The sequence below is a fragment of the Hyperolius riggenbachi genome, chromosome 1, assembly GCF_040937935.1.
Source record: "Hyperolius riggenbachi isolate aHypRig1 chromosome 1, aHypRig1.pri, whole genome shotgun sequence".
In the NCBI taxonomy this organism is placed as follows: Eukaryota; Metazoa; Chordata; class Amphibia; order Anura; family Hyperoliidae; genus Hyperolius; species Hyperolius riggenbachi.
In genome coordinates this window covers 670,469,765-670,541,853 of record NC_090646.1, presented here as the reverse complement: position 1 = coordinate 670,541,853, position 72,089 = coordinate 670,469,765, and positions in this window count along the sequence as shown.

The following is a 72,089-nucleotide window of genomic DNA, read 5'->3' as shown; positions in this document are numbered from 1 at the left end:
CGCTAAATGATGTGAACGAGGCCTTACTCCTGCCCTATGTCACTAACTGTCCTTAGAATCTTACACTCTAATCACTGTCTCCTATCATCCTTAGTGACATGAGACAAGGATTAGGGTAAGTGCCTGAAGGTAGTGATATGAGGCAGGGATTAGACTGGAGGTCAGTGATCTAAGGAGTGGGGCTGCCTCTCCCACATAAGGCGCCTGTAGGCACATGCCTACAGTGCCTTATGGGAATCTGGCCCTGGGTTTCATGTATGGAGGTCTATATTGGATCACGTTGTCATCCCTCTCTCATACATCCGGCGTGTGAGAACTCTTGGAGCACCCAGAAGATGGAGAGGAGACAAGTGCGCAGTCGTTTATCTCCCGGTTACTCTTTTTCTCAGACATGATTAGTAATGTCTGCTAACTTTTGTTCCATCGCGAGACGGCCGGAGATTTATGGCGTTATGGAAACATTTCTTCTTCCTGGAATGGAAGGAGCGTTCGGGGAGCCGTGGAATCGGCGGCTGGATACTTCTGTTATAAATTGCTGCGGGGAGGCCGCGGTCCCCACTGGCTCGTTCAGTAAATACTTTACTCTTCTCCATGCCCCTCTGGCTCGGCGGACAGGTAATTGATGTCGAGTGATATCACTTTATGAGAAGTTAAACTTCTTCCTAACTGGGCCTGAGCTCGGGGGATCCATCGGCGTGATTGAAGAAGCCGCTTCACGACTCCGAAGCTCTGAAATTCATGTTTTTCATTTTGCGGAGAGGGTTTTTGACAGGATGCAGTACGGAGCCGGCGGTACGGTGACGGTTATGGATGGTGCCCTCATCCACAGTCATTCATCTTCACGCTTGTTAGACATAGAACTCTTCAGAGGATGGGATCCCTTGTATTATTATATCATAGCGCATGTCTGGCCTTGGAGCTCAGGAGTCCAGGGTCTGCATCCTAGCATGGGCAGTATCTTCTTGGTACTGGTGGTGGAGGCACCTAAAATAATAAATTAACTAAAAACTGATAAAAAAAAAAGTGTGGTTGTATGAGGCATTCGACTACTTTCTGGCTATTGGCACATTTTTGTGGTTGCTATTGACCTAAAATGCCTGCAAAACACATTGGAAGACCCTGACGGTGTGCAGTGAATTATTGACCTTTTTGAGATCTTTAGGAGAGTTAAGTCAACCACATCTCTCCTCTTTAAACTGTTTTTAATTACAGTAGAGTTCTGGTTATCTGGAACTCAACTAACCAACAGCCTCAACCAACCAGCAAAAAAACGGCAGTACACAGAGTGGTTAAAGGGACTCAGAGCTGGATTACATTAAACGTTTTATACATACCTGGGGCTCTCTCCAGCCCCATATGCTTCGATTGCTCCCACGCCGCTGTACTCGGTCTTCTGCAGCGCCGGTACCGGGTCCCCGCACTTCCGTCAGATGTGGCCAGTCTACGCGTGAGAAATGCGCCCTCTATGTATCTATCCAGTGGCTGCTGGAGAGATATGCAAAGAGTGCACTTCTATTATGCCAGACTGACAGAAGTGCGGGGACCCAGTATCGGAGGACGACGTCGTGGGAGCGATCGGAGCACATGGGGCTGGAAGAAGCCCCAGGTATGTATAAAACGTTTAATGTAATCGAGCTCTGGTACACTTTAACCACTTTCGACTCCTGGATGTACTAGCTACGTCCAGGAGGCCATGTGCGCTTCCGCAGCCGATCGCACGCGTGCACGCGTGCTCCCGGCCGCGGATCGTTAGCCCAGGAATCAATGAATCGGGCTATGGTGCCCGATCACTGATTCCTCTCCCTCGCAGAAAAAGCGACAGCTTCTCTCGGAAGCTTTGCTTTTTCTGACTCCTACGTCCCCCTACGTCGCTCTAAGCGTACATGTTACGCTTAGAGTAACGTCATGTAAACAAACCCATGGCTGCCATCTGGTGGCCAAAAAGTAAAACTACAACTAAATGTAAAAAAAAAAAAAAAAAATCAACAAATATTTACAAAAAAAAATTACTGTTTACATCTCACCCTCCCAAAAATACCCAAATAAAATGTTTAATTAAAAAAAAAACATTACAATAATAAAAATTATTGGTAAAGATGAAATATTTCTTTCTTTTTTTTTTTTTTTAATTATAAGCTTGTAAATATAGTGATGGATGCAAAACAGAAAAAATGCACTTTTATTTCCAAACAAAATATTGTCGCCATACATTGTGATAGGGACATAATTTAAACGGTGTAATAACCGGGACAAATGGGCAAATACAATACGTGAGTTTTAATTATGGAGGCATGTATTATTTTAAAACTATAATGGACGAAAACTGACAAATAATGATTTTTTCAGTTTTTTTCTTATTCTTCGTGTTAAAATGCATTTACAGTAAATTGGCTTTTAGCAAAATGTACCCCCCAAAGAAAGCCTAATTGGTGGCAGAAAAAACAAGAAATAGATCAGTTCATTGTGATAAGTAGTGATAAAGTTATAGGCTAATGAATGGGAGGTGAACATTGCTCGGATGCATAAAGTGAAAACGACTGAAGGCTGAAGTGGTTAAGATCATCATCTTACACTGTGGGCACTGCTGTGGTTATAGACTTGGTTCCACGGTATGCCCATGGTTAATACAATTTCAATTATTATATTTTAACATTTAGGTAATACAGAGTTCATAGCATGTATGTAGAGTGGGTAATAACACTGCGTTAGCTGGGCCTGTTTATAACATTAAGTCTCAAGCAACCAGTGGTGGCTGCTATGCATCTTCTCTGCCAAAGAAATGCATTCATCAAGCTTAAAGAGAATCTGTATTGTTAAAATCGCACAAAAGTAAACATACCAGTGCGTTAGGGGACATCTCCTATTACCCTCTGACACGCCGCTCCTCGCCGCATTAAAAGTGGTTAAAAGCAGTTTTTAAAAGTTTGTTTATAAACAAACAAAATGGCCACCAAAACAGGAAGTAGGTTGATGCACAGTATGTCCACACATAGAAAATACATCCATACACAAGCAGGCTGTATACAGCCTTCCTTTTGAATCTCAAGAGATCATTTGTGTGTTTCTTTCCCCCTGTTCTCATGCACTGAAGTTTCAGGCTGCTGGTTTCTTCCTGCAAACAGCTTTGCCCTTGTCTGTAATTCTTCAGTATGTGAAAGCCCAGCCAGCTCAGAGGACGATTTATCCAGCTTGTAAAAGATAAGAGAGAAGCTGCCCTAATCTAAATAATACACAGGCAGTGTGCATAGATGGGCCTGGAAGGGGGAGTGCATAGCAGAACCACAACACTGAAGACCTTGGCAGCCTTCCAGACACAGGCCGACAAGTCTGACAGGGGAAAGATACATTGATTTATTACAGAGACAGTGATAGTATAAAGTGCTGCAGTAAGCCAGAACACATTAGAATAGCTTTTTGAACTTGTAGGATGATAAAAAACAGGATGCAATTTTTGTTACGGAGTCTCTTTAAAGAGGAACTGTAGTGAAAATAATGTATTGAATGAAATTGCTTATTATTATTATTATTATTTTTTTTTACAATATTCATTTATTGATTATTTAGTCAGTGTTTGCCCATTGTTTAATCTTTCCTTGCCCTGATTTACATTCTGACATTTATCACAGATGGCCACATCTTTAGACCTGTCAGGTGCATCACTGCAAAATGTTTGTTTCTGAGCAATCCAAAGCCAGTACAAATAACACCTGGTCTCCCAGAATGCTCTGCTAAATAGCCTTGGCTGTGACATCACTGGAAGGGCGGGTCTACATACCAATATACAGCAATATAAAGATATAGGAAGTGTTTCTGATGCTGAAACCAGGAAAATTACCATAAAAGTGTCTATCCTAAATAATTTACTGCATTTTTCTATTTGTCAGTACAGGGCCTCTTTAACTTTTTCATGCTGACATTACTTCCAGAGGCAGTTATATCACTGTATACAGCTGATGACTGGTGACATTCACGCATGCTTTAGCGCCTGGCGGTCCCTTTCTGTGAACTTCTGATTTCCGCTGCTTCATAGCTGAGCTGTTGTTGCTCTAACAAGTCACCATTCCACGATAACAGAAGTAAAGGGTGATAGGATCAGGTGTAGCAGAGCAGAAATCGGACAGACTGACCTGTAGGAATAGCATCTTTTACCTTTGCTGCCTGGCTGAGCGATTGCTGTGACCCGCTGTTTGTCTGAGCGGATTTCATGGCTGCATGCGTCTGTTAGGAATTAGTAGCTGGTTAGTAATGAACCCCTGAGACTGCATGGCTGTCTGCTCAATCTTATGTACCTGTTAGTAATTAGTGGCTGCAACTGAGAACAGTCAACCAACCATAGTAATTAGACGATGTGCTCACATCATTGTAGCTAGGGAGGGGTACATGTGACATTCCAGCCATCAGTTTTTAATTTTTTTGTTGTTATTGATCCTCGCTGGTCTCCAGGTATGGAGGAACTGGTGGACGCAAAAGTGGGAGTGTCAGGCAGTGTCAGTGGAGCCTTTTTATTTTGCTCCAGCAAAGCTCCGCCCAGTTGCAGCTTACTCCACCAATTAACATGTGTCCACTCTGCCCACCCACCAATAGGAAGTCGTAACGCAGCGGGGTAGCATGGTGGCTTAGTGGTTAGCACTCTTGCCTTGAAGCGCTGGGTCACCGGTTCAAATCACACCCCAGGCTGCAACTCAACAACCCACCCCAGGCTGAAAACCCATAGTAACCCACCCCAGGCTGTAACCCATAGTAACCCATCCCAGGCTGTAACCCATAGCAACCCACCCCAGGCTGTAACCCATAGTAACCCACCCCAGGCTGTAACCCATAGCAACCCACCCCAGGCTGTAACCCATAGCAACTCACCCCAGGCTGAAACCCATAGTAACCCACCCCAGGCTGTAACCCATAGCAACCCACCCCAGGCTGTAACCCATAGCAACCCAACCCAGGCTGTAACCCATAGTAACCCACCCCAGGCTGTAACCCATAGCAACCCACCCCAGGCTGTAACCCATAGTAACCCACCCCAGGCTGTAACCCATATTATTATTATTGATTTATAAAGCGCCAACATATTCCGTGGCGCTGTACAAAGTAAGAAACAAACATGGGGTACATAATACAGACAATGGTGTACACTAATATACAAGATACATAATTAGTGACAAATACAAAGAATGATACAGCAGACAGAATACAAAATACAGAAGTGGTAATGACAGTGATAAAAGTAACATGATGAATAAAATGTATAATGATTTCCAAGACACAAAAGGGGGAGAAAGCATATCAACTCACCCCAGGCTGTAACCCATATCAACCCACTCCAGGCTAAATCCCATAGCAACCCATACCAGGCCTTAACCCATAGCAGCCCATCCCAGGCTGTAACCCATAGCAACTCACCCCGGGATGAAACCCATAGCACCCCATCCCAGGCTGTAACCCATAGTAACCCACTCCAGGCTGTAACCCATAGCAACTCACCCCAGGCTGTAACCACTAACACATAGCAACTCACCCCAGGCTGTAACACATAGCAACCCACCCCAGGCTGTAACCCATAGCAACTCACCCCAGGCTGTAACCCATAGCAACCACCCCAGGCTGAATCCCATGGCAACCCTCCCCAGGCTGCTCCAGAAAGAGAGGCCACTATGCTGTATCCATGTAATCCCTGCCATAGGCACAGTCCAATGTCATGCCATATTATTATTATTATTATTATGTACTCATACAGCACTGGCATCTTCTGCAGAGTAAAGTCTCTGTGGATGGGTGTTGTGGTGATTAGCAGGTGGTATGGTGGGCCCCGGTGACATCCTTGTTGGGATCGACGGGGAGAGCGTATACACACCGATCCTTCACAAGGTTGGCATTGGGGCCCTGGAGTTCTTTTTAGAAGACACGCCCCAACCTAAGGTCACACAATTGCTTTACAACAGCTATGCGGTCATGAAGCAACATCTTGTACACCTGCCTATACCTGGTTACTTCGAGGCACGTGGGAGCGTCAAGAAGTCTACCCCCAGGAGGCATTTGCGGGACATGTTGGATTATGGATTTGTTACATCGACAATGTACAGGTGGTGTGGTGAAGAGATGAAGTAGAACTGGACCTATTCATGGCTCAGCTCAATCTGAACCAGCACAATATATTGGTCTAACATATACTGCAGGTCGGAAATATCGTTCCTGGATCTGCTTGCTAAGGAAGAGGGAGAGACTCTCTGAACCACTACGTTTTGTAAGCCAATAGCTGGGCAGTATCAGGTCCTCTTGTTTAGAGCTGCATCTTGTTTGGCATATTTTGCAGCACTTCGCATATCGGAGCTTCCTGCACCTTCAGAAGGGTCAGTTACTGATTTGCATTCTGAGGTGATTCAGCAGGATTCTGTGTATGTGTTTGTGTGCAGGTCAAAAACACACCAGATGGGGCAGGGCACTAGGTTGTGTTTACATACGTTCACTTGGTGCTTTGTCCTTTATATGTTCTGACACCGTTTATGTCTGTTCGTGTGCATACCGGCCGGTTCCTTTATATGCCATGTCATTGGTTTCCCTCTCACCAGGTTTCAGTTTGGGGCTGTTTTCAAACAATGTTTACAGAAATCGGGGCTCGGTCAGGAATGTATTTCTTGGCATTCCTTTCGCATGGAAGCAGCTCGGTTAGGTCTCAGTGAAGAAGTGATGAAAAGACTGGGTCGTTGGGTGTCCAATTATACATCAGACCGAAGCTATGTGTGTATTAATTGTGCTACTTTATTTCACAGATGTGTGTAGAAAGAAAATGTGGATATGTGGTCACTTCTTTGTATTTTGGGTTCATGCATAGCCGGCCTTTGACCTGAGCGACCGGAGCAGTTGCTCAGGGTGCCAGCTTCCAAGGATGCACGTGCAGAGCACAGTGTCGCGCTCGCCGCCCCGCTCTATTTCTCCCCGCCTCTGCAGCTTCGCCCTGTCTGAAATTAGAGCAAGGCTACAAGAAAATGGCTGCCGATGTCCACAAATGCGGACATCGGCGGCAATTTTCTTGTAGCCCTGCTCTAACTACAGATGGAACGGAGGCAGGGAGATAAGAGTGACATCAGCGCTGGAGCGTGTGGAGATGATGAGTGATCCGCCGCTGCTGCCACCAGCACATGCTTAAACCTACAGATGACTACCTATACTGGAGGCACCTACAGCTGGCTACTTGTACTGGAGGCACCTACAGCTGGCTACCTATAAGGATTTCACCAACACCTGACTTTCTATACTGGGGGCACTTGTAGTTGGCTACCTATACTGAGGGAGGGCACCTACACCTAGCAACCTATACTGAGGGCACCAACACCTGGTTACCTATACTGGAAGCACCAAGCCTGGCTACTTATGGGGGGGGGAGGGGGGGGGAGACCTACACCTGACTTCCTATACTGGGGCACCTATGCCTGGTTACTTATACAGAGGGCACCTACACTTCTATGCTGGGGGCACCTATAGTATAGGTGGCGACCTATTCGGAGGGCACCAACACCTGGCTACCTGTACTGGAGGCACCAAGCATGGCTACCCATGGGGGGAGACCTGCACCTGACTTCCTATACTGGGGGCACCTATAGCTGGCTACCTGTACTGAGGGCACCTACACATGATTTCCTATACTGGGGGCACCTGTAGCTGGCTACCTATACTGAGGGAGGGAACCTACACCTGGCTACCCTAGGGACTGAACTTTTTTAATATGTATGCTGTGAGGGTATATTACTGTTATTTTTGTAAATATATGGCCTTGTAAATATTTTAAATGTTGCAATAACTGGGACAAATGGGCAAATACAATGTGTGGGTTTTATCCACATTAGAACGTTTTATTTTAAAACTATAATGGCTGAAAACTGAGAAATAATGATTTTTTTTTCCATTTTTTCTTATTATTCCCATTAAAATCAATTTCCAGTAAAATAATTCTTAGCAAAAGCTACAACCCATAGAAAGCCTAATTGGTGGCAAAAAACAAGATATAGATAATGTCCTTCTGATAAGTAGCTATAAAGTTATTGGTGAATGAATGGGAGGAGCGCTGACAGGTGAAAATTGCTCTGGTACAAAAGGGGATAAACCCCTCAGTGGGGAAATGGTTAATATGCAATGAAATGGCAACATACTGCGTTGATATTCTCTTATAAAGGAAAAGTTGCTGGGCGCAGAGTTGAGCTGACAGAGGAATATAAGGTTACAATCAGCAATGCGCACCTCTCTGCCAGCAGCACTCTTCAGCACTGATCCATTGTACAGACAGACGTGGGCACGGGATAAGAATTGCAAATGATTCATTTGTAGACGGATGGCATAGAGGAGAGACAGAGTATACCCCCCCCCCCCCCCTCATCTCTCCTCTATGTCAGACTGAAATAAATGAATCAATTGCCATTCCTGTCCTGTGCTGACTTCTGTCGCTACAATCAGCCAGACTCTGTGGCTGGGGGGAGATAAAATGTTACAGGAATTAGTCAACAGCAGTGAACATCAGACCATAGGCATAGCTAGGGATTATGGGGCCCCGCAGCAGAATTTTGAAGGAGCCATTGGACCTAGGAACTCTTGGGCAATGCCACCTGCCGCTACCGTATGGGATATGAGTTACCTGGGCAATGTGCATTCCTATGCAGTGTACACGGCAAATAGTCTATAGGCACCGAGGTAAAGTCAGGGGGTAGAGAAACATTAATAGTTAACAATCAATTACCACTTGGGGCTCCTATTCTCGGGCTATGGCAGCTATGGCTATTCCTACGCCTCTGATTCAGACATACAGTGGGTTGCAAAAGTATTCGGCCCCCTTGAAGTTTTCGACATTTTGTCACATTACTGCCACAAACATGCATCAATTTTATTGGAATTCCACGTGAAAGACCAATACAAAGTGGTGTACACGTGAGAAGTGGATCGAAAATCATACATGATTCCAAACATTTTTTACAAATAACTGCAAAGTGGGCTGTGCGTAATTATTCAGCCCCCTGAGTCAATACTTTGTAGAACCACCTTTTGCTGCAATTACAGCTGCCAGTCTTTTAGGGTATGTCTCCACCAGCTTTGCACATCTAGAGACTGAAATCCTTGCCCATTCTTCTTTCTAAAACAGCTCCAGCTCAGTCAGATTAGACGGACAGCGTTTGTGAACAGCAGTTTTCAGATCATGCCACAGATTCTCGATTGGATTTAGATCTGGACTTTGACTGGGCCATTCTAACACATGGATATGTTTTGTTTTAAACCATTCCATTGTTGCCCTGGCTTTATGTTTAGAGCCATTGTCCTGCTGGAAGGTGAACCTCCGCCCCAGTCTCAAGTCTTTTGCAGTCTCCAAGAGGTTTTCTTCCAGGTTTGCCCTGTATTTGGCTCCATCCATCTTCTCATCAACTCTGACCAGCTTCCCTGTCCGTGCTGAAGAGATGCACCCTCCGAGCATGATGCTGCCACCACCATATTTGACAGTGGGGATGGTGTGTTTAGAGTGATGTGCAGTGTTAGTTTTCCGCCACACATAGCGTTTTGCATTTTGGCCAAAAGGTTCCATTTTGGTCTCATCTGACTAGAGCACCTTCTTCCACATGGTTGCTGTGTCCCCCACAGTGTTGCCAACCTCGGAAATACATTTTTACTGACAAAGCACAAAAAATTTACTGACAGAACACTTTTTTTTTACTGACATCTAATAATACTGAAATTCAATGAAAGATATCACACATGCACCCTTACGTGTAATACACCGGCAACCACATGGGGGGCGAAAGAGGAAGAAGAGTGCAGTGGCGGACACCGGACAGGTGAAGTATCAATGCACGGCATCTGGAGGGGGGGGACTTTGATATATTTACATTTGGGGGATGCAACCAGGGGGTTTCCTTAAAATGTGTTCTTGATTATTGCAGCCCTTACCGCTGCACGCCTGATTGAGCATGCCAACCTGAGATTTTCCAGCATGTCCAATTGTTACATGCGATCGATACATACAACCGATTTCGGACCAAAATTGGTTTGATTGTCAACTAGGCATGCTCTCGATGGCACCGATTTTTATAATATCAATAATAATTGTCTTATCTGATGGTTGATCGGCCGCCAAGTGTACAGGTGTATGGCCTCCTTTAGCTAGAGCAGTGTACATTCCAGAGTGATATGTGAACTGATAAGCAGTAAGTGCTGTGACCTTCTAATGGTGGCCATACATGGTACAATTTTTTCATACAATCTTACCATTTCTATGTAGTAGAAGGGTAAATTAAGTGAATATACTGAAAGGATAATTTAGGCAGTTCCCTTATACTACATAGAATTGGTAAGATTGGATGAAAGAATTGTACCATGTATGGCCACCTTAAGAAAGAGATTTTTTTTTACAGACACTAGAAATTTTTTCAAGGGAGGTGCAGTAGCAGCTCTCTGCTCGTGCTCCAGAAATAGCCGAGCCTAAGTGGGTTCACTCTGCCGTGCAGGTACAGACTGCTCGCACCGACAGTAGTGTGGACCCAATTGGGCTCGGTTATTTTTGCCGAAGCCCACTGGAAAGCCACAACTGTGTCGGCGAGAGGCTCCTGACAAGCGGCAATGAGTGGATCCTTGGGGGTCCCATTGCTGGATCCTCTCTGCTGAGGATCCCAGGGGTTTACCCTTCCTGAGGTAAGTAGGGGCACTTTTCTTCATGACAGGTACACTTTGTTTATTATTTCCTCAGTTCAAAATAAAAGTTAAGTTCAGACTGAAGCAAAAAACACCCTTTACTTCAGAATCAAATATCATCATCTTAAAGTGAACCTTAAGTGTCCCAAAAAAAATGAGTTTTACTCACCTGGGGCTTACCTCAGCCCCCTGCAGCTGATCGGTGCCCACGACGAGTCGCTCTGATGCTCCGGGTCCCGCTGGCGGCCACTTCCGGTTTCGCCGTCAGGACCCGTCAGGCTGGGGAACGCGGCTGATACTACGCGTTCCCAGCCAAAATAGCACCCCTATGCGGCCATATGTCCGCATAGGCACCCGTATGCGGACATATGGCCGCATAGGGGTGCTATTTTGGCTGGGAACGCGTAGTATCAGCCGCGTTCCCCAGCCTGACGGGTCCTGACGGCGAAACCGGAAGTGGCCGCCAGCGGGACCCGGAGCATCAGAGCGACTCGTCGTGGGCACCGATCAGCTGCAGGGGGCTGAGGTAAGCCCCAGGTGAGTAAAACTCATTTTTTTTGGGACACTTAAGGTTCACTTTAAGCTGTGATTTAGGTGTCATTAGTTAGAGTTACAAAGTGATAAAGTTATTGCTTGGATATGTTGGGGCAATAGATGTCTGATAGATATGATCAAAGTGATAGAATAGGCGTGAAAAGTTGGTTTGTTATCCTTTTAAAAACAAAGTAAAGGTGCCCATTAACAATATCATTTTTTCTCCAAATGCGATCTCTCAATGTGATTTGAATGATCGTATTGTATAGAAAATTCGCCATTTAAGGTAATTAATAAGAAACGATTCTTGGATAAAACCGATCCGAAAGTTGGATTTTATGATCCAATTTAAAGAAAGAATCGTTCAGTAAAATGCGAACAATCGATAATTGCCTTCCGATTAGTTACGATCCTTCAAATCGCATCGAAAGATCACATTTAGTGAAAAATTGTACCGTTAATGGGCAGCTTTCGATTTTAGGAATTTCCCAATTGGGATCAGTACCATTAATTCCCAAATGTATCTCATTTTTCTACAGTTCTCTTAATTAGCGATGCTTGTAATCGGCAAAGTTTTACGGAAAATGTTTCAATGACGTCCACACATAATTACGATTTGGAAATTCAATTTATTTTACATAATCCACTTATAATTTTGCATAATTACTCTTCATTTCTTGCCAACTTTACAGAGTTTAAAAACTATTTTTATTAGAATTTTAAAATTGTTTTTTTTTTTTCAAAAACGACGTCTTTTTGAAAAAATGCTTTGACTTGTTCCCACTATTCCCCTTAACATAAAAAGCTATTTTGTTGACCATAGCATGTATGGTGGCTTTGTTATTAACCGTTTAAAGGGACTCAGAGCACCTCTCATAGGCATGCCTTTAAGACTCCGACCAGTACTGCAAAGTACTTAAAGATGCATACCTTTCTGTAGCTTGTGCTCTCCTCTTTCATTTGATGCCTGAATCACTTTTCTACACCAAACAGTTTTAATTCGATTTCAGTTTAAAAATCCCGGCTGCCATCTTGGCTATGTTATAACTTCCGGGTCACCCCTGTCTTCTCTGTTAGAGAAGTGCATCACTGAATAAAGCAGGAAGAGGAAGTGACACGCATGGCCATTGCAAGACGCTCCTCCTGAGGGGTCATAGCACGACTTTGTTGGAAGTTGTCTGTCTTAAAGTAATACTTACGTGAAAAAAAAAAAGATCTTAACTCACCCGGGGCATCCCTCAGCCCCCTGAAGCTGTATGGTGCCCTCGCAGCCCCACTCCGATCGTCCTGTCCCCGCCAGCGGCTACTTCCGGGTTCAGCAACAGCCGGCAACAGGCTGGGAACGCAGCTGATTCTCCGCGTTCCCAGCCGCTATATCACCCTCTATGCTGCTATAGCGTATAACATATACGCTATATACACGCTATATATACGCTATAGCAGCATAGAGGGTGATATAGCGGCTGGGAACGCAGAGAATCACTCGCGTTCCCAGCCTGTCGGTGGCTGTCGCCGAACCCGGAAGTAGCCGCTGGCGGGGACAGGACGATCGGAGCTAGGCTGCGAGGGCACCATACAGCTTCAGGGGGCTGAGGGATGCCCCAGGTGAGTAAAGATCTTTTTTTTTTTTCACTTAAGTATTCCTTTTAAGGCATGCCCATAAGAGGTGCTCGGAGTCCCTTTAACCTCCTTGGCGGTATTGACGAGCTCAGACCCCGTGCGCAGCCTGGCCAATCAGTGCCAGGCAGCGCTTGAGGGGTGGATCGGGACTCCCGATTACGTCACTACATCGATGACGTCATCACGATCATCGCCATGGCGACGGGGGAAGCCCTAAAGGAAATCCCGTTCAGAACGGGATTTTCCGGGCAGCGATCGGAGGGGTGGGAGGAACGCCGCAGGGAGGGGGGGGAATCATGTAGCTAGCGCTAGGCTAGCTACATGATTTTAAAAAAAAATGCAAAAAAAAGTGATGCGCCGCCACTCTGGCGATCTTAATAGAATGCCAGAATGGTTAAAGGAAACCCGAAGTATTAAAAAAAACAAAAGTGTTACTTACCTGGGGATTCTGCCAGTCCCCTGCAGCCTCCCTGTGCCCACGCCATTACCATACCATCCTCAGGTCCCCTGCCGTGGCTCACTTTCTCTTTTGCCGTTGCCGTCCACTGCGCCTGAGAGATTTTCTCGAGGATGCGCGCGGAGGATCATTTGCTAACATCGCAGCACAGGACAGCTGCAGGGGGCTGCAAGAAGCCCCAGGTAAGAGAAACTTTTTTTTTTTTTCTAATACTTCAGTTTAAGTCAGAAAAAAATGACACGTATTTGTGAAAGAATGGTTCTCCATTATGGTTACAAGATAAATTAATTAGGATTTTTTTTTTCTGATTTCACATAGTGATACACATAGTGATTGCGAATTACAATGCAAAATTACGATCATGAGAAATTCATGCTCATTACTACTCTTAATTGATAAATATATTATCTATCATTTTTACAAGAGACGACAGTTCTCAGTCATCAGAATGTTTGAATCTGCCCACAATCTACTTGGAAGGTCATTGAGTTTAGTCCACAGATCATGTGACGTGAAGGATCTCGATGACGCTGTGCGGTGTTGGAATGTGTTGACATTACAGAAATGATAATAATAGGGAAGACATTCCGGGAATCTTGTGAGTGTTTGCAGAGGTGAAATGTTTTAATGAAGCCAATTACAGACTGTCTATTTATCTTACAGGTTAAACCTCGAGAACGTTAACATGAAGTCCAGGAAAACAATAGACATGACGGGTTCCCTGCCTGGATTCCCAGCCTCCGATGGCATGGGGGACGCTTCTTGGTTCTCCCCACAGTTGGGGGTATATTAGGGAATATTTGTTCCAATTTCCAGGCAGGTTCCCGCGGAGCGAGAGGGTGGGAAGGAGACGGCTTTTCGCTGAGTAGAAGAGATTGGAGGAGGGGGAAGATAGAGGGGATCATCCTCTGAACGCTGCAGAGCCCGCTGGCTGTATGGCTCTAGGCGTGGAGACGGTGGTGTGGTGTGAACAGACACTAAGGAAACAATCACACGCCAGAAACAACATACAGAATTCTGCTGGATATTAATGTAAACGTTTCTACATTCCAAATCTAATCACCCCTCACCTTGCTCACCCTCCCCACCTCCTCCTGGTGTCCTCTGCTGTAAATCTAATATCCAGGCACAGGCCTGAGTATTAAACCAAATTATTGGTAAACCCAAAAGCTACATAATGTGGTCATGTGTAGAGACGCTTAATGAGATGCCAATTTATTCATGAAAATGACTTGCAGCTTGGAAACAGGCCAATATGTTTCACTGCCTGACAATTTTGATTGGTCCAATTCCAAGCAGTATACAATTTCCATGACATTTGCAGGCTGGCATTATCTCCCTCTGCCTGACCATCTCTAGTCACATGATGTGGAGAGAACCCGGTAACCGAGTCATGTGACGCGGAGAAATTCCAGTAACTGAGTCATGTGGTGTGGAGAAACACTGGTAACTAAGTCATGTGATGAAGAGAGAACCTGGTAACTGAGTAACCATGAAGTCATGAAGATAGGGAGAAAGCCATAGAACCAAGTCATGTGATGTGGAGAAACCCTGGTAACTGAATCATGAGATGAGGAGAAACCTAGATAACTGTGTCATGTGATGTGGTTGTGGAGGAACCCAGGTAACTAAGTAATGTGATGAGTGGCTGGATAGTGCACTGGTTAAGGGCTCTGCCTCTGACACAGGTGACCAGGGTTCAAATCTTGGCTCTTCTTGATTAGTAAGCCAGCACCAGTTAGGAGTCCTTGGGCAAGACTTCCTAACGCTGCTACTGCCTATAGAGCTATTATCCTAGTGGCTGCACCTCTTGTGCTTTGAGTCCGCCAGGAGAAAAGTGTGATATAAATGTTCTGTGTCATGTCTTGACTTGATGACATTTTAGTTGCCTGTTTTGACTTTGCTGCATGGCAGCTACAATCTTGCAGGTGAAGTCAGCTCTATGCATAGAACAGGGAGAATTGGCAGTAATTTTAGCCAGATGTGTCAGCAGAGAATATTATTAAAGAGCACTGAAGCAGCACCAGTGCAAAAAGTTGCTTGGACGTTAAAGTTAGAGTTTCCGGTACAACTAGAGTACTTTGTGACCAGCCTGTGATAATTTCAGGTGACAGTTTTTATGAAATATTGCTGTACAGACATGTTTGACCAAGCAGCTTGTTCTGTCCTGTGGAGAGCAGATGGAGGGTAGTAAGCAAGGGATGCTCTGCTGCAGAGGGTTGGCAGAGCGAGGTCAGCGTCACAGGCCTAGATCAGGACTGCTTGCTGGCAGAGCAGACCTGTGCTCACAGGCTGGGGCTAGGACTGATAACTGGCAAACTAGGGTGTGGGTCACAGTTCAAGGTTAGGACTGGTGGCTGGAAAAGCAGGGCTACGCTATAGGCTGAGGTCAGGACTGATGGCTGGTAGAGTAGGGTCGAAGGTCACAGGTCAAAGTCAGGACTGATGGTGGTCAGAACAGGGTTTAGGTCACAGGCAGGCAGAGCAGTTTTGGGGTCACAGGCCAAGCTAAGGACTAGTGTCTGGCAGGGCAGGGACTAGATCACAGGCCAAGGTTAGGGCTGGAGTCCTCAAACAGAAAAAGCAGAGCATTCCATTTGCTTTTCCAAGCTTTAGTTGAAGAAAATGGCAATAAAAATGCCATTAAACTGGAATGTGCCCTCTGCCTTTTCTACTTGAGGCCTGAATTTCTGTTGCTGACTGGTAAGTGGCACTTCTGGAGAGTTGCTGGGTGTTTGGTGCGCCTCATCATTTTGATGCCAAGGTTAGGGCTGGAGGCTGGTAGAGCAGGGATGGGGTGACTAGCTGAGGTCAGGACTGATGGATGGCAGAGCAGAATTGGAGTTACATGTCAAGGCCATGACTGAGAGTGGGCAGAGCTGGATCAGGGTTACACATAGGAGGTGTGCACAGCAGACCACACTGCCTACTGTCTAAGCAAGGCATAAATAGCCCTAATCTTTTACCAACACTTTGGCCAAACCAACTGCCCGGGTCCCCAATTAGTGTTCTGCATTGTGACCATGCCTGGGGTAACCAGAGGAGTTGGGGCAGGAGCTGTGTTGCCCAGGACAGAGGTGTGGCAGGGAAATGCCTGGAACCAGAGCGTAGGTGTAGGTATGACCACCCTTCTGCTGCACCCCAGCCTCTCAGCATGCCCCAACTTGTCTGAATACTGAGGGATGAGGAGGAGAAGGTCAGACTGCTGCCTGCGCTGTACTGCCCTGTACAGAACCATCTGACCTGCAGGACCTGCAGAGCATAATCACAGAGCAGATAGGCCTCGTCCCCTGTGTGTATTGCATTTCATCTGTGCATTTAGCTGATTGCTTTAAGGAAACCTCTTCCATCTTGTGCCTGAGCCCGTGAGCTGCTGGAGTTCAGGCGATGGGGTCATCTATGGAGTGACGTAAATTCAGATGCAGCTAAATATATGACAAAGCTGATGTGGATTATGGAAACCAGGTGCTTCTCCCTCACCTCGAGAAGGAGGCACGTAGCCATCCTGGATTTATGGAGCTGCGTCCCGGGGGAACCCCGGGGTTTAACTAAAGAGCGCTGAGCTGAAGACCTAAGTAAATTGTTTTGAGCTTGATGGAGTAGAAACATGTGTGGTGGGGCGAGAATTTCTGTACACAAATATTTTCCCATTTAGATTTGTATTATTTGGAACATGTGTGTTCACTGCCTCCTGACGGTTCTTCTCATTGTTCTGTAGTGGAGTAACCAGGGCTGGTTAGAAAAACAGGAGCAGTCCGAAATGTGGTTGGTGGTGTACCTACTAATCATAAGGCCCCCAGTAAAAAATTGATAGGGTCCCCACTCCCCAACATAAAAAAACCCTTTTGTCTAACCCTGTTGTGACCTAGACAGCTTCAGAGCCTCTTATATCACTGCGGCCGCCAACCCTACACTCATCACAAATATAGCAATCAGTGGCATAACTAGAAATCACTGGGCCCCCCCTGCGAAACTTTGGATGATCCCACCACTGTGAGTGTCTGCGTTTTGTATGTCTCCAGCGCCGCTGACAGGAAGTAGAGTCATCGGCATTGGAGACATACAAGACAGCGGCACACAGAGCTCTGTCGCCACCTGGAACACGAGGTGAGGTGAGTACCCTGTCCAGAGCTGTCCCCGCCAGCTGCAATCATTTCTGGAGGGGGGAGCTGGGGGCGCTGAAGGGGTGCCCGAGGTGAGAGAGGGGTGGAGTTGAGCCCCCCTCCCCACCACTGTGTGCCCACTACCCCCTCACCTGCACTGCGCCACCTTCCTGCCGCTGAAAACTGCCTTGGGTGGGCCCCCATTGCTAATGCTACAGCCCCCCTGATGGCAATCCTGCTCCACTTCGATAAAAATTCTGACCAATAGTGATGATCCTAATGTGCAAATTACGATTTTACTAATTACGATTGTAATGGAAAAATTGTAATCACGATAAATTATGTGAAATTTCAAGTAATTTTTAATCATACACAAATTTTCGTAATTACGATCATTTTCATGACCACATTTTTGGAATTACGAACATTTTTGGAATTACAATTATTTCAATATTACAATCATTTCTTCGTTTTACAAGAAATTACAAGTAATACAAAATTAAACTTGAAATTAAGATTTCACACAGAATTACGACACAAAATTGCGAATAACGAAATTATGCATTTTCTGATAATTACAGTTTTATGTTGTCATAGTAAACTTTATATTATATTGACGAAAATGTGAGTTGCTGCAGGTGTTTATGGCTAATTGCCAAATCACTTTAATTTTCCCGTTTCACAGGAGATGAGGTAGGGACTCACTCCTCAGACTTGGAACCTCACCATGACTTGCTCCAGGTTCCTTCCTTTGGCAGAATCTTTGCCCCAGGTTTTGTCCTTCTGTTCCTCTGTCTGCCTGCTGGATTGGCACAACTACACATCCAAGCTGTTTCTTCACGGAAAAGCAGAAATAGGATAAAATGTTCAAAACCTCCACTGCTAGTTTGTAAAGTTCTCTCAACCCCCCAAACTCTCCAGACAGGTGAGGATCTCAGACGGTGATTTTATTGTGTGTCTGAGAAGCTGAATTCCTCTTCACAGCCTGGATGGGACGTCATCTGTGTGGTATTTGTGGTTTAGCCATGAGCCTGGAAACAATAACACACTCACACTCCCATAATCCTTTAATCCCTATTTTAGAAGCTTTGCCAAACTTCGTCCATTACTCTCACTGTAACACCGACTACAAGATGTTTCCTGCTAACCAACTCCCTCCATTATTATTCTTCTACAACATCGACTACAATATATTTCCTCCTAACAAAACTCCCTCCATAATTCTCACTACAACTCCGACTCCAAGACGTTCCCGCCTAACCAAACATTACTCTCACTGTAACACCGACTACAAGATGTTTCCTCCTAGTCCTAACCAAACTCCCTCCATTATTCTCACTACAACACTGACTACAAGATGTTTCCTCCTAACCAATCTCCCGCCATTATTTTCACAGCAACACCGACTACAAGACATTTCCTCCTAACCAAACTCCAACCATCATTATTCTACTACATCACCGGCTACAAGATGTTTCCTCCTAACCAAACTCCAACCATCATTATTCTACTACAACACCAACTACAAGATGTTTCCTCCTAACCAAACTCCCTCCATTATTCTCACTACAACACTGACTACAAGATGTTTCCTCCTAACCAATCTCCCGCCATTATTTTCACAGCAACACCGACTACAAGACATTTCCTCCTAACCAAACTCCAACCATCATTATTCTACTACAACACCGGCTACAAGATGTTTCCTCCTAACCAAACTCCAACCATCATTATTCTACTACAACACCAACTACAAGATGTTTCCTCCTAACCAAACTCCCTCCATTATTTTCACAGCAACACCAACTGCAAGATGTTTCCTCCTAACCAATCTCCCTCCATTATTTTCACAGCAACACTGACTACAAGACATTTCCTCCTCAGGGCCGCCATCGGAAATTTTGGGGCCCCTCACACATCATCAGGCCTGAGCCCTCCCTCCCTGGGCCCATCCACAGGTTGCTGTGCCTGCTACACTAGCCACCCCACCCCCATGTCCGTGCGCAAAGTATGCTGTGGTGAAAAATGTGCATGGTTCTGACACTGAAAAAAGCGGCATGCACAGCGTGATGTGGCAAAAAGTGAGCGTGACCATGGCATGTTGTGGGTGGAGCCAAATACTAGCAACATACAGGTAGTCCCCGGTTAACAAATGAGATAGGGACTTGAAGGTCCTTTCTTATCCTTTATCTGTTCTCTTTTGTTTCTCTCTTTTTTTCATGTGCCTCTTTTGTCCCCCTTTGTCTCACCTCAGTTTGTGCCTCTTTTGTGTCCCTCTGTGTGACCTCATGTTCCCATCTCATCTCTTTTCTCCCTGTGCCTCTTTTGTGTCCCTCTGTGTGACCTCATGTTCCCATCTCATCTCTTTTCTCCCTGTGCCTCTTCTGTCCGCCTCTGTTCCCCCTGTGCCTCTTTTGTCCCCCTGGGTTACCTCTTGTCCCCTTCTGTCTCAGCTCGTCCCCCTGCCCTGGCCAGGTATACTGGAGGCATCTACACCAGGCTACCTATACTGGGGCACCACCTATACCTGGCTAGGGCAGGGGGACGAGCTGAGACAGAAGGGGACAAGAGATAGCCTGGTATAGTTGCCTGGTATAGTTGCTACCAGTATAGGTAGCCTGGTGTGGGTGGTGCACTAGTATAGGTTAGCCAGGTACAGGTGCCCCCAGTATAAGTAGCAAGCTATAGGCGCCCCGGCATAAATTTCTAAGTAAAGGTGGTGCCCCAGTATAGGTAGCCAGCTACAGGTGGTGCCCTCAGTATAGGTAGCCAAGTATAGGTGGTGCCTCAGTATAGGTAGCTAGATATAGGTGGTTCCAGCCCCAGTATAGGTAGCCAGGTATAGGTGGTGGCCCAGTATAGGTAGCCTGTAGCCAGATATAGGTGGTGCCCCAGTATAGAAAGTCTGCTGTAGCGGGCTCACTCATCTGCTCCCCACACTCTCAGTGCTGGAACGCGGTGTGCTGGTTAGTGAGCCACAGGCCCGCAGTCAGTCCATGCGGCCCTTCCAGCGCTTTGGGGGGGCCCAGGGCCCCCAGAAGCCCTGGGCCCCTCACTGCAGTGTCAGTTGCCCCCCCCCCCCCCCCCCCCCCCCCCTGATGGCTGCCCTGTTCCTCCTAACCAAAATCCAACCATCATTATTCTACTACATCACCGGCTACAAGATGTTTCCCCCTACCATTATTCTTACAGCAATACAGACTACAGGATATTGTGGCTGTTACACTAAGGCCCCTTTTACACTTAATCAGTTGGTGTGCGTTAGTATGCGTTAGTGCGCGTTGGTACGTGTTTTTCCATAGCAGTGCATTGGGAAGAAGATTTCAGTTAAAACACGTTAATGGAATACTATGGATGTATGCATTTATTTTTAAATGCTGTATGTTGTAGCACACAATAGGGCAAGTACTAGGAGCAATTTGATTCCTCACACAGCTGTTCCTCTCAGCTGTAAAATCCTCAGTTTTGGATACAAAATGTATCTAAATACTGATGGCTCCCAGAGGGCTAGACCATGTCTCTGCACAGGGGAGTTGCTATCAACTCCTCAGTTTATAGTTTAATTATCACCTTGCTGAAAGAATCTTATTGATATGGTGGTAAGGGGTTAAATATTCTAGCAATGTGTGTTTATTATCTTTGCTTCTCTTGACTGATAAAGATACTAATAATGCTAATTGTAAACAGTGGTCTGCCCCCCTCAGCAGCTTGTAAAGTGGATGCAGCCTGGAGTGAATCATCACAAGCAGGCAGCCAGTCTGAGTGTAAACACAGACTAGTGTTATAGCTAGTTATATTCCAGCAATATTACAGCTCATTTAGTTACCTGTTACCACCTCAGATCAGCCTATTTCTCCTCATGTCTGCTGCATGCTGTGAGTGACACAGTGACATATATTTGTGAGCTGTGTGAGAAATGAGAGAGGGAGAGAGACCTGGGTGAATAAATAAAGTCCCCCTAGCACTAGTGGTAATGTGTACACTAATATAGAGTATTAAAAAAAAAAAAAAGTAGTTTCAATCGATAGTATTCCTTTAAAGAGAACCCGAGGTGGGATTTTATTATGTTAGTGGGGCACAGAGGCTGGTTGTGCGCACTATCACCAGCCTCTGTTGCCCCATGGTGTGCCTCCAAGACCCCACTGCGCGCCGCTATACCCCCGCAGTGCTGGCGACAATGTTTACCTAAGCGCTGTCTGTCAGCGCCGCTCCCCCGCCTCCTCCTCATCGGTGCTACCCGCCTGTGTCCCTTCCCTCCTGCTGATTGAAGGGAAGTGACGCGGCGGGTAGCGCCGATACAGAGGAGGCGGGGGAGCGGCGCTGACAGACAGCACTTAGGTAAACATTGTCGCCAGCACTGCGGGGGGTATAGCGGCGCGCAGGGGGGTCCTGTAGGCACACCATGGGGCAACAGAGGCTGGTGTTAGTGTGCACAACCAGCCTCTGTGCCCCACTAGCATAATAAAATCCCACCTCGGGTTCTCTTTAAGTGTAAAAGAGGCCATAGGAAAACATGGGCATTACTTTAAAAATCAGTTTTCTTTCAGTTATAACTGAGAGCAACTGATTAAGTGTAAAAGGGCCCTAAACTTCAGTGCCTTTAATACCTATGTCAAGGCAGGAGGTCTGGCTGAACTGATGTAACAGGACTGACTAATGACAGGACTAACTGGTGACAGGACAGACTGGGCAGGAGATGACCGGAGTCACGGCTAAGGTTTAAATACAGAGGAGCTATGAGCTCTACTTACCTGATTCTGCCTCGTGTCTCCTCTTACTCCCAACAGACTGAGTCTATCTACATACACGGCTCAATGTCACATGATCAGAAGCTGTGTATATAGAGCAAGTCAGGCCCGGATTTACCTCACAGGAGCCTATAGGCACAGATGTCCTGGCATCTTAGACCTTGCCCTCCATTAACCTATAAACCCCCCGAACCGCACTGCAAGTGTGCTGGCTGTCCTCCTTTACTTCCCTTGCCCATCATGAGTAGCTACAGGTGCCCCTTAGTATTATGGGCAGGGCTGCTCGTACTTCTGGCTACCTAATGCTAAGTAGCTGGAGGTGCCCCTTAGTATTAGGTAGCCAGAGGAACCTCAGTATTAAGTAGCTAGAGGTGCCTCTGACTGAAGGGAGATCTGGTCAGTGGAATGCTGAGAGCAGGGGGAGTAACCTCTCATTTACACTCTCATCAGGACTCTACATAGAGAAGGAGGGAAGGAAGCTCTCAGGGAGGGGAGTGAGGTGCCTTTCCATTATCAGGCGCCTGTAGGCACGTGCCTACATTGCCTTATAGAAAATCCAGCCCTGGAGCAAGTGGCTCAGGCTGGCAGGAAGAAGAGGAGACATACGATGTAGCGGGATCAGGTAGATATAGACACAAAAGCTCCACTGCGAGAATACTCTGCTAGGTGGCTGGAAAGACGACGGACCCAGTCACTGGTAACCAGCGTTTTTGGTGTACCAGAAGTTTTTGGTCTATCAGTGCCCAGTCATTTTGGTTTCTGATTTATTTAAACCAGTGTTATCTTGGTTGACGAAGGCTCTAGAGAAGTTCTACAAACACAGGCAGAAAATACAAACTCCAGCCTGGAGCCAGCAGGAACGAGCAGCGGTGAGCAGCACGGCCGCAGCTACGCACACCGATCAGCCTTCCTGCTTCATAATCTAGGTGGGAGTTTTTGGGTTTTATACAAACACCTCTCAGATAAGCTTTCCATCCCTGTGAGCTCCAGATGGAGGCTTGTGGAATCGGGAGAGAGGTAAGCAGAGAAACGAGCAGCGGGTGAAGTTATTCGGCGGTGAACAACCCTTTACATCTGCTAAGACATTATGTTGTGCGGTGATAATTTGGCAGGAGGTAGACGGTATCAGGTGCGAACGCAGACGTCCTTGTATTGGATTAAGACGAGTCTGACTGTGCGCCGTGCTGCTACATGGACCATCTCCAGATCCTTGGCAGCCGGCCGCTGGAATTATTTTTAGGAGATAAATAAAAATACCATAAAATGATCATTTACATCTCTCTGTGCTGCCTTCTGATGCGCCTGGATACAGAATGTTTCACACAGTTCCAGAGCCAGCTCCATGGAAAAACAGCTTAAAGAAGACTGTAGTGAAAAGGGGGAAAAATAAAGCAATATATTGCAAAGTCAGAAGTTACAAAATAGAAGAGAAATGGAGAAATGTTTGATATTCGCCATGTAATTTGTTAATGTTGTTTGATCCACACTGAGCCTGCACATCTTTACTACTGGCAGACATGAAAAAACCAGACAGCACCAACTGCCATTATCTGTAACCACGCCCACTAACTTTGCTTTAGGAGAAACATTTGTTTTTTTTAATAGATATACATATGCACAGAGGGAGATACTGGTTGCTTGGCAGTTGGAAACAGCTGTTATTTCCCACAATGCAACAAGGCTCCCACAGTGTGATGTCAGGATCTAGGTCCTGGCTGACATCCCACTGTGGGAGGGGTTTCAACACAATATCAGCCACACTGATGTCGCTGACGATCTATTCAAGAAAAGGTAAAGATTCCTCATGGGAAAGGTGGTATCAGCTACTTGGGATGAAGTTCAGTCCTTGGTTATAATTCCTCTTTAAATTTGTCAGCACAACCTTGCTAATAGAGAGGTGCAAACATAGAATTATCCGTTCCCGAACGGCGAACGCGAACTTCCGCAAATCTGGCGAACCGCCATAGACTTCAATGGGCAGGTGAATTTTAAAACCTACAAAGACTGTTTTTGGCCACAAAAGTGAAGAAAAAGTTGTTTGAAGGGGTCTAACACCTGGAGAGGGGCATGCCGGAGGGGGATCCATGCTAAAAGTCTAACCAAAAATTACGGAGTTGACGCCAAGTCGGGTTTTAATCCCTAAAGGGCAGATATCACATTATGCACAGCTCTGGGTATCAGTGGGCTGGGGAGTGTCACACACAGAGAAATGCAATAGTACTATCAGAATACAGTGACATAATAATGCACTGAAGTGGTACTGTGTCTGCAACTTAATGAGGCAACAGCAGTAGTGTGCACAGCTCTGGGTGTCAGTGGGCTGTGGAGTGTCACACAAAAAAAAGACAGGAGACCGATGCGCTAGCCCTCAAAAGTACTGTTTGGGGTGCTTTCACAGCAAGTGAACAAGAACACAGGCCTAGCTAATGCTTTCCCCACCTATCTGCAGCAAGTCTGTCTCTCACTAACAGTCAGCAGCCAGCAGAGAATTAATCCAATATGGCCACCGCAACTGCGTTTTGATAGAGGGGTGGGGGGTCCAGGAGGGGGTGATGGCTGATTGGCTGCCATGTGTCTGCTGACTGTGAGGTAAGGGGTCAAAGTTTAGCTCAATGATGATGTATAGGGGGTGAATCGAATACGCCAAATGTTCGCTGTTTGCCATGAATGCGAACAGCGGAGGTTCGCAGACGGGCGTACCTAGAAAGCCCCGGGCCCCTTGCAAAAAAAAAAATCCCCCCCCCCCCAGGGCCCGCTCGGGGACTTTTTGGGGGCAGGAGGGGTCGCAGCATAAGAGGAGAGCTGTGGCCGCAGATTGGTGGGGAGGGGGGAAATTCCCCCCCCCCCCTCACCTCGGGCTATCCTCTTAGCGCTCCCCTCCTGCAATCATTGGTGGTGTTCGTGGCAGACACGGCGGCGGCGGCGGCGGCAGGCAAGCTGAGCACATACCTCCTTCTGGCCGGAGGTCTCCGATCACTAAGTGCTTTATGGAAGTTCCTGTGTAAACAGGAAGTTCTATGAAGCTCTTAGTGATCGGAGACCTCCGGCCAGAAGGAGGTATGTGCTCAGCATGCCTGCCGCTGCTGCTGCCACGAACACCACCAATGATTGCAGGAGAGGAGCGCTAAGAGGAGAGCCCGAGGTGAGGGGGGGGGGGAATTTCCCCCCTCCCCACCAATCTGCGGCCACAGCTCTCCTCTTATGCTGCGACCCCTCCTGCCCCCAAAAAGTCCCCGAGCTGGCCCTGGGGGGGCCCCGGGCCCCCCCGCGCGATGGCAGGGGTCACATCCCCTATTGTTACGCCAGTGTTTGCAGAATATTGCTCCCCGGTGAACAGTTCAGGCCATCTCTACTCGCTAATGCGTACTGGAAGGTACTGTGCTTCTCTATGTAAAACTTTTAGGCAAGTGTCTGGGGCACAGACCCGGCAAGAGGCGCAGGAGGATGGTGAGGGACTGAGCAGCCTGAAGGGGCCTGGAGGAAGCCCCAGGTACTCTAAAAGATTACTTAAAGCATGATAACCTTTATGAAAAAATGTATGGAAATTCTAAAAAAGCCCTGAAGTTTAACTTGGTTTCACTTTTGCAGAAGGCGATGAAAGGGTTAAGCCTCAGTGTTTACCTTATAGAGAGCTGCCTTGGCAGAGCCGTCCTGCTGTCTATTTACAGCTGCTGAGAAGAACTAAATTGACACTTTGATCTGGATAAACAAACACAGAACCACAGAGAAGTAAATTTCTTTAATGTGGAACAAAGACTTTTCATTGTGTGCTGTGCAAGAGTTTGGGCCCGCTTTAAATATATATTGGAAGGCCCCCAGTTGCATGTGGGAGGATGTCTGCTGTGTGGCAGTGGCCATTGTTTCGATCCCTGTTGGTTTTATCTGGTGACAGTACTGTTACTATTATCATCTGCCTGTGTGGAGGTCCTAGTCCTTCACCCCCTTTCATGCTGCAAGTATTATAGAGCACCCCGCATAACGCATGTGGGCACCTTCGGGCGTCTGCAGTCAGTGACATCCATAAGGCGCACCCTGGTGAATAGGGCACAAGAGACACTGGAGTTTGCAAAGTATCCCTAATATTGAGAAATCTGTCCTGACCCATATTACTAAACCTAACCCAACAGCTTTGTAGCATTTATAAACAGAAGGTTATTTAATGTTTTTTTTAAATATCAGTGGATATTCCTTTTAGACAAGTATAATAATAATATTGGGAGTTTGCTCGGGGGTCGGGTGGTCCAGACAGAGCCCGCTAATCGCTGAATTTCTGGAAAGTAAAAGAAAGGAAACAGTAACGTTCATTGTTCCTCACTTTGGGCCTCGGATATTTTCATCAAACTGGCGGTAAAATAAATCGGGTGATGGGGAGCTGGAGATTTATCGCCCATCGCGGGGAATTCATTGTACAGAAATGCTCGTTCCCCTTCTGTCTAATACGTTGTCATTGTCACAGTTTACCCTGCGGCGGCGGTAATGACATTTCTCCCGTGGACGACACCGCGGGAAATAGAGGCTCCCCAACGTATTCTTCAGATTTTATGTCTCCATAAAATGAAATCTTTGTTTTCTCCTCATTGTTCTCCTTATCTCGGGATCTGGCAATAAATGTTGATTGAAGTACACACATTCCAGGCTTGCTTATACTGTAATTGTCTTTTTTGCAGATATCATCCAGCGAGGATGCTGACTGCACCGTCTGATGTACATAGAGCCACCAGGAGGATTATATATGAACCTGAGGGTGACGCCGGTAAATAGAAATGAATAATTCACATTGGTTGTTTGACTCAGATATTTAGGAGGATGGTTATAGCAAAACTTCCGTGTCGGGATAAAGTTTCTAGCTCTGGTACACTCTAAAATGTATGTAATCATCACAAAGTACCGTACATAGATTCAACTTCTAATAGAATACAATGTCATTACAATCTCCTGCAGTCTCTTACTCCTCTGTCCTACCCTGCTGCTTTTCCCAGCTTCTCTCTTCCTGTTATCACCAGCTTCTCTCTTCCTGTTATCACCAGCTTCTCTCTTCCTGTTATCTCCAGCTTATCTCTTCCTGTTATCCCACTCTTCTCTCTTCCTGTTATCTCCAGCTTCTCTCTTCCTGTTATCTCCAGCTTCTCTCTTCCTGTTATCTCCATTTCCTCTCTTACTGTTATCTCCAGCTTCTCTCTTCCTGTTATCTCCAGCTTCTCTCTTCCTGTTATCTCCAGCCTCTCTCTTCCTGTTATCTCCAGCTTCTATCTTACTGTTATCTCCAGCTTCTCTCTTCCTGTTATCACCAGCTTCTCTCTTCCTGTTATCCCCAGCTTCTCTCTTCCTGTTATCTCCAGCTTCTCTCTTCCTGTTATCACCACCTTCTCTCTTCCTGTTCTCACCAGCCTCTCTCTTCCTGTTATCTCCAGCCTCTCTCTTCCTGTTATCTCCCGCTTCTCTCTTCCTGTTATCCCACTCTTCTCTCTTCCTGTTATCTCCAGCTCCTCTCTTCCTGTTATCTCCAGCTTCTCTCCTCCTGTTATCTCCAGCTTCTCTCCTCCTGTTATCTTCAGCTTCTCTCTTCCTGTTATCTCCAGCTTCTCTCTTACTGTTATCTCCAGCCTCTCTCTTCCTGTTATCTCCAGCTTCTCTCTTACTGTTATCTCCAGCTCCTCTCTTCCTGTTATCTCCAGCTTCTCTCTTCCTGTTATCTCCAGCTCCTCTCTTCCTGTTATCTCCAGCTCCTCTCTTCCTGTTATCCCCAGCTTCTCTCTTCCTGTTATCTCCAGCTTCTCTCTTCCTGTAATCTCCAGCTTCTCTCTTCCTGTTATCTCCAGCTTCTCTCTTCATGTTATCTCCAGCTTCTCTCTTCCTGTTATCTCCAGCTTCTCTCTTCCTGTTATCTCCAGCTTCTCTATTCCTGTTATCTCCAGCCTCTCTCTTCCTGTTATCTCCAGGTTCTCTCTTCCTGTTATCTCCAGCCTCTCTCTTCCTGTTATCTCCAGCTTCTCTCTTCCTGTTATCTCCAGCTTCTCTCTTCCTGTTATCTCCAGCTTCTCTCCTCCTGTTATCTTCAGCTTCTCTCTTCCTGTTATCTCCAGCTTCTCTCTTCCTGTTATCTCCAGCTTCTCTCCTCCTGTTATCTTCAGCTTCTCTATTCCTGTTATCCCCAGCTTCTCTCTTCCTGTTATCTCCAGCTTCTCTCTTCCTGTTATCTCCAGCCTCTCTCTTCCTGTTATCTCCAGCTTATCTCTTCCTGTTATCTCCAGCTTCTCTCTTACTGTTATCCCACTCTTCTCTCTTCCTGTTATCTCCAGCTTCTCTCTTCCTGTTATCTTCAGCTTCTCTCTTCCTGTTATCTCCAGCTTCTCTCTTCCTGTTATCTCCAGCTTCTCTCTTCCTGTTATCCCACTCTTCTCTCTTCCTGTTATCTCCAGCTCCTCTCTTCCTGTTATTTCCAGCTTATCTCTTCCTGTTATCTCCAGCTACTCTCTTCCTGTTATCTTCAGCTTCTCTCTTCCTGTTATCTCCAGCCTCTCTTTTCCTGTTATCTCCAGCTTCTCTCTTCCTGTTCTCACCAGCTTCTCTCTTCCTGTTATCTCCAGCTTCTCTCCTCCTGTTATCTTCAGCTTCTCTCTTCCTGTTATCTCCAGCTCCTCTCTTCCTGTTATCTCCAGCTTCTCTCTTCCTGTTATCTCCAGCCTCTCTCTTACTGTTATCTCCAGCCTCTCTCTTCCTGTTATCTCCAGCTTATCTCTTCCTGTTATCTCCAGCTTCTCTCTTCCTGTTATCTCCAGCTTATCTCTTCCTGTTATCTCCAGCCTCTCTCTTCCTGTTATCTCCAGCTTATCTCTTCCTGTTATCTTCAGCTTATCTCTTCCTGTTATCTCCAGCCTCTCTCTTCCTGTTATCTCCAGCTTCTCTCTTCCTTTTATCTCCAGCTTCTCTCTTCCTGTTATCTCCAGCTTCTCTCTTCCTGTTATCTCCAGCTTCTCTCTTCCTGTTATCTCCAGCTTCTCTCTTCCTGTTATCCCCAGCTTCTCTCTTCCTGTTATCTCCAGCTTCTCTCTTCCTGTTATCCCCAGCTTATCTCTTCCTGTTATCTCCAGCCTCTCTCTTCCTGTTATCTCCAGCTTCTCTCTTCCTTTTATCTCCAGCTTCTCTCTTCCTGTTATCTCCAGCTTCTCTCTTCCTGTTATCTTCAGCTTCTCTCTTCCTGTTATCTCCAGCTTCTCTCTTCCTGTTCTCACCAGCTTCTCTCTTACTGTTATCTCCAGCTTCTCTCTTCCTGTTATCTCCAGCTTCTCTCTTCCTGTTATCTTCAGCTTCTCTCTTCCTGTTATCTCCAGCTTCTCTCTTCCTGTTCTCACCAGCTTCTCTCTTACTGTTTTCTTCAGCTTCTCTCTTCCTGTTATCTCCAGCTTATCTCTTCCTGTTATCTCCAGCCTCTCTCTTCCTGTTATCTCCAGCTCAGGGGTCGAGTCCTGCGTGAACGCGGGTGAACGGCGTCCACCCACTTTTTCTTCAAAGTGAACGCCGTTCACCCTGGCTTGTGTGGAGGGGGGCAGAGCAGGGAAGGCGAGCTATAGGGACAGTGGGGATGGGCGGACATCTCCCCCCCATCCCTCACCTTTGTGCTCCCCTTCCTGCCTCTCCCCTCCAGCGTTTTTAAGTGTCGGGCCGGCGGCGAAAGTGGGCGGAGACTTCCTGCGTTCCAGTCGCATGGGACGCTCCGCTCTGTGTGCGGCTAGTCTGGTCTTCTAGCCGCACACAGAGCGGAGCGTCCCTTGCGACTGGAACGAGGTAAGTCTCCGCCCACTTTCGCCGTCGGGCCGACACTTAAAAACGCTGGAGGGGAGAGGCAGGAAGGGGAGCACAAAGAGGAGGGATGGGGGGGGGGAGATGTCCGCCCATCCCCGCTGTCCCTATAGCTCGCCTTCCCTGCTCTGCTCCCTCCGGGTGGGGGCACACCTGGCTACCTGGGGACATATACCCCTGCCTACATATACTGGGCACATATACACCTGCCTACATATACTGGGCACATATACCCCTGCCTACATATACTGGGAACATATACACCTGGCTACATATACTGGGGACATATACACCTGGCTACATATACTGGGACATACACCCCTGCCTACATATACTGGGGACATATACACCTGCCTACATATACTGGGGACATATACACCTGGCTACATATACTGGGGACATACACCCCTGCCTACATATACTGGGGAAATACACCCCTGCCTACATATACTGGGGACATATACACCTGCCTACATATACTGGGCACATATACACCTGCCTACATATACTGGGCACATATACCCCTGGCTACATATACTGGGCATATATACCCCTGGCTACATATACTGGGCATATATACCCCTGGCTAAATATACTGGGCACATATACCCCTGGCTACATATACTGGGGACATATACACCTGCCTACATATACTGGGGACATACACCCCTGTCTACATATACTGGGGACGTATACCCCTGCCTACATATACTGGGACGTATACCCCTGGCTACATATACTGGGACATACACCCCTGCCTACATATACTGGGGACATACACCCCTGCCTACATATACTGGGGACATATACACCTGCCTACATATACTGGGGACATATACCCCTGCCTACATATACTGGGACATATACACCTGCCTACATATACTGGGGACATATACCCCTGGCTACCTATACTGGGGACATATACCCCTGCCTCTATATACTGGGGACATATACACCTGTCTACATATACTGGGGACATATACCCCTGCCTACATATACTGGGGACATATACCCCTGCCTACATATACTGGGGACATATACACCTGCCTACATATACTGGGGACATATACACCTGCCTACATATACTGGGGACATACCCCTGCCTACATATACTGGGGACATATACACCTGCCTACATATACTGGGGACATATACACCTGCCTACATATACTGGGGACATATACCCCTGGCTACATATACTGGGACATATACACCTGCCTACATATACTGGGGACATATACCCCTGCCTACATATACTGGGCACATATACACCTGCCTACATATACTGGGGACATATACACCTGCCTACATATACTGGGGACATATACACCTGCCTACATATACTGGGGACATATACACCTGCCTACATATACTGGGCATATATACCCCTCGCTACATATACTGGGGACATATACCCCTGCCTACATATACTGGGCATATATACCCCTGACTACATATACTGGGCACATATACACCTGCCTACATATACTGGGGACATATACACCTGCCTACTTATACTGGGGACATACCCCTGCCTACATATCCTAGGGACATATACACCTGCCTACATATACTGGGGACATATACACCTGCCTACATATACTGGGGACATATACCCCTGCCTACATATACTGGGCACATATACCCCTGCCTACATATACTGGGTACATATACCCCTGCCTACATATACTGGGGACATATACCCCTGCCTACATATACTGGGCACATATACCCCTGCCTACATATACTGGGGACATATACCCCTGCCTACATATACTGGGGACATATACCCCTGCCTACATATACTGGGGACATATACCCCTGCCTACATATACTGGGGACATATACCCCTGCCTACATATACTGGGGACATACACCCCTGCCTACATATACTGGGGACATATCCCACTGGCTACATATACTGGGGACATATCCCACTGGCTACATATACTGGGCATATATACCCCTGGCAACATATACTGGGCATATATACCCCTGGCAACATATACTGGGCATATATACCCCTGGTGACATATACTGGGCACATATACCCCTGGCTATATATACTGGGCACATATACCCCTGACTACATATACTGGGGACATATCCCACTGGCTACATATACTGGGACATATACCCCTGCCTACATATACTGGGGACATATACCCCTGCCTACATATACTGGGGACATATACCCCTGCCTACATATACTGGGGACATATCCCACTGGCTACATATACTGGGCACATATACCCCTGGCTACATATACTGGGCACATATACCCCTGGCTACATATACTATTTTTATTATTTAGTATTTATATAGCGCCGACATATTACGCAACTATACCTCTGGCTACATATACTGGGGACTACTATACTCATGGCTACTTATACTGGGGACACCTATAGACCTGGCTACCTGGGGGGTACCTATTTTGGGGGAACTGCTGTCAGATTATCTGCATTTTTGTGGAACAGCTGTTATGTATTTTGGGGAACAGCTGCCAGATTATGTGTATGTTAGGGGAACGGCTGCTGCCAGATTACATGTATTTTGGGGAACTGCTGCCAGATTGTGTATGTTTGGGGGACCACTACTGCCAGATTATGTCTTTTGGGTGTTACGTGTATTTTGGGTGATCCGCTGCCAGGTTTTGCGTATTTTGGGGAACTGCTTCCAAATTATGTGTATGTTGGTGGAACTGCTGCTGCCACATTATCTATTTTGGGGGAACCTCTTCCATATTATCTGTATTTTGGAGGAACTTCTACCAGATTATGTGTCTTTTTGGTGAAATGCTGTCAGATTACATCAATTTTTGGGGGATACACTACGGCAGAGCTCAAACTTCCTTGGCAGACCTTTTACATCACTGCTAAGGTCATGTATATTTGGCCCCACCCATGACAACGCCCATGGTGTGCTTGACCACGCCCATTTTTTGGCGCGCCGCGCAGAGGTTTTCCAGGTGAGTCCACTCACTTCTTTTCCCAGGACTAGACCCCTGCTTATCTCTTCCTGTTATCTTCAGCTTCTCTCTTCCTTTTATCTCCAGCTTCTCTCTTCCTGTTATCTCCAGCTTCTCTCTTCCTGTTATCTCCAGCTTTTCTCTTCCTGTTATCTCCAGCTTCTCTCTTCCTGTTATCTCCAGCTTCTCTCTTCCTGTTATCTCCAGCTTCTCTCTTCCTGTTATCACCAGCTTCTCTCTTCCTGTTATCTCCAGCTTCTCTCTTCCTGTTATCTCCAGCTTCTCTCTTCCTGTTATCTCCAGCTTCTCTCTTCCTGTTATCTCCAGCTTCTCTCTTCCTGTTATCACCAGCTTCTCTCTTCCTGTTATCTCCAGCTTCTCTCTTCCTGTTATCTCCAGCTTCTCTCTTCCTGTAATCTCCAGCTTCTCTCTTCCTGTTATCTCCAGCTTCTCTCTTCCTGTTATCTCCAGCTTCTCTCTTACTGTTATCTTCAGCTTCTCTCTTCCTGTTATCTCCAGCTTCTCTCTTCCTGTTATCTCCAGCTTCTCTCTTCCTGTTATCTCCAGCTTCTATCTTACTGTTATCTCCAGCTTCTCTCTTCCTGTTATCACCAGCTTCTCTCTTCCTGTTATCACCAGCTTCTCTCTTCCTGTTATCTCCCGCTTCTCTCTTCCTGTTATCTCCAGCTTCTCTCTTCCTGTTATCTCCAGCTTCTCTCTTCCTGTTATCACCAGCTTCTCTCTTCCTGTTATCACCAGCTTCTCTCTTCCTGTTATCTCCAGCTTCTCTCTTCCTGTAATCTCCAGCTTTTCTCTTCCTGTTATCTCCAGCTTCTCTCTTCCTGTTATCTCCAGCTTCTCTCTTACTGTTTTCTTCAGCTTATCTCTTCCTGTTATCCCACTCTTCTCTCTTCCTGTTATCCCACTCTTCTCTCTTCCTGTTATCTCCCGCTTCTCTCTTCCTGTTATCTCCAGCTTCTCTCCTCCTGTTATCTTCAGCTTCTCTCTTTCTGTTATCTCCAGCTCCTCTCTTCCTGTTATCCCCAGCTTCTCTCTTCCTGTAATCTCCAGCTTCTCTCTTCCTGTTATCTCCAGCTTCTCTCTTCCTGTTATCTCCAGCTCCTCTCTTACTGTTATCTCCAGCTTCTCTCTTCCTGTTATCTCCCGCTTCTCTCTTCCTGTTATCTCCAGCTTCTCTCTTCCTGTTATCTCCAGCTTCTCTCTTCCTGTAATCTCCAGCCTCTCTCTTCCTGTTATCCCCAGCTTCTCTCTTCCTGTTATCTCCAGCTTCTCTCTTCCTGTTATCTCCAGCCTCTCTCTTCCTGTTATCTCCATTTCCTCTCTTACTGTTATCTCCAGCTTCTCTCTTCCTGTTATCTCCAGCCTCTCTCTTCCTGTTATCCCCAGCCTCTCTCTTCCTGTTATCCCCAGCTTCTCTCTTCCTGTTATCTCCAGCTTCTCTCTTCCTGTTATTTCCAGCTTCTCTCTTCCTGTTATCTCCAGCTTCTCTCTTCCTGTTATCTCCATCTTCTCTCTTCCTCTCTTCCTGTTATCCCCAGTTTCTCTCTTCCTGTTATCCCCAGTTTCTCTCTTCCTGTTATCTCCAGCTCCTCTCTTACTGTTATCTCCAGCTCCTCTCTTCCTGTTATCCCCAGCTCCTCTCTTCCTGTTATCTCCAGCTTCTCTCTTCCTGTTATCTCCAGCTCCTCTCTTCCTGTTATCTCCAGCTCCTCTCTTCCTGTTATCTCCAGCTTCTCTCTTCCTGTTATCTCCAGCTTCTCTATTCCTGTTATCTCCAGCTTCTCTCTTCTTGTTATCTCCAGCTCCTCTCTTACTGTTATCTCCAGCTCCTCTCTTCCTGTTATCTCCAGCTCCTCTCTTCCTGTTATCTCCAGCTCCTCTCTTCCTGTTATCTCCAGCTTCTCTCTTCCTGTTATCTCCAGCTTCTCTCTTCCTGTTATCTCCAGCTCCTCTCTTCCTGTTATCTCCAGCTTCTCTCTTCCTCTCTTCCTGTTATCTCCATCTTCTCTCTTCCTCTCATCCCCAGTTTCTCTCTTCCTGTTATCCCCAGTTTCTCTCTTCCTGTTATCTCTCTTCCTGTTATCCCCAGCTCCTCTCTTCCTGTTATCTCCAGCTTCTCTCTTCCTGTTATCTCCAGCTCCTCTCTTCCTGTTATCTCCAGCTCCTCTCTTCCTGTTATCTCCAGCTTCTCTCTTCCTGTTATCTCCAGCTTCTCTATTCCTGTTATCTCCAGCTTCTCTCTTCTTGTTATCTCCAGCTCCTCTCTTACTGTTATCTCCAGCTCCTCTCTTCCTGTTATCTCCAGCTCCTCTCTTCCTGTTATCTCCAGCTTACTGTTATCTCCAGCTCCTCTCTTCCTGTCATCTCCAGCTCCTCTCTTACTGTTATCTCCAGCTCCTCTCTTCCTGTTATCTCCAGCTTCTCTCTTCCTGTTATCTCCAGCTTCTCTCTTCCTGTTATCTCCAGCTCCTCTCTTCCTGTTATCTCCAGCTTCTCTCTTCCTGTTATCTCCAGCCTCTCTCTTCCTGTTATCTCCAGCTTCTCTCTTACTGTTATCTTCAGCTCCACTCTTCCTGTTATCCCCAGCTTCTCTCTTCCTGTAATCTCCAGTTTCTCTCTTCCTGTTATCTCCAGCTTCTCTCTTCCTGTTATCTCCAGCCCCTCTCTTACTGTTATCTCCAGCTCCTCTCTTCCTGTTATCTCCAGCTTCTCTCTTCCTGTTATCTCCAGCTTCTCTCTTCCTGTTATCTCCAGCTCCTCTCTTCCTGTTATCTCCAGCTTCTCTCTTCCTGTTATCTCCAGCTCCTCTCTTCCTGTTATCTCCAGCTTCTCTCTTCCTGTTATCTCCAGCCTCTCTCTTCCTGTTATCTCCAGCTTCTCTCTTCCTGTTATCTCCAGCTCCTCTCTTACTGTTATCTCCAGCTCCTCTCTTCCTGTTATCTCCAGCTTCTTTCTTCCTGTTATCTCCAGCTTCTCCCTTCCTGTTATCTCCAGCTCCTCTCTTCCTGTTATCTCCAGCTTCTCTCTTCCTGTTATCTCCAGCCTCTCTCTTCCTGTTATCTCCAGCTTCTCTATTCCTGTTATTTCCAGCTTCTCTCTTCCTGTTATCTCCAGCTTCTCTCTTCCTGTTATCTCCAGCTTCTCTCTTCCTCTCTTCCTGTTATCCCCAGTTTCTCTCTTCCTGTTATCTCCATCTTCTCTCTTCCTCTCTTCCTGTTATCCCCAGTTTCTCTCTTCCTGTTATCTCCAGCTTATCTCTTCCTGTTATCTCCAGCTTCTCTCTTCCTGTTATCTCCAGCTTTTCTCTTCCTGTTATCTCCCAGCTTCTCTCTTCCTGTTATCTCCATCTTCTCTCTTCCTCTCTTCCTGTTATCCCCAGTTTCTCTCTTACTGTTATCTCCAGCTTCTCTCTTCCTGTTATCTCCAGCTTCTCTCTTCCTCTCTTCCTGTTATCCCCAGTTTCTCTCTTTCTGTTATCTCCATCTTCTGTCTTCCTCTCTTCCTGGTATCTCCAGCTTATCTCTTCCTGTTATCTCCATCTTCTCTCTTCCTCTCTTCCTGTTATCTCCCAGCTTCTCTCTTCCTGTTATCTCCATCTTCTCTCTTCCTCTCTTCCTGTTATCCCCAGTTTCTCTCTTACTGTTATCTCCAGCTTCTCTCTTCCTGTTATCTCCAGCTTCTCTCTTCCTGTTATCTCCATCTTCTCTCTTCCTCTCTTCCTGTTATCCCCAGTTTCTCTCTTCCTGTTATCCCCAGTTTCTCTCTTCCTGTTATCTCCAGCCTCTCTCTCCCTGTTATCTCCATCTTCTCTCTTTCCTGTTATCTCCATCTTCTCTCTTCCTCTCTTCCTGTTATCTCCATCTTCTCTCTTCCTCTCTTCCTGTTATCTCCATCTTCTCTCTTCCTCTCTTCCTGTTATCTCCATCTTCTCTCTTCCTCTCTTCCTGTAATCTCCACCTTCTCTCTTACTGTTATCTCTTCCAGTTTTTCCTATTGTCTCTTTAGCTTCTCTCTTCCAGTTATCCCCAGCTTCTCTCTTCCTGTAATCTCAATCTTCTGTCTTCCAGTTAGCTTCATTTTGGTAATCTCCAGATTTTTTTTTTCTTGTTATCATATCTTATCTCTCTTCCTGTTATCTCTCCAGCTTCTCCCTTCCTCTATTCCTGTTATCTCCAACTTCTTTCTTTCTGTTATCTCTATCTTCTCTCTCCCTGTTAAGGCGCATACACACGCCTGATTTATTAAAACGATGGGCCGTCCGACCTGCCCGCGGGGCTGGCGTTCTCGCGACAGCCTGCCAACTGACTGTACACTCACAGAAACTGTCGCTAGGACAGCCGCTCCACGGGCGTTTCTCACGAACCGTCATAATAATAAATCAGGTGTGTGTACGCCCCTTTGGCTCCATCTCTTCCTGTTATCTCCAGCTTCTCTCTTCCTCTTCCTGTTAACTCCAGCCTCTCTCTTCCTGTTATCGCCAGTTTTTCCTCTTCCTTTTTAGCTGATACCTGAGATGGGGGGGGTTATACATACCTAGGGCTTCCTACAGCCCCCTCCAGGCTTATTACTCCCTCGCCATCATCCTCCTCCACCTCCTGGATGTTGTGACACTGGCCCTAAAAAGTCCTCCAGTTTGGACCAGTCGGCGTAGGTGCAGTACAGCCGTGCACGCTCGCCTGTCGTGCTCCCATGGCGGGGAGGGTTTTGCACTTTTTGCACTCCCAGCTACGGCATTTAGCTCCTGAAGTTATGTCTTAATTGTCCTTGTCCTAAAATCAATCCATCTTGATTGCTGCCTGTCCTTCTCATCTTCTGTCCCCATCTACTTTCCCAAGCATAAATGAGAAGAAGAGGGGTGTTTCATAATGTGCTCAGAGCATTGAAGCCTCATCTGTGTCATTTGTGTTTCCAGAGAGGTCTCTGGCTAATCTGCTCAACAACTACTTTTTTGTTTACCGTACTTGGTTATCTCAGGAATCAGACAAAGTTTTCTTCAGCACCCCAGTTTGAAGGCATTGACCTTCTTCTATATTGTATTTTTTTTACCATCCAGCGTTTCTTGCCACTGGCAATCCCAAAGATTCCACGAGTCTAACCTTTACTAGACATACCATCAGATTTGCAGTTCCACCAGTGTTCAGCCTCTGTTGAATGTTTTGATTTCTGCTCACTTTTATTTTTTATTAATGATGATAACAATTGTGCCTACTGAATAAATCCTAGCCCAGCCCAATATGGTGGCACTGGCAACATCATTAAATAAAATGTCAATAGCTCAGGGCCTGCGATAGAAGGATATTACGGTGCTTGGGGGTAATATTTGATTCTTCTCTCTCATTTACTCCTCACATTAACTCCCTAACCAGCTCCTGCCATTTCCAACTGAAAACATAGCACGTATCCAACCTTTTCTCTCCCATGACACAACCAAAATGTTAGTACATACTCTTATTATATCTCGATTGGACTATTGCAATATATTGCTTGGTGGACTTCCAACTAACCGACTAGCACCGCTCTATTCTGTACTGAACTCTGCTGCTCGACTCATTCATCTCTCCTCTCGCTCTTCCTCTGCTGACCCTCTCTGTCAAGCTCTTCACTGGCTACCAATTAATGAGAGGATTCAGTTCAAATTCTTAACCCTAACCTACAAAGCTCTCCACAATCTCTCTCCCCTGTACATCTCCTCACTAGTCTCCAGATACCAACCCAACCGCAATCTCAGATCTGCACACAAGCTTCTTCTATCCTCTTCTACAATTACCTCCTCACATTCAGGTGTACAAGACTTCTCACGTGCCTCACCCCTCCTCTGGAATGCCCTTCCACAACACATCCGCCACTCTCCCACCTTTGAAATCTTTAAACGCTCCCTCAAAACCCGCCTTTTCAGACAAGCATATTCTCTAGCTTAGGCCATGCACCCACTAAATAACCTAATTACGCACTGCCTGTGCGTCCATCTGAAAATGGCGCCTGTGAATAATGGCACACAGTGTTGCCGCTAATCCGTTTGCCTCTTATCGCTATTTAACGTTAAAGCCTTATTGTTATTTAGCGTTAAAGCCTTATCGTTATTTAGCGTTAACACACAGAACCCTCTCTGTACCTATCCCTAACCCATAAACCCCCCCTGGTAGTGCCTAACCCTAACCACCCCCCTGGTGGTGCCTAACCCTAACCACCCCCCTGGTGGTGCCTAACCCTAAGACCCCCCCTGGTGGTGTCTAACCCTAAGACCCCCCCCCCCCCCCCCAGTGGTGCCTAACCCTAACCTTGACAGTGTTACATTAAATCCATTCACTGTTTTGCAGTTAAATAATGTCTGCATTTTGGCTTATGTAGGGCGCTATTGATAAATAACGTTAGTGTGTGCCACTATTGATAAATAACGTTAGTGTGTGCCACTATTGATAAATAACGTTAGTGTGTGCCGGTTTTCTTCTTTTTTTCCTGTGCGCCATTATTATGCAGTACTAACGATAAATAGCGATAAGCGTATCTTTTTAATGCGGCGCCATTTTTATGCATAGTCGCTGTGCGCCATTATTCACTGATCCCCTGCCGGTACATATACTGTATACTTCCCCACCTCTTGTTTCCACCCCATTCCTTTAGATTGTAAGCTAGCAAGGGCAGGGCTCTCACCCTTTTGTGTCATGGAATGTTATTAATTTAATTGCTTGCACACTGTTAGACATTTATACATTTTAGTCATCATGTTAAAGGAATATTTAAGCCCCCCAAAAAAATAATATTTACTCACCCGGGGCATCCCTCAGCCCCCTGAAGCTGGATGGTGCCCTCGCAGCCCCGCTCCGATCATCCTGTCCACGCCGGCGGCTTCTTCCGGGTTCGGCTGATTCTCCGCGTTCCCAGCCGCTATATCACCCTCTATGCTGCTATAGATACGCTATAGCAGCATAGAGGGTGATATAGCGGCTGGGAACGCGGAGAATCAGCCACGTTCCCAGCCTGTCGGCGGCTGTCGCCGCACCCGGAAGTAGCCGCCGGCGGGGACAGGACGATCGGAGCAGGGCTGCGAGGGCACCATCCAGCTTCAGGGGGCTGAGGGATGCCCCGGGTGAGTAAAAATCATTTTTTGGGGGGGCTTAAGTATTCCTTTAAATCAAATTGTAAACAGCAGTGCTGTATCTTGTATCAGTGTTCATATTTGATGTATGTCATTGTCTGTATCATTATGTATCCCTTGTTTGTTTTCTTACATTGTACAGTGCCACGGAATATGTTGGCGCTTTATAAATAAATAAATAATAATAATAATCTATGACTTTATAAAGTTTACATAATTACACTTCTGTGGCTTCAACTCCAGGAAAAAACTTAGTTTAGATTTTTTGGTTCCTGTATATGGGAGAATTCACCCCACCAAATTCCATGTTCAGAGGGAACAGAGACAGCAAGAAATACTGAAGTCTGGGAAAGGCCACCAGAAAACAAGTGCCCCAAATAGTTTCTCACCTTGGGTTACTCCAGAGGCTTCCCCCGTCCTTCTCCACCGGGCTGTTCCAGTGCTGTACCCACCGCCAAATTGTCAACAAGGGCCTGATGATGGTTTGTGCTTGCGCGGTAGCACAGAGCCACTCAGGCTTTGGCAGAAAAATCAAGTCTTGTCTGTGCAACTGCGCAAGAGCAAGCCGCTGGTGCCTGCACAATACTTCGGAACCAAACGGGCTTGGCTTTGTTTGCTGAACCCCAAGTGGGTTCGTGTTACTGCGCAAGCACATGGCAGCTGGGCTTCACACTAGGCCAAGCTCTGGAACGGCCTAATGGAGGAATACGGGTTAAGCCTTTGAAGGATCCAAAGGCTTTCCTCTCCCGATTTAGTTTCCTCGTATCCCTTTTTAGCGTTTGAAAAAGTTGCAGGTTTACTCTAAAGCCATGAAAGTCCAAGAAGGTTCTTTCTACAGAATACGAGGGAAATCCCCTTAACATACTCTCCAAAAACTGAAATAAATGACGGTATTTTTTTCCCTGGAGTTTCAGACTAATGCATCGTACATAGCGACTCAGGAGAGGTTCAGCTCTATTATTCACTGACCGACCTGGATTGTCCGGGAAAGGAGATTGCTTTGTAATAGCAAAGTAATTCCATTAGTCCAATAAATAATAACCCCTCCGCTCCTAATATCGCTGAGCCACACAGACGTCCCCCATCCGGTACCAATAACGCACGGTGCCAAGAGTCCCGCCGTAAAGAATGATTTGAATACGTCTCCGGACCCTTAACTCACAGCAAATGTTATCAGCCACATGAGCGGAGAAACCATTTGTAATTTTTATCGCCCACCGCTTGGAATTCTCGTCATTACCCGGCATAATGAGATAGCGTTGTGCTCTGTTTTCATGTCTGCCTGTTCATTATGTACCGGGAATAAAATTATACATTAATGGCGGAGGAATCATTCTTGTCCTGTAACTCTTTTTTACCAGCCGATCTGCTGTCAGTCTTTGACTGGCGGTAAAATCTTTCAGGGAATTTATGGGAATTATAGTGATGCTGGTTTGCATATTAATTTGCATCATTAAAATGACAATCTGGGGGGAGGGGGAAAGTATTGCTCTTCAAGCCGTGACAATGTCCACTACCTAGGCATGAAATGTTTTGTTGTCCGTGCCTCCGCCGCTGTCCTCGTGCAGAGTCTAGCAGCTGATATTCCTGAAGCTGTGGTTATAAACTAAGCATGTGTTCCACCACTCTGTTCATTAAGGGCGAGGATGGGGCGTGTCCAGAACTTCCACTGCACTCCTTGTTGCCTGGAGACCTTAAAGGACACATCCAAGCACCTAAAAATTAAAAAATATCCACTTACCTGGGGTGTCCTCCAGTCCCTGCCAGCCATCTTGTGCCCTCGCTGCAGCTCCTCTCCCCGCCGGTGGCCCGGGGTCCCCTCTGGTGCAAAATGCCCACTGCGCCTGTTTGAGCAGCACTCAGTCGTGCTGACGTCATCCAGACTGTACTGCGCAGGCGCAGTAGTTCTGTACCTGTGCAGTACAGTTCAAATGACGTCAGTGTGACTCAGTGAGCCGCATGGTGAAGCGCAAGCAGATACTGACCTGGAGATTGGCACCGGAGGGGGCCGGGAGCCACCGGAGCTGCGGCGAGGGCACAGGATGGCTGCCAGGGGCTGAAGGAAGCCCGAGGTAAGTGGATTTTTTATTTTTACTGTGCTCTGACCTTCCCTTTAAGCCAGCAGCAAGAGGAGGGGCCGACACTGCCATAAAGGCAAAAGAGGCAATTGCCTCAGGGCCCCAGAGCACTGTCAACTCCAACCCCCCTTCCTCCTCCCTCCAGGGCTCCCCCTTAATTTTGGAAAGTTTTGTCAGCTTAAAAAAAAAAATCACTTGTCCCAGTGCGCTGCTCTATCCATCTCTATCCCAACTGGGTGCCTCCTCTCTGTGACGTGTCGCTTGTCCTTGCACATGCACCAGATCCCCGAGGAGAGGTGCCCCTGTGGGGTTGAAGATGAGAGCGCACGGACTAGAGTAACGTGTCGGGACAGGTGCCAAAAAAAATGCAGGGGCCCCGGGGACCAAAAGTAAAGTTTAGGGGGAAATCTAAGGGGACAGCAGCTAGCTCAAGGGTCCTGGGGGGTAAATATGCTGGGGGAGAGGGGGCAGGTAGGGCCCCCAGGTTACTTTTTACCCTGGGGCCCCAGTGTGGCTTGACCTATCCCTGGGAAGAGGAGGGGTCATGTGACAGCTATACATAAGGGACATTTAGCTTGTTCATACTGATGTTGTCTGAAGTGCACAGGGGTGAATTCCTAAACTGACATGCCAATCAGTTTTAATTATTAAAAAGACAGCCCAGGGCCAGCAAGTTAAAAATAAATATGAATGAAGGCTTTCAGAAATACAAACCTGCCCTTCATCAGCTAGAGTGTGGCGTATCTGTAGCCAAGTGTACAAAAGAAGAAAAAAGTTTAACTTTCCTGGGGCTTCTTGCAGCCCCCTGCAGTCATCTTGTGCCCATGCGGTCCTGCTGCCACCCTCCAGCGAGCAATGGTGACCCCCTCGAAGCTGGCCGGTTGTGACCAGTCAAATGGCTACTGCGCATTCGTGACCCAGAGCTATGCAGCAACAGACTTTGCCATTCATGGACGCGCTCCAGCGTCCGGGATATCGTCAATGAGTGAAACACGTGTCAGGCAGTCCTTTTTGTGATGTGGAATCCTGAATTTGTTTTTTCGCATACTTGTCCGCAATCTTGAAGAAATTTGAAAAGGAAGAATAAAAGACTAATTGTTCTTTTAAAATCCCGTATTTATTGTTGTGGAATGTACATAGATAACTGTGCTGTGTTCCTTTTTTTCTTTCACTGTCTGAAAGAGTTAAATACCAGGTATGTAAGTGGCTGACTCAGACAGGAAGTGACTACAGTGTGACCCTCACTGATAAGAAATTCAAACTATAAACCACTTTCCTAGCAGAAAATGGCTTCTGAGAGCAAGAAAGAGGTAAAAGGGGAATTTCTTATCAGTGAGGGTCACACTGTAGTTGCTTCCTGTCAGGACTGAGTCAGCCACTTACATACCTGATATTTAACTTTTTCAGGCAGAGCAAGAAAAAAAGGAACACACAGGCCCGGCCCTAGACCATTTGCCGCCTGAGGCAAGCTTTAAAGAAATCGCCTCATGGGCGGGCCGGCCCTGGGAACACAGCCTAGTTATTTGTGTGCTAGGCACTGTACATACACATGTCTAGCTCATCATGTCACATGTCATCTCAGGTATCCTTTAACATTCATGTTTCCATCGATCATGTATCTAACCCAGGGTATTTCACTTTCATAGTTCTCACCCTACCTTTCCATTTAGGATTTCCCATTCCCAGAACCTCTACTACCCTCATGAACTCCAAGCTGGAGTCCCTCAAGGCTCAGTCCTTGATCCCCTTCTCCTTGCTATCTATACCTGTAGTCTACCCCCCCCCCATTAGTTCTTTTTTTTTTAATAATTTATATGCACATTAAATGCATGGCACATTGCACATTGTCTATTTTGCCTGTTGGTGGACCAGACATTCCCTCTTGGACTGCAACGAGCAGGCCAAGTGGTGGGGCCGGGATTCGAATTGCAACTAAACAAATCTCTTTTGAGTTGACGTGCGACACTAGACCACTGTCAACCCCTGGATAGGAGGTGCATTGTGTTTCTCACATGCACCTCCTATAGTGTCTGGTTTGAATTAATATATGTTGGATAACTCTATACGATATTTTTCTATACATATGGTATTTAAAGCATACCCAATAAAGGTTAATTTTTAAAGAGACACTGTAGCGAAAAAAATAATTATGATATAATGAATTGGTTGTGTAGTACGGATAATTAAGAGAACATTAGCAGCAAAGACAATAATGTTATATTTCTTATTTTCAGTTATATAGTGTTTTTTTTTATAACAATACATCATGTAATATTTGCAGTTTACACACCACTCAGCATTCTAAATGATTTTACAGAGCAGGCCAGTGAACTTTTGAACTTTCCTCTGGAGAGAAAAAGAATGTGACGGACAGTTGAGATAATAAGCTTCAGAAGACAGAGCTCTCTGCAATTTGGAGCTCAATGGCTCTTTTGCATAGATAACAACTGGAGCTTCTTAACTCGTCTCTTCCTATATTGGAAACAATATTAGACTTATGTCTCTGCTCCTAATGTTTTATTTCTTAGCTGTACTACAAATAAAAATCATTATATCCTAAGTTTATTTTTACTTCAGATTCCCTTTAAAGTGGATCCGAGATAAACTTTTACTCATTGCACAATTGTGTTCCTTTCATATAGTTTATAGGGCATTCCTCAAGCCAAATACTTTTTTTGTTTTGTTTTAATACTCTAATTCCCTATAAACTAAACAAGCCCCGCCCCCAGCTTTTTCACAGTGCCTTGGCAGTAGCAAGGGCTTATGGGAGATCAGTCTGGGCAGGAGGAGGAGTAGGTTACTAGCCAGAGATTTCAGAGGCAGATGGGAGGAGGGGAGTGAAGTTTTCACAGGCTGATGGCTGGAGATACAGATCAGCTCGCCAGTGTGTTATGTGACAAACAGAACGTGGCTGCCCTCGTATCACAGGAATAAATAATCATAAACTGTTGAAGCTGTTTGCAGCTAGATATGCTGTGTAAAGTATCTAAACTTTAGATAAGATATATAGACAAGCTACTAGTTATAGGTAGTTTTTCATGTTGGATCCGCTTTAAGGTACTATAGGGTCCTTCCCCATATGGGAAACGCGCTGCATATTACATTTCTCTGTACCGACTCTTCGGAATTGTTTGCGCATTACATTTGTATGAAAGCCAGCATTTTTAGCCTATTGTTGACCATCTCTGTTGAGAATCTTCAATCCCGCTTCTTCCACTAGAATCTAGACAATACTTCACAGTCAGGTTCCATTTTTTCTTACTTTTTCTTACTGCCTGAGAGGCTGTGTCTCCACTCTCCAGTGCCTTACAAGAAGGTCTCACGCTGTGTAGGACTGGGGGTAGCTGGCCTGACTCAGCAATCTGAGGTTCTCAGAGTTAATAGCAGTCAAGTGATTGAGGCGGTCTCGTGCTCCTGTATGGCGCATATATGTAATTCCTATTTTTTGAGGACTAATGACAGAAAACTGACTTATTAGTCCTTTGCCTATAATGCCGTGCAGCAGCCCGGATCTCGCCACTTTCTCTGTCACTGAACCAAACGCAGCGGAAATGAGAAATATATTTCAGAGGTGACACCTTCAGGGCCGATAACGAGACTTGTCGCCACGTCCTCCTGATTAATTCCCATCTCACGAGATAAAGTGACACTGCAGCCACTGGCGGTGACATATCCCATTCCGATATTTGCATACCATCCCCTGGAATTCATTACAGGATCGTCACCTGTCACAGCCGGACACCGAAACTCGTCACCCCTCCCCTCGCTACCCCCCGCCCTCTCCCTCCGCAGAATTACAAGAACTCGGAGCACCGGGGCCGCCTAGAATACGCGCTGCCTTAAATGAAACTCTTTCTCCAGCTGAGAAATGAATATACATCAAGAGACTTCTCTTTGTGGAATAAAATCAATATATTCTGCGGACGGAACACAGTGTCCTGTATGGTGTTATCTGTATTCCGGAGATATTAGCGTGGTAGATTATGCGCGCTTGGCAATGTAATTAATATGTAAATACACGGACTAATTCTGAAGCTAGTTTGGTGGGAACTTTGCAGAAGAAAAGTTGTATCACTCTTCATTGATTTTATGTCATGCTAAAGTATGGAACTAAAATACCTTTTATCTTTGTTTTTCATTTTTTTTTTTTTAACAAAAAGTTACGTTTCATACCTAACCATTGCAGCTACCAGATGGAGAGCAAAACCTCCCACTAGCTTTCTACAGCAATACTCGCTTATCTTTTGTCCCACCTTCAAGACCCTAGGCTCTGCAGCCCATCACAAGAGCCACATCTAAATGTTTCTGTCCTTCTTACCACTCCAGCTAGACTTGTTCATACTTCTCACCACTCCAGCTAGACTTGTTCATACTTCTCACCACTCCAGCTAGACTTGTTCATACTTCTCACCACTCCAGCTGGACTTGTTCATACTTCTCACCACTCCAGCTGGACTTGTTCATACTTCTCACCACTCCAGCTAGACTTGTCCATCCTTCTCACCACTCCAGATAGAAGTATCTGTTTTTCGCATCACTCCAGCTAGACATATGTATTATTCTCACCACTCCAGCTAGACATATCAATCTTCACCACTCCTGCTAGACTTATCTGTTGATCTCACCTCTCCAGCTAGACTTGTCCATCCTTCTCACCACTCTAGCTAGACTTGTCTGTCCTTCTCACCACTCCAGCTGGACTTATTTATCCTTCTCATTACTCCATATGCACTCCTCTGTCCTCATCACTCCAGCTAGACTTATCTGTCCTTCTCACCACTCCAGCTAGACTTATCTGTTGATCTCACCACTCCAGCTATACGTATTTGTCCCTCTTCCCATTCCAGCTAGACTTATTTATCCTTCTCCTCACTCCTGCTAGACTCATCTGTCCTCCTCATCACTCCAGCTAGACTTATCTGTCTTATTCATCACTTCAGCTAGACTTATCTATTATTCTCACCACTCCAGCTGGGACTTATCTGCCCTTCTTACCACTCCAACTAGACTTATCTGTCCATCTGACCACTCCAGCTAGACTTATCTATGATTCTCACCATTCCAGATAGAAGTATGTGTCCTCACCACTCCAGCTAGACATGTCTATGCTTCTCACCACTCCAGCTAGACTTATCTGTCCTTCTCACCATTCCATCTATACTTATCTATTCTTTTCAACACTCCAGTTAAACATTTTGGGAGATCTCACTACTCCAGCTAGACTTATCTGTCCTTCTTACCACTCCAGCTAGACATACCTATGCTTCTCACCACTCCAGCTAGACATACCTATGCTTCTCACCACTCCAGCTAGACATACCTTTGCTTTTCACCACTCCAGCTAGACATACCTATGCTTTTCACCACTCCAGCTAGACATACCTATGCTTCTCACCACTCCAGGTAGACATATATATGCTTCTCACCACTCCAGGTAGACATATATATGCTTCTAAGTTCTCACTACTTCAGCTATACATATCTATGCTGTGCACTGCTCCAGCTTAAACAAACACTGCATACCTATCTTTAAACTCAGCACCACTCTGAGACAACTCTAACTCTGCATACCAGGACTCTGCTGTCTTCCTTCACCTCAAGGAGAAATGACATTTCGAGGAGCACAGTTTGGACAGGTAAATGTTTTAGAGAATGCATGAAATGAGTCACCTGGGTCAGATTGCTGGGTCAGGAAGCGTGCGCAGCCAGACTGTGCCGGTGCCAACCAACGCAAAGGGAGCTGGAGGAAGCCCCAGGTATATATAATTTTTTTCTTTTAGTTAAGCTCAGGTACAAGAGAACATGAAAACAAGACAAGTGAAAACATGATTTCCGGGCCTATCAACTCATTCCGAGTGTCCTGAAAGCTTCAGTTACCAGCGGTTGACGTGACGGTTTGCAGGCAGTTTGCAGAGGTTGTACGCTGAATATTATCACTGTGTCTATTTGTCACTTTTGTCTTTTGGTGACATTCCCGGGACCTCGCAGCAGACCTCGATTTCAGAAGGCCGAGTTCTCCCTTTCCACAGGCAGCACCGCAGAGAGCAATCTTCACTTCTTCGTGATCGGACTGAAGATAGCCGGAGAAACGCAGAACAGAGACGCGAGGAAACTGAAAAGTGTTCTTTTCAGGTCTCTGAATATAATAAACTGAACACTTTTAACAGGCAACCTAAAGTGAGAATTAGGAAGAGGTTGCCATCTTCATTTCCTTATAAACAATGCCAGTTGCCTGGCTGTCACGTTGCGCTATACGCAGAGGTTGCACTTGAAGGGATCGCACATGGTTTCCCCGTCAGCAGAATTGCATTATGTTATTCAATGAACTCGCTCATATTTAAATGCGGCTCCCGCACGGGAGAAAAAAAACTTGCTGCCTGCTGCATAATATTGCATGCAATTCCCAGAGCCTGCAGTCTGCTGCTGTCAAGTTTAAAACAGTCCGTGGAAAAGTGCAGTCATTTCCTGTGGATGTAGAGTGCAAAGCCCGTTATGCTTTAGCTATGTTTGATTTACAGCCCTGTAACAAGCATGCAGCCAGTGTGGTCACAGCCCTGTAACAAGCATGCAGCCAGTGTGGTCACAGCCCTGTAACAAGCATGCAGCCAGTGTGGTCACAGCTCTGTAATAAGTATGCAGCCAGTGTGGTCACTGTAACAAACATGCAGCCCGTGGAATCACTGCCCTGTAACAAGCATGCAGCCAGTGGAGTCACAGCCCGGCAATAAGCAAGCAGCCAGCAGAGTCACAGCCCTGCAACAAGCATGCAGCCAGCGGAGTCACAGCCCTGTAACAAGCAAGCAGCCAGCAGAGTCACAGCCCTGTAACAAGCATGCAGCCAGCGGAGTCACAGCCCTGTAACAAGCATACAACCAGCGGAGTCACAGCCCTTCAACAAGCATGCAGCCAGCGGAGTCACAGCCCTGTAACAAGCATACAACCAGCGGAGTCACAGCCCTGCAACAAGCATGCAGCCAGCGGAGTCACAGCCCTGTAACAAGCATTCAGCCAGCGGAGTCACAGCCCTGTAACAAGCATACAACCAGCGGAGTCACAGCCCTGTAACAAGCATACAACCAGCGGAGTCACAGCCCTGCAACAAGCATGCAGCCAGCGGAGTCACAGCCCTGTAACAAGGATGCAGCCAGCGGAGTCACAGCCCTGCAACAAGCAAGCAGCCAGCGGAGTCAAATCATCTGATCTGCATGCTGATTTTGGGCCAATGACTTCTAGCATTAGGGCTGTTTTACACCTATCACCAGTGTTTTGGTTGGTTACACAATCCTTGTTCTTGTAGATAAGAGTGGAGAACAAACCCACCACCAAGAGATGGGAAAATCTGCAACTGATGCAAGACCAACAAGCTTGTCCTCAGCACAGCAAAAACCAGAGAACTGACAACCGATCTTCCCCCAGGAAAAATCCCCCGATCTTCCCCAGTCCTCATAGAAAGCACAGAGGTCACTAGGGTAGCAAATGCCAGATTCTTGGGCACCACTATTTCCAGAGACCTGAGAAGGGAAGAGGTTGCCACCAAAATCCAGAACAAAACCCAACAAAGGTGGTTCTTCCTGCAGCAACTGAAAGCATTTGGCATGTCATTCCCCTCCTGACCAGCATAGTCAGGTTTATGCTCCTCCATCATATGGTGCCTCCATGAGCGACAGGTACAAACTGCAAAGCATCAACTGACTAACTACAACTACAATCATCGACTGACCATCTCCTCTCCTCCAGACTCCGATCCAGGGCCATCATAGTAGTGAAAATAGTGAAAGACCCATTGCACCCCACCAACCGCTACCTCAGTCTACTTCCATCAGGCCACCGCTGCAGGTCCATCTCCACCAGAATCTCCAGACCAGCTTAGGGGAAGAAAGAGCTGCCAGCAATTCCCAGAGCCCTCAGTCTGTTGCAGTCAAATTTAAATCACTATTTGCAACCTGCTTTTTGGTGTGCAATAAGCCTTCTCAGAGGGGGAGCATCAGCACAGAATTCAACCGGTATTGTTTACTAGAGAATGAAGATGGCAGCCTCCATAGTGCTCTCACTTCAGGTTCCCTTTAAAGGACTTACGAGCCCAAATAGCAAAAAAAAGATAAGTACCTTAGTTGCTTTTAAATGCACGGAGGACGCCATCCACACACAGTAGCGTGGATCGGGGGGGGGAGGCCCTAGAGCTGCGCAGCCGCACTAACGTGTGTGCGGACTGCGCAGACGCGGCCAGCGCCGGCGGCCATCTTAGGAGAGGAAGCGGAGCCCGACCCCGTCTGGGGGGTCGGGAGCGGCACGGGGGGGCGATCACACTGCGGGGACCCGGCGGAACTGCACGGAGGGCGCGGATGGCGTCCTCCGTGCATTTAAAAGCAACTAAGGTACTTATCTTTTTTTTGCTATTTGGGCTCGTAAGTCCTTTAATAACAATAAATCATAAAAAGTCTAGTTGAGCAACTTTGACATATGTTTGTAGCAATTTTAAATTGAGGTTTTGTTTTTTTGGGTTTTTTTTTTAGAAAAACACTTCCCAATGGTTTTGATTGGCCAAATTCCATGCAGCATGTGAGTCAGAATCATTTGCATGACCTACTGTGCATGATGACCGCTACAGGAGCTTGTTGGGTATGTTATCCTGGTCGTGTTTAGAGCCGGTTCTCTCATGAAGCAAGGTGAAACACTTGCATCAGGCGCAGAGATACAGGGGCAGCATGTTTGTACTGTGTGTACACTAACAGCATGCAGTCAGAGTAGGAGGAGAAGCGAGAGGAGAGCGAGGTGAAGAGGTCATCATTGGGGGAAAGCAGCTTGTTGTGCCATGTGAGGAGTCTGACAGTGAGTGAGGAGGAGGGGGGAGGCAGGAGAGCAGCATTGGGGGAAAGCAGCTTGTTGTGCTGTGTGAGGAGTCTGACAGTGAGTGAGGAGGGGGGAGGCAGAAGAGTTATGTAAATTCTTCTCTGTATCTGAGTGAGGTGGAGTCACATCTCTGGCCTCATCGGTATAAATGGCAGTAATTATGGTTACAGAGTCAAGAATGTGTCTGTACTGGGCGGAGTTATGTAAATTCACCTCTGCATCTTAGTGAGGAGGAGACACATCTCTGGCCTCACCAGTATAAATGATAGAAGTTCTGGTTACAGTGTGGAGAATATGTCTGCACTGGGTGGAGTTATGTAAATTCACCTCTGTATCTGAGGGAGGCGGAGTCACATCTCTGGCCTCATCAGTATAAATGACAGAAGTTATAAGGACAGTGTGGAGAATGTGTCTGCACTGGGCGGAGTTATGTAAATTCACCTCTGCATCTGAGTGAGGCGGAGCCACATCTCTGGCCTCACCAGTATAAAGGACAGAAGTTCTGGTTACAGTGTGGAGATTGTGTCTGCACTGGGCGGAGTTATGTAAATTCACCTCTGTATGTGAGTGAGGCGGAGTCACGTCTCTGGCCTCATCAGTATAAATGGCAGAAGTTTTGGTTACAGTGTGGAGAATGGGCGGAGTTATGTACATTCACCTCTGCATCTGAGTGAGGCGGAGTCGCGTCTCTGAGCTCATCAGTATACATGACAGAAATCCTGGTTACAGTGTGGAGAATGTGTCTGTACTGGGTGGAGTTATGTAAATTCATCTCTGTATGTGAGTGAGGCGGAGTCACGTCTCTGGCCTCATCAGTATAAACTCCTCCTGACTCTCCGGCCTCGCCTAATGGGCCTTCCTGTGAAAGGTCACCTCATATGAATTTCATATGAATTTCTCATTAACCTCGGGGTTGCTGATCCGCTCAGAGGTTTAATAATAGCTCCCTGCCTCTGCTTCCTAGTAAATGTGTTTAATTGCAGATACATTTACCTCAGGCTCTAGCTGGCAGCACTGTGTCCCTCTTGCTTCCATATTCTGCATATCGCTCCTCCCTGAACATCACACAGATACAGGACTCTCAGGACTGTCCCCAAGAGATCAGCGCACAGATACAGCCAGGGGGCTCTCAGGACTGTCCCCAAGAGATCGGTGCACAGATACAGCTGGAGGGCTCCCAGGACTGTCCCCAAGAGATCGGCACACAGATACAGCCGGAGGGCTCTCAGGACTGTCCCCAAGAGATCAGCGCACAGATACAGCCAGGGGGCTCTCAGGACTGTCCCCAAGAGATCGGCACACAGATACAGCCGGAGGGCTCTCAGGACTGTCCCCAAGAGATCGGCGAACAGATACAGCCGGAGAACTCTCAGGACTGTCCCCAAGAGATCGGCACACAGATACAGCCGGAGGGCTCTCAGGACTGTCCCCAAGAGATCGGTGCACAGATACAGCTCGAGAGCTCCCAGGACTGTCCCCAAGAGATTGGCGCACAGATACAGCCGGAGGGCTCCCAGGACTGTCCCCAAGAGATCGGCGCACAGATACAGCCGGAGGGCTCCCAGGACTGTCCCCAAGAGATCAGCGCACAGATACAGCCAGGGGGCTCTCAGGACTGTCCCCAAGAGATCGGTGCACAGATACAGCCGGAGGGCTCTCAGCACTGTCCCCAAGAGATCGGCGAACAGATACAGCCGGAGGGCTCCCAGGACTGTCCCCAAGAGATCGGCGCACAGATACAGCCGGAGGGCTCTCAGGACTGTCCCCAAGAGATCGGCGCACAGATACAGCCGGAGGGCTCTCAGGACTGTCCCCAAGAGATCGGTGCACAGATACAGCCGGAGGTCGCTCAGGACTGTCCCCAAGAGATCGGCACACAGATACAGCCGGAGGGCTCCCAGGACTGTCACCAAGAGATCGGCGCACAGATACAGCCGGAGGGCTCCCAGGACTGTCCCCAAGAGATCGGCGCACAGATACAGCTGGAGGGCTCCCAGGACTGTCCCCAAGAGATTGGCGCACAGATACAGCTGGAGGGCTCTCAGCACTTGTGATGTATGATATGTAATAACTGTATTTTTTGTTTAATGTATTTTGTTCCTGCTTTGTTTGTTTGCTGTGATTGTGTTACTGGATTCGGGTGGGGGATATACTATTGTTCTATTGTGTGTTAGCAGACTGGCCTTATCCTTATCACTTGATTACATTTGAGGTGTGTTTGTTGACCATCCTAATTTATTGTCTGGTAGAGAGAGAGAGAGACAGTCAGTTTGGTGTGAGACAGCTGGGTGAAAGCTGTATGCTACTCTGTGGATGTAACTTTGCTTACAAATGCTTCAGAATAAAGTGTTCATCATCGGATTCCATGTCTGCTCCCTGTTTATGGACAATCCTCATGTCATATCATGACAGCACTGTCCCCAGGTTTAGGCACCAACAGGGGGGTCTTAGGTTTAGGCACCAACAGGGGGGTCTTAGGTTTAGGCACCACCAGGGGGGTCTTAGGTTTAGGCACCAACAGGGGGGTCTTAGGTTTAGGCACCAACAGGGGGGTCTTAGGTTTAGGCACCAACAGGGGGGTCTTAGGTTTAGGCACCAACAGGGGGGTCTTAGGTTTAGGCACCAACAGGGGGGTCTTAGGTTTAGGCACCACCAGGGAGGTCTAGGGGTTAGGGGTAGGTACAGGGAGGGTTGTGTGAGAGTAGGGTTAGGTATAGCTTTAGTAAAATTCTTATTAATGTTTTATAAAACGTTATTATAAATTTCACTTTTTAAACAGGGAAGATTAACGTTTTTAAAATTGCCGATTTCATACACATTATTTAATGATTTATAACTTTATAAAACATTATTTTTAAACGAAATATAGCACAATTTTTTTTTAAACGTTATTCATGATTATCGTTTAAAACCCTGCGCCCTTTTTTCCCGGCGCCCTTTTTTAACCTACGCCCCAGGACTGTCCACAAGAGATTGGCGCACAGATACAGCAAGAGGGCTCTCAGCACTGTCCCCAAGAGATCGGCGCACAGATACAGCCGGAGGGCTCTCAGGACTGTCCCCAAGAGATTGGCACACAGATACAGCTGGAGGGCTCTCAGGACTGTCCCCAAGAGATCGGCGCACAGATACAGCCAGGGGGCTCTCAGCACTGTCCCCAAGAGATCGGCGCACAGATACAGCCGGAGGGCTCCCAGGACTGTCCCCAAGAGATCGGCGCACAGATACAGCTGGAGGGCTCTCAGGACTGTCCCCAAGAGATCGGCGCACAGATACAGCTGGAGGGCTCCCAGGACTGTCCCCAAGAGATCGGCACACAGATACAGCCGGAGGGCTCCCAGGACTGTCCCCAAGAGATTGGCGCACAGATACAGCTGGAGGGCTCTCAGGACTGTCCCCAAGAGATCGGAGCACAGATACAGCTGGAGGGCTCTCAGGACTGCCCCCAAAAGATCGGCGCACAGATACAGCTGGAGGGCTCTCAGGACTGTCCCCAAGAGATCGGCGCACAGATACAGCTGGAGGGCTCTCAGGACTGTCTCCAAGAGATCAGTGCACAGATACAGCTGGAGGGCTCTCATGACTGTCCCCAAGAGATTGGCGCACAGATACAGCCGGAGGGCTCTCAGGACTGTCCCCAAGAGATCGGCGCACAGATACAGCTGGAGGGCACCCAGGACTGTCCCCAAGAGATTGGCGCATAGATACAGCCGGAGGGCTCTCAGGACTGTCCCCAAGAGATCAGTGCACAGATACAGCTGGAGGGCTCTCAGCACTGTCCCCAAGAGATCGGCGCACAGATACAGCCGGAGGGCTCTCAGGACTGTCCCCAAGAGATTGGCACACAGATACAGCTGGAGGGCTCTCAGGACTGTCCCCAAGAGATCGGCGCACAGATACAGCCGGAGGGCTCTCAGCACTGTCCCCAAGAGATCGGCGTACAGATACAGCCGGAGGGCTCCCAGGACTGTCCCCAAGAGATCGGCGCACAGATACAGCTGGAGGGCTCTCAGGACTGTCCCCAAGAGATCGGCGCACAGATACAGCTGGAGGGCTCCCAGGACTGTCCCCAAGAGATCGGCACACAGCTACAGCCGGAGGGCTCCCAGGACTGTCCCCAAGAGATTGGCGCACAGATACAGCTGGAGGGCTCTCAGGACTGTCCCCAAGAGATTGGCGCACAGATACAGCTGGAGGGCTCTCAGGACTGTCCCCAAGAGATCGGCGCACAGATACAGCTGGAGGGTTCCCAGGACTGTCCCCAAGAGATCGGCACACAGATACAGCCGGAGGGCTCCCAGGACTGTCCCCAAGAGATTGGCGCACAGATACAGCTGGAGGGCTCTCAGGACTGTCCCCAAGAGATCGGCGCACAGATACAGCTGGAGGGCTCTCAGGACTGTCCCCAAGAGATCGGCGCACAGATACAGCTGGTGGGCTCTCAGGACTGTCTCCAAGAGATCAGTGCACAGATACAGCTGGAGGGCTCTCAGGACTGTCCCCAAGAGATTGGCGCACAGATACAGCTGGAGGGCTCTCAGGACTGTCCCCAAGAGATTGGCACACAGATACAGCCGGAGGGCTCTCAGGACTGTCCCCAAGAGATCGGCGCACAGATACAGCTGGAGGGCACCCAGGACTGTCCCCAAGAGATTGGCGCATAGATACAGCCGGAGGGCTCTCAGGACTGTCCCCAAGAGATCAGTGCACAGATACAGCTGGAGGGCTCTCAGGACTGTCCCCAAGAGATTGGTGCACAGATACAGCCAGAGGGCTCTCAGGACTGTCCCCAAGAGATCGGCGCACAGATACAGCCAGAGGGCTCTCAGGACTGTCCCCAAGAGATCGGCGAACAGATACAGCCGGAGGGCTCTCAGGACTGTCCCCAAGAGATCGGCGCACAGATACAGCTGGAGGGCTCTCAGGACTGTCCCCAAGAGATCGGCGCACAGATACAGCCGGAGGGCTCCCAGGACTGTCCCCAAGAGATTGGCGCACAGATACAGCCAGAGGGCTCTCAGGACTGTCCCCAAGAGATCGGCGCACAGATACAGCCAGAGGGCTCTCAGGACTGTCCCCAAGAGATCGGCGAACAGATACAGCCGGAGGGCTCTCAGGACTGTCCCCAAGAGATTGGCGCACAGATACAACCAGAGGGCTCCCAGGACTGTCCCCAAGAGATTAGCGCACAGATACAGCCAGAGGGCTCTCAGGACTGTCCCCAAGAGATCGGCGAACAGATACAGCCGGAGGGCTCCCAGCACTGTCCCCAAGAGATCGGCGCACAGATACAGCCGGAGGGCTCTCAGGACTGTCCCCAAGAGATAGGCGCACAGATACAGCCGGAGGGCTCCCAGGACTGTCCCCAAGAGATTGGCGCACAGATACAGCCAGGGCTCCCAGCACTGTCCCCAAGAGATCGGCGCACAGATACAGCCGGAGGGCTCCTAGGACTGTCCCCAAGAGATTGTCGCACAGATACAGCCGGAGGGCTCTCAAGACTGTCCCCAAGAGATCAGTGCACAGATACAGCTGGAGGGCTCCCAGTACTGTCCCCAAGAGATCGGTGCACAGATACAGCTGGAGGGCTCTCAGGACTGTCCCCAAGAGATCGGCGCACAGATACAGCCGGAGGGCTCTCAGGACTGTCCCCAAGAGATCGGCACACAGATACAGCCGGAGGGCTCTCAGAACTGTCCCCAAGAGATCGGTGCACAGATACAGCCGGAGGGCTCTCAGCACTGTCCCCAAGAGATCGGCGAACAGATAGAGCCGGAGGGCTCTCAGGACTGTCCCCAAGAGATCGGCGCACAGATACAGCTGGAGGGCTCCCAGGACTGTCCCCAAGAGATCGGCGCACAGATACAGCCGGAGGGCTCTCAGGACTGTCCCCAAGAGATCGGCGCACAGATACAGCCGGAGGGCTCTCAGGACTGTCCCCAAGAGATCGGTGCACAGATACAGCCGGAGGGCTCTCAGGACTGTCCCCAAGAGATTGGCGCACAGATACAGCCAGAGGGCTCTCAGGACTGTCCCCAAGAGATCAGTGCACAGATACAGCCGGAGGGCTCTCAGGACTGTCCCCAAGAGATCGGTGCACAGATACAGCCGGTGGGCTCTCAGGACTGTCCCCAAGAGATTGGCGCACAGATACAGCCGGAGGGCTCCCAGGACTGTCCCCAAGAGATTGGCGCACAGATACAGCCAGAGCGCTCTCAGCACTGTCCCCAAGAGATCGGCGCACAGATACAGCCGGAGGGCTCTCAGGACTGTCCCCAAGAGATCGGTGCACAGATACAGCCGGAGGGCTCTCAGGACTGTTCCCAAGAGATCGGCAATCAGATACAGCCGGAGGGCTCTCAGGACTGTCCCCAAGAGATCGGCGCACAGATACAGCCGGAGGGCTCTCAGGACTGTCCCCAAGAGATCGGCGAACAGATACAGCCAGAGGGCTCTCAGCACTGTCCCCAAGAGATCGGTGCACAGATACAGTCGGAGGGCTCTCAGGACTGTCCACAAGAGATCAGTGCACAGATACAGCCAGGGCTCTCAGGACTGTCCCCAAGAGATCGGCGCACCGATACAGCCGAAGGGCTCCCAGGACTGTCCCCAAGAGATCGGCGCACAGATACAGCCGGAGGGCTCCCAGGACTGTCCCCAAGAGATCGGCACACAGATACAGCCGGAGGGCTCTCAGGACTGTCCCCAAGAGATCGGCGCCCAGATACAGCTGGCGGGCTCTCAGGACTGTCCCCAAGAGATCGGCGCACAGATACAGCCGGAGGGCTCCCAGGACTGTCCCCAAGAGATCGGCGCACAGATACAGCCGGAGGGCTCTCAGCACTGTCCCCAAGAGATCGGCGAACAGATACAGCCGGAGGGCTCCCAGCACTGTCCCCAAGAGATCGGCGCACAGCTACAGCCGGAGGGCTCCCAGGACTGTCCCCAAGAGATTGGCGCACAGATAAAGCCAGAGGGCTCTCAGGACTGTCCCCAAGAGATTGGCGCACAGATACAACCAGAGGGCTCCCAGGACTGTCCCCAAGAGATTAGCGCACAGATACAGCCAGAGGGCTCTCAGGACTGTCCCCAAGAGATCGGCGAACAGATACAGCCGGAGGGCTCCCAGCACTGTCCCCAAGAGATCGGCGCACAGATACAGCCGGATGGCTCTCAGGACTGTCCCCAAGAGATCGGCGCACAGATACAGCCGGAGGGCTCCCAGGACTGTCCCCAAGAGATTGGCGCACAGATACAGCCAGGGCTCCCAGCACTGTCCCCAAGAGATCGGCGCACAGATACAGCCGGAGGGCTCCTAGGACTGTCCCCAAGAGATTGGCGCACAGATACAGCCGGAGGGCTCTCAAAACTGTCCCCAAGAGATCAGTGCACAGATACAGCTGGAGGGCTCCCAGTACTGTCCCCAAGAGATCGGTGCACAGATACAGCTGGAGGGCTCTCAGGACTGTCCCCAAGAGATCGGCGCACAGATACAGCCGGAGGGCTCTCAGGACTGTCCCCAAGAGATCGGCGCACAGATACAGCCGGACGGCTCTCAGGACTGTCCCCAAGAGATCGGTGCACAGATACAGCCGGAGGGCTCTCAGCACTGTCCCCAAGAGATCGGCGAACAGATAGAGCCGGAGGGCTCTCAGGACTGTCCCCAAGAGATCGGCGCACAGATACAGCTGGAGGGCTCCCAGGACTGTCCCCAAGAGATCGACGCACAGATACAGCCGGAGGGCTCTCAGGACTGTCCCCAAGAGATCGGCGCACAGACACAGCCGGAGGGCTCTCAGGACTGTCCCCAAGAGATCGGCGCACAGATACAGCCGGAGGGCTCTCAGGACTGTCCCCAAGAGATTGGCGCACAGATACAGCCAGAGGGCTCTCAGGACTGTCCCCAAGAGATCGGCGCACAGATACAGCCGGAGGGCTCTCAGGACTGTCCCCAAGAGATTGGCGCACAGATACAGCCGGAGGGCTCCCAGGACTGTCCCCAAGAGATTGGCGCACAGATACAGCCAGAGCGCTCTCAGCACTGTCCCCAAGAGATGGGCGCACAGATACAGCCGGAGGGCTCTCAGGACTGTCCCCAAGAGATCGGTGCACAGATACAGCCGGAGGGCTCTCAGGACTGTTCTCAAGAGATCGGCAATCAGATACAGCCGGAGGGCTCTCAGGACTGTCCCCAAGAGATCGGCGCACAGATACAGCCAGAGGGCTCTCAGGACTGTCCCCAAGAGATCGGCGAACAGATACAGCCAGAGGGCTCTCAGCACTGTCCCCAAGAGATCGGTGCACAGATACAGTCGGAGGGCTCTCAGGACTGTCCACAAGAGATCAGTGCACAGATACAGCTGGAGGGCTCCCAGGACTGTCCCCAAGAGATTGGCGCACAGATACAGCCGGAGGGCTCCCAGGACTGTCCCCAAGAGATTGGCGCACAGATACAGCTGGAGGGCTCCCAGGACTGTCCCCAAGAGATCGGCGCACAGATACAGCTGGAGGGCTCTCAGTACTGTCCCCGAGAGATCGGCGAACAGATACAGCCGGAGGGCTCCCAGGCCTGTCCCCAAGAGATCGGCGCACAGATACAGCTGGAGGGCTCTCAGGACTGTCCCCAAGAGATCGGCGCACAGATACAGCTGGAGGGCTCTCAGGACTGTCCCCAAGAGATTGGCGCACAGATACACCTGGAGGGCTCCCAGGACTGTCCCCAAGAGATTGGCGCACAGATACAGCCGGAGGGTTCCCAGGACTGTCCCCAAGAGATTGGCGCACAGATACAGCCGGAGGGCTCTCAGCACTGTCCCCAAGAGATTGGCGCACAGATACAGCCGGAGGGCTCCCAGGACTGTCCCCAAGAGATTGGCGCACAGATACAGCCGGAGGGTTCCCAGGACTGTCCCCAAGAGATCGGCGCACAGATACAGCCGGAGGGCTCCCAGGACTGTCCCCAAGAGATTGGCGCATAGATACAGCCAGAGGGCTCCCAGGACTGTCCCCAAGAGATCGGCAATCAGATACAGCCGGAGGGCTCTCAGGACTGTCCCCAAGAGATCGGCGCACAGATACAGCTGGAGGGCTCCCAGGACTGTCCCCAAGAGATTGGCGCACAGATACAGCTGGAGGGCTCCCAGGACTGTCCCCAAGAGATTGGCGCACAGATACAGCTGGAGGGCTCCCAGGACTGTCCCCAAGAGATTGGCGCACAGATACAGCCGGAGGGCTCCCAGGACTGTCCCCAAGAGATCGGCGCACAGATACAGCCGGAGGGCTCCCAGGACTGTCCCCAAGAGATTGGCGCATAGATACAGCCAGAGGGCTCCCAGGACTGTCCCCAAGAGATCGGCAATCAGATACAGCCGGAGGGCTATCAGGACTGTCCCCAAGAGATCGGCGCACAGATACAGCCGGAGGGCTCTCAGGACTGTCCCCAAGAGATCGGCGCACAGATACAGCTGGAGGGCTCCCAGGACTGTCCCCAAGAGATTGGCGCACAGATACAGCTGGAGGGCTCCCAGGACTGTCCCCAAGAGATTGGCGCACAGATACAGCTGGAGGGCTCCCAGGACTGTCCCCAAGAGATTGGCGCACAGATACAGCCGGAGGGCTCCCAGGACTTTCCCCAAGAGATTGGCGCACAGATACAGCCGGAGGGTTCCCAGGACTGTCCCCAAGAGATTGGCGCACAGATACAGCCGGAGGGCTCCCAGGACTGTCCCCAAGAGATTGGCGCATAGATACAGCCAGAGGGCTCCCAGGACTGTCCCCAAGAGATCGGCAATCAGATACAGCCGGAGGGCTCTCAGGACTGTCCCCAAGAGATCGGCGAACAGATACAGCCGGAGGGCTCCCAGGACTGTCCCCAAGAGATCGGCACACAGATACAGCCGGAGGGCTCCCAGGACTGTCCCCAAGAGATTGGCGCACAGATACAGCTGGAGGGCTCTCAGGACTGTCCCCAAGAGATCGGAGCACAGATACAGCTGGAGGGCTCTCAGGACTGTCCCCAAAAGATCGGCGCACAGATACAGCTGGAGGGCTCTCAGGACTGTCCCCAAGAGATCGGCGCACAGATACAGCTGGAGGGCTCTCAGGACTGTCTCCAAGAGATCAGTGCACAGATACAGCTGGAGGGCTCTCATGACTGTCCCCAAGAGATTGGCGCACAGATACAGCCGGAGGGCTCTCAGGACTGTCCCCAAGAGATCGGCGCACAGATACAGCTGGAGGGCACCCAGGACTGTCCCCAAGAGATTGGCGCATAGATACAGCCGGAGGGCTCTCAGGACTGTCCCCAAGAGATCAGTGCACAGATACAGCTGGAGGGCTCTCAGCACTGTCCCCAAGAGATCGGCACACAGATACAGCTGGAGGGCTCTCAGGACTGTCCCCAAGAGATCGGCGCACAGATACAGCTGGAGGGCTCTCAGGACTGTCCCCAAGAGATCGGCGCACAGATACAGCTGGAGGGCTCTCAGGACTGTCCCCAAGAGATCGGCGCACAGATACAGCTGGTGGGCTCTCAGGACTGTCTCCAAGAGATCAGTGCACAGATACAGCTGGAGGGCTCTCAGGACTGTCCCCAAGAGATTGGCACACAGATACAGCCGGAGGGCTCTCAGGACTGTCCCCAAGAGATCGGCGCACAGATACAGCTGGAGGGCACCCAGGACTGTCCCCAAGAGATTGGCGCATAGATACAGCCGGAGGGCTCTCAGGACTGTCCCCAAGAGATCAGTGCACAGATACAGCTGGAGGGCTCTCAGGACTGTCCCCAAGAGATTGGTGCACAGATACAGCCAGAGGGCTCTCAGGACTGTCCCCAAGAGATCGGCGCACAGATACAGCCAGAGGGCTCTCAGGACTGTCCCCAAGAGATCGGCGAACAGATACAGCCGGAGGGCTCTCAGGACTGTCCCCAAGAGATCGGCGCACAGATACAGCTGGAGGGCTCTCAGGACTGTCCCCAAGAGATCAGCGCACAGATACAGCCGGAGGGCTCCCAGGACTGTCCCCAAGAGATTGGCGCACAGATACAGCCAGAGGGCTCTCAGGACTGTCCCCAAGAGATCGGCGCACAGATACAGCCAGAGGGCTCTCAGGACTGTCCCCAAGAGATCGGCGAACAGATACAGCCGGAGGGCTCTCAGGACTGTCCCCAAGAGATTGGCGCACAGATACAACCAGAGGGCTCCCAGGACTGTCCCCAAGAGATTAGCGCACAGATACAGCCAGAGGGCTCTCAGGACTGTCCCCAAGAGATCGGCGAACAGATACAGCCGGAGGGCTCCCAGCACTGTCCCCAAGAGATCGGCGCACAGATACAGCCGGAGGGCTCTCAGGACTGTCCCCAAGAGATCGGCGCACAGATACAGCCGGAGGGCTCCCAGGACTGTCCCCAAGAGATTGGCGCACAGATACAGCCAGGGCTCCCAGCACTGTCCCCAAGAGATCGGCGCACAGATACAGCCGGAGGGCTCCTAGGACTGTCCCCAAGAGATTGTCGCACAGATACAGCCGGAGGGCTCTCAAGACTGTCCCCAAGAGATCAGTGCACAGATACAGCTGGAGGGCTCCCAGTACTGTCCCCAAGAGATCGGTGCACAGATACAGCTGGAGGGCTCTCAGGACTGTCCCCAAGAGATCGGCGCACAGATACAGCCGGAGGGCTCTCAGGACTGTCCCCAAGAGATCGGCACACAGATACAGCCGGAGGGCTCTCAGAACTGTCCCCAAGAGATCGGTGCACAGATACAGCCGGAGGGCTCTCAGCACTGTCCCCAAGAGATCGGCGAACAGATAGAGCCGGAGGGCTCTCAGGACTGTCCCCAAGAGATCGGCGCACAGATACAGCTGGAGGGCTCCCAGGACTGTCCCCAAGAGATCGGCGCACAGATACAGCCGGAGGGCTCTCAGGACTGTCCCCAAGAGATCGGCGCACAGATACAGCCGGAGGGCTCTCAGGACTGTCCCCAAGAGATCGGCGCACAGATACAGCCGGAGGGCTCTCAGGACTGTCCCCAAGAGATTGGCGCACAGATACAGCCAGAGGGCTCTCAGGACTGTCCCCAAGAGATCAGCGCACAGATACAGCCGGAGGGCTCTCAGGACTGTCCCCAAGAGATCGGTGCACAGATACAGCCGGTGGGCTCTCAGGACTGTCCCCAAGAGATTGGCGCACAGATACAGCCGGAGGGCTCCCAGGACTGTCCCCAAGAGATTGGCGCACAGATACAGCCAGAGCGCTCTCAGCACTGTCCCCAAGAGATCGGCGCACAGATACAGCCGGAGGGCTCTCAGGACTGTCCCCAAGAGATCGGTGCACAGATACAGCCGGAGGGCTCTCAGGACTGTTCCCAAGAGATCGGCAATCAGATACAGCCGGAGGGCTCTCAGGACTGTCCCCAAGAGATCGGCGCACAGATACAGCCGGAGGGCTCTCAGGACTGTCCCCAAGAGATCGGCGAACAGATACAGCCAGAGGGCTCTCAGCACTGTCCCCAAGAGATCGGTGCAGAGATACAGTCGGAGGGCTCTCAGGACTGTCCACAAGAGATCAGTGCACAGATACAGCCGGAGGGCTCCCAGGACTGTCCCCAAGAGATCGGCGAACAGATACAGCCAGGGCTCTCAGGACTGTCCCCAAGAGATCAGTGCACAGATACAGCTGGAGGGCTCTCAGCACTGTCCCCAAGAGATCGGCGCACAGATACAGCCGGAGGGCTCTCAGGACTGTCCCCAAGAGATTGGCACACAGATACAGCTGGAGGGCTCTCAGGACTGTCCCCAAGAGATCGGCGCACAGATACAGCCGGAGGGCTCTCAGCACTGTCCCCAAGAGATCGGCGTACAGATACAGCCGGAGGGCTCCCAGGACTGTCCCCAAGAGATCGGCGCACAGATACAGCTGGAGGGCTCTCAGGACTGTCCCCAAGAGATCGGCGCACAGATACAGCTGGAGGGCTCCCAGGACTGTCCCCAAGAGATCGGCACACAGCTACAGCCGGAGGGCTCCCAGGACTGTCCCCAAGAGATTGGCGCACAGATACAGCTGGAGGGCTCTCAGGACTGTCCCCAAGAGATTGGCGCACAGATACAGCTGGAGGGCTCTCAGGACTGTCCCCAAGAGATCGGCGCACAGATACAGCTGGAGGGTTCCCAGGACTGTCCCCAAGAGATCGGCACACAGATACAGCCGGAGGGCTCCCAGGACTGTCCCCAAGAGATTGGCGCACAGATACAGCCGGAGGGCTCTCAGGACTGTCCCCAAGAGATTGGCGCACAGATACAGCCAGAGGGCTCTCAGGACTGTCCCCAAGAGATCGGCGCACAGATACAGCTGGAGGGCTCCCAGGACTGTCCCCAAGAGATTGGCGCACAGATACAGCCGGAGGGCTCCCAGGACTGTCCCCAAGAGATTGGCGCACAGATACAGCTGGAGGGCTCCCAGGACTGTCCCCAAGAGATCGGCGCACAGATACAGCTGGAGGGCTCTCAGTACTGTCCCCGAGAGATCGGCGAACAGATACAGCCGGAGGGCTCCCAGGCCTGTCCCCAAGAGATCGGCGCACAGATACAGCTGGAGGGCTCTCAGGACTGTCCCCAAGAGATCGGCGCACAGATACAGCTGGAGGGCTCTCAGGACTGTCCCCAAGAGATTGGCGCACAGATACACCTGGAGGGCTCCCAGGACTGTCCCCAAGAGATTGGCGCACAGATACAGCCGGAGGGTTCCCAGGACTGTCCCCAAGAGATTGGCGCACAGATACAGCCGGAGGGCTCTCAGCACTGTCCCCAAGAGATTGGCGCACAGATACAGCCGGAGGGCTCCCAGGACTGTCCCCAAGAGATTGGCGCACAGATACAGCCGGAGGGTTCCCAGGACTGTCCCCAAGAGATCGGCGCACAGATACAGCCGGAGGGCTCCCAGGACTGTCCCCAAGAGATTGGCGCATAGATACAGCCAGAGGGCTCCCAGGACTGTCCCCAAGAGATCGGCAATCAGATACAGCCGGAGGGCTCTCAGGACTGTCCCCAAGAGATCGGCGCACAGATACAGCTGGAGGGCTCCCAGGACTGTCCCCAAGAGATTGGCGCACAGATACAGCTGGAGGGCTCCCAGGACTGTCCCCAAGAGATTGGCGCACAGATACAGCTGGAGGGCTCCCAGGACTGTCCCCAAGAGATTGGCGCACAGATACAGCCGGAGGGCTCCCAGGACTGTCCCCAAGAGATTGGCGCACAGATACAGCCGGAGGGTTCCCAGGACTGTCCCCAAGAGATCGGCGCACAGATACAGCCGGAGGGCTCCCAGGACTGTCCCCAAGAGATTGGCGCATAGATACAGCCAGAGGGCTCCCAGGACTGTCCCCAAGAGATCGGCAATCAGATACAGCCGGAGGGCTATCAGGACTGTCCCCAAGAGATCGGCGCACAGATACAGCCGGAGGGCTCTCAGGACTGTCCCCAAGAGATCGGCGCACAGATACAGCTGGAGGGCTCCCAGGACTGTCCCCAAGAGATTGGCGCACAGATACAGCTGGAGGGCTCCCAGGACTGTCCCCAAGAGATTGGCGCACAGATACAGCTGGAGGGCTCCCAGGACTGTCCCCAAGAGATTGGCGCACAGATACAGCCGGAGGGCTCCCAGGACTTTCCCCAAGAGATTGGCGCACAGATACAGCCGGAGGGTTCCCAGGACTGTCCCCAAGAGATTGGCGCACAGATACAGCCGGAGGGCTCCCAGGACTGTCCCCAAGAGATTGGCGCATAGATACAGCCAGAGGGCTCCCAGGACTGTCCCCAAGAGATCGGCAATCAGATACAGCCGGAGGGCTCTCAGGACTGTCCCCAAGAGATCGGCGAACAGATACAGCCGGAGGGCTCCCAGGACTGTCCCCAAGAGATCGGCACACAGATACAGCCGGAGGGCTCCCAGGACTGTCCCCAAGAGATTGGCGCACAGATACAGCTGGAGGGCTCTCAGGACTGTCCCCAAGAGATCGGAGCACAGATACAGCTGGAGGGCTCTCAGGACTGTCCCCAAAAGATCGGCGCACAGATACAGCTGGAGGGCTCTCAGGACTGTCCCCAAGAGATCGGCGCACAGATACAGCTGGAGGGCTCTCAGGACTGTCTCCAAGAGATCAGTGCACAGATACAGCTGGAGGGCTCTCATGACTGTCCCCAAGAGATTGGCGCACAGATACAGCCGGAGGGCTCTCAGGACTGTCCCCAAGAGATCGGCGCACAGATACAGCTGGAGGGCACCCAGGACTGTCCCCAAGAGATTGGCGCATAGATACAGCCGGAGGGCTCTCAGGACTGTCCCCAAGAGATCAGTGCACAGATACAGCTGGAGGGCTCTCAGCACTGTCCCCAAGAGATCGGCACACAGATACAGCTGGAGGGCTCTCAGGACTGTCCCCAAGAGATCGGCGCACAGATACAGCTGGAGGGCTCTCAGGACTGTCCCCAAGAGATCGGCGCACAGATACAGCTGGAGGGCTCTCAGGACTGTCCCCAAGAGATCGGCGCACAGATACAGCTGGTGGGCTCTCAGGACTGTCTCCAAGAGATCAGTGCACAGATACAGCTGGAGGGCTCTCAGGACTGTCCCCAAGAGATTGGCACACAGATACAGCCGGAGGGCTCTCAGGACTGTCCCCAAGAGATCGGCGCACAGATACAGCTGGAGGGCACCCAGGACTGTCCCCAAGAGATTGGCGCATAGATACAGCCGGAGGGCTCTCAGGACTGTCCCCAAGAGATCAGTGCACAGATACAGCTGGAGGGCTCTCAGGACTGTCCCCAAGAGATTGGTGCACAGATACAGCCAGAGGGCTCTCAGGACTGTCCCCAAGAGATCGGCGCACAGATACAGCCAGAGGGCTCTCAGGACTGTCCCCAAGAGATCGGCGAACAGATACAGCCGGAGGGCTCTCAGGACTGTCCCCAAGAGATCGGCGCACAGATACAGCTGGAGGGCTCTCAGGACTGTCCCCAAGAGATCGGCGCACAGATACAGCCGGAGGGCTCCCAGGACTGTCCCCAAGAGATTGGCGCACAGATACAGCCAGAGGGCTCTCAGGACTGTCCCCAAGAGATCGGCGCACAGATACAGCCAGAGGGCTCTCAGGACTGTCCCCAAGAGATCGGCGAACAGATACAGCCGGAGGGCTCTCAGGACTGTCCCCAAGAGATTGGCGCACAGATACAACCAGAGGGCTCCCAGGACTGTCCCCAAGAGATTAGCGCACAGATACAGCCAGAGGGCTCTCAGGACTGTCCCCAAGAGATCGGCGAACAGATACAGCCGGAGGGCTCCCAGCACTGTCCCCAAGAGATCGGCGCACAGATACAGCCGGAGGGCTCTCAGGACTGTCCCCAAGAGATCGGCGCACAGATACAGCCGGAGGGCTCCCAGGACTGTCCCCAAGAGATTGGCGCACAGATACAGCCAGGGCTCCCAGCACTGTCCCCAAGAGATCGGCGCACAGATACAGCCGGAGGGCTCCTAGGACTGTCCCCAAGAGATTGTCGCACAGATACAGCCGGAGGGCTCTCAAGACTGTCCCCAAGAGATCAGTGCACAGATACAGCTGGAGGGCTCCCAGTACTGTCCCCAAGAGATCGGTGCACAGATACAGCTGGAGGGCTCTCAGGACTGTCCCCAAGAGATCGGCGCACAGATACAGCCGGAGGGCTCTCAGGACTGTCCCCAAGAGATCGGCACACAGATACAGCCGGAGGGCTCTCAGAACTGTCCCCAAGAGATCGGTGCACAGATACAGCCGGAGGGCTCTCAGCACTGTCCCCAAGAGATCGGCGAACAGATAGAGCCGGAGGGCTCTCAGGACTGTCCCCAAGAGATCGGCGCACAGATACAGCTGGAGGGCTCCCAGGACTGTCCCCAAGAGATCGGCGCACAGATACAGCCGGAGGGCTCTCAGGACTGTCCCCAAGAGATCGGCGCACAGATACAGCCGGAGGGCTCTCAGGACTGTCCCCAAGAGATCGGCGCACAGATACAGCCGGAGGGCTCTCAGGACTGTCCCCAAGAGATTGGCGCACAGATACAGCCAGAGGGCTCTCAGGACTGTCCCCAAGAGATCAGCGCACAGATACAGCCGGAGGGCTCTCAGGACTGTCCCCAAGAGATCGGTGCACAGATACAGCCGGTGGGCTCTCAGGACTGTCCCCAAGAGATTGGCGCACAGATACAGCCGGAGGGCTCCCAGGACTGTCCCCAAGAGATTGGCGCACAGATACAGCCAGAGCGCTCTCAGCACTGTCCCCAAGAGATCGGCGCACAGATACAGCCGGAGGGCTCTCAGGACTGTCCCCAAGAGATCGGTGCACAGATACAGCCGGAGGGCTCTCAGGACTGTTCCCAAGAGATCGGCAATCAGATACAGCCGGAGGGCTCTCAGGACTGTCCCCAAGAGATCGGCGCACAGATACAGCCGGAGGGCTCTCAGGACTGTCCCCAAGAGATCGGCGAACAGATACAGCCAGAGGGCTCTCAGCACTGTCCCCAAGAGATCGGTGCAGAGATACAGTCGGAGGGCTCTCAGGACTGTCCACAAGAGATCAGTGCACAGATACAGCCGGAGGGCTCCCAGGACTGTCCCCAAGAGATCGGCGAACAGATACAGCCAGGGCTCTCAGGACTGTCCCCAAGAGATCAGTGCACAGATACAGCTGGAGGGCTCTCAGCACTGTCCCCAAGAGATCGGCGCACAGATACAGCCGGAGGGCTCTCAGGACTGTCCCCAAGAGATTGGCACACAGATACAGCTGGAGGGCTCTCAGGACTGTCCCCAAGAGATCGGCGCACAGATACAGCCGGAGGGCTCTCAGCACTGTCCCCAAGAGATCGGCGTACAGATACAGCCGGAGGGCTCCCAGGACTGTCCCCAAGAGATCGGCGCACAGATACAGCTGGAGGGCTCTCAGGACTGTCCCCAAGAGATCGGCGCACAGATACAGCTGGAGGGCTCCCAGGACTGTCCCCAAGAGATCGGCACACAGCTACAGCCGGAGGGCTCCCAGGACTGTCCCCAAGAGATTGGCGCACAGATACAGCTGGAGGGCTCTCAGGACTGTCCCCAAGAGATTGGCGCACAGATACAGCTGGAGGGCTCTCAGGACTGTCCCCAAGAGATCGGCGCACAGATACAGCTGGAGGGTTCCCAGGACTGTCCCCAAGAGATCGGCACACAGATACAGCCGGAGGGCTCCCAGGACTGTCCCCAAGAGATTGGCGCACAGATACAGCTGGAGGGCTCTCAGGACTGTCCCCAAGAGATCGGCGCACAGATACAGCTGGAGGGCTCTCAGGACTGTCCCCAAGAGATCGGCGCACAGATACAGCTGGTGGGCTCTCAGGACTGTCTCCAAGAGATCAGTGCACAGATACAGCTGGAGGGCTCTCAGGACTGTCCCCAAGAGATTGGCGCACAGATACAGCTGGAGGGCTCTCAGGACTGTCCCCAAGAGATTGGCACACAGATACAGCCGGAGGGCTCTCAGGACTGTCCCCAAGAGATCGGCGCACAGATACAGCTGGAGGGCACCCAGGACTGTCCCCAAGAGATTGGCGCATAGATACAGCCGGAGGGCTCTCAGGACTGTCCCCAAGAGATCAGTGCACAGATACAGCTGGAGGGCTCTCAGGACTGTCCCCAAGAGATTGGTGCACAGATACAGCCAGAGGGCTCTCAGGACTGTCCCCAAGAGATCGGCGCACAGATACAGCCAGAGGGCTCTCAGGACTGTCCCCAAGAGATCGGCGAACAGATACAGCCGGAGGGCTCTCAGGACTGTCCCCAAGAGATCGGCGCACAGATACAGCTGGAGGGCTCTCAGGACTGTCCCCAAGAGATCGGCGCACAGATACAGCCGGAGGGCTCCCAGGACTGTCCCCAAGAGATTGGCGCACAGATACAGCCAGAGGGCTCTCAGGACTGTCCCCAAGAGATCGGCGCACAGATACAGCCAGAGGGCTCTCAGGACTGTCCCCAAGAGATCGGCGAACAGATACAGCCGGAGGGCTCTCAGGACTGTCCCCAAGAGATTGGCGCACAGATACAACCAGAGGGCTCCCAGGACTGTCCCCAAGAGATTAGCGCACAGATACAGCCAGAGGGCTCTCAGGACTGTCCCCAAGAGATCGGCGAACAGATACAGCCGGAGGGCTCCCAGCACTGTCCCCAAGAGATCGGCGCACAGATACAGCCGGAGGACTCTCAGGACTGTCCCCAAGAGATCGGCGCACAGATACAGCCGGAGGGCTCCCAGGACTGTCCCCAAGAGATTGGCGCACAGATACAGCCAGGGCTCCCAGCACTGTCCCCAAGAGATCGGCGCACAGATACAGCCGGAGGGCTCCTAGGACTGTCCCCAAGAGATTGTCGCACAGATACAGCCGGAGGGCTCTCAAGACTGTCCCCAAGAGATCAGTGCACAGATACAGCTGGAGGGCTCCCAGTACTGTCCCCAAGAGATCGGTGCACAGATACAGCTGGAGGGCTCTCAGGACTGTCCCCAAGAGATCGGCGCACAGATACAGCCGGAGGGCTCTCAGGACTGTCCCCAAGAGATCGGCACACAGATACAGCCGGAGGGCTCTCAGAACTGTCCCCAAGAGATCGGTGCACAGATACAGCCGGAGGGCTCTCAGCACTGTCCCCAAAAGATCGGCGAACAGATAGAGCCGGAGGGCTCTCAGGACTGTCCCCAAGAGATCGGCGCACAGATACAGCTGGAGGGCTCCCAGGACTGTCCCCAAGAGATCGGCGCACAGATACAGCCGGAGGGCTCTCAGGACTGTCCCCAAGAGATCGGCGCACAGATACAGCCGGAGGGCTCTCAGGACTGTCCCCAAGAGATCGGCGCACAGATACAGCCGGAGGGCTCTCAGGACTGTCCCCAAGAGATTGGCGCACAGATACAGCCAGAGGGCTCTCAGGACTGTCCCCAAGAGATCAGTGCACAGATACAGCCGGAGGGCTCTCAGGACTGTCCCCAAGAGATCGGTGCACAGATACAGCCGGTGGGCTCTCAGGACTGTCCCCAAGAGATTGGCGCACAGATACAGCCGGAGGGCTCCCAGGACTGTCCCCAAGAGATTGGCGCACAGATACAGCCAGAGCGCTCTCAGCACTGTCCCCAAGAGATCGGCGCACAGATACAGCCGGAGGGCTCTCAGGACTGTCCCCAAGAGATCGGTGCACAGATACAGCCGGAGGGCTCTCAGGACTGTTCCCAAGAGATCGGCAATCAGATACAGCCGGAGGGCTCTCAGGACTGTCCCCAAGAGATCGGCGCACAGATACAGCCGGAGGGCTCTCAGGACTGTCCCCAAGAGATCGGCGAACAGATACAGCCAGAGGGCTCTCAGCACTGTCCCCAAGAGATCGGTGCACAGATACAGTCGGAGGGCTCTCAGGACTGTCCACAAGAGATCAGTGCACAGATACAGCCAGGGCTCTCAGGACTGTCCCCAAGAGATCGGCGCACCGATACAGCCGAAGGGCTCCCAGGACTGTCCCCAAGAGATCGGCGCACAGATACAGCCGGAGGGCTCCCAGGACTGTCCCCAAGAGATCGGCACACAGATACAGCCGGAGGGCTCTCAGGACTGTCCCCAAGAGATCGGCGCCCAGATACAGCTGGCGGGCTCTCAGGACTGTCCCCAAGAGATCGGCGCACAGATACAGCCGGAGGGCTCCCAGGACTGTCCCCAAGAGATCGGCGCACCGATACAGCCGAAGGGCTCCCAGGACTGTCCCCAAGAGATCGGCGCACAGATACAGCCGGAGGGCTCCCAGGACTGTCCCCAAGAGATCGGCACACAGATACAGCCGGAGGGCTCTCAGGACTGTCCCCAAGAGATCGGCGCCCAGATACAGCTGGCGGGCTCTCAGGACTGTCCCCAAGAGATCGGCGCACAGATACAGCTGGAGGGCTCCCAGGACTGTCCCCAAGAGATCGGCGCACAGATACAGCCGGAGGGCTCTCAGGACTGTCCCCAAGAGATCGGCGCACAGATACAGCCGGAGGGCTCTCAGGACTGTCCCCAAGAGATCGGCGCACAGATACAGCCGGAGGGCTCTCAGGACTGTCCCCAAGAGATT